Source organism: Barbus barbus (genome assembly GCF_936440315.1).
Source record: "Barbus barbus genome assembly, chromosome: 22".
NCBI lineage: Eukaryota > Metazoa > Chordata > Actinopteri > Cypriniformes > Cyprinidae > Barbus > Barbus barbus.
The window spans coordinates 25,163,777-25,235,865 of NC_136750.1; the positions used below are offsets into that span (position 1 = coordinate 25,163,777).

A 72,089-nucleotide genomic window follows, 5' to 3' on the forward strand; every position below is an offset into this window, starting at 1 on the left:
CTGTCATTTTTAAATGACTATACTTAAATGACTGTTCTGTACTTGTGAATGGCCCTATACTTGGCTCTGGAATACTTGATTCTAATCGTTGCGTCATTTAGACCTATCAACTGTAGTGAAAATTACCTCAGAGAACTTCCCTATATTAGCCTATTGTAATAGTGTTGCAGTGTGCACCTGGTTGGCGATTGTTTTATACATTAATAGACTGTTTTCTCAGCGGAAGCTTTAAGATATCACACAAATACCAGTTAAAATGAACCTGAATGAATATTTAATGTCCACGCTTTTATTTATTTGTTGAGTAGCTGTGTAATAAGTTCCATGTCGGTCCTGGTCATCTTATCGTGCTGCATGACCATTAAACAGACTAACCGTTCCCTATCGCTGATTAACGCTGAGGACACACTCATTATTAAAATCATGTCTGGTCTGAGCGCTGTTAATGGTGATAAAGTCCATTAGCTGCGTGTTTACTGTAACTGGAAGCGATATCAGGCCCTCTGCGGTGTCTCATCCCACACACTCTCCCCGTCTGTCCTCTGCATGAGGCTTAGATTAAATAATAAATTATCAATATCCACCCGGCAATCGCCACAGTGACATAGTGCAGCCATCGATCTGGAGCCTGGAGGGACGTGATGAAAAAAGAAGTACCGTGACAGGTCGCATCGCCAGGCTTCAGCTCCCCAGACTCGGGAAGATCTGCAGCTCTGGTAATCTAGAGCGGCATCTAAAGTCTGGGCACACCGCCGAGTGCAGGAGCCGCGGCGTTTGTCCTCGCTGTGTGTTTTTGGGTAAGGGAATGTGATTTGAGAAAGAGATGTGATTGAAAGAGTGATGGTTTGTAAGGGCTGACAAGGTATTGGTGCATTACCGAGTGCATTTGGAGCTCGGCAAAGGTCACGCGCTCACAGGCAAGGGAGGATCATCTACACTTATTTTCCCTGTCTACCTGAGCTGTCTGATGTTGAATTCAGATTTATTCCTATCAGTCCTAGCCGAAAAATCCCAAAAGTGTGCAACAGAAATTATAGAGTATTCCGATATACAGTGTGTGTATGTATATATATATATATATATATATATATATATATATATATATATATATATATATAAAATAATTTTTAAATAATATTTAGATCTTTATTTTTATTTTTTTTAGACATTAACATTTTAAGAAATGAAGCCTATATTTATTTAGTCAATGAGAATCAAATTAAGGGGGAGTGAATAACCAACACTCTCTCCACCCTCAATACCATGACTGAGGTGAGACCCTTGAGCAAGGCACCGAAAAAACTTTTACAAAAACTTTACAAAGCCATGGCTACAACAATACAGCCAGAGTTGGGAAGGTTACTTTTAAAATATATTTCACTACAGATTACAAAATACATGCGTTAACTATATTGCATGTTTTATATGGCAATATAATATGGCACTGTGTAAGAAAATGTTCTCATGTGATGTATGCTGTTACTCCCCAACCCTGACTACAGCACAAGCACACAGTATATCATGAGAAATGCAGCAATACAACAGTGAAACAGATATGGTCTGGTGAATCCAAACAGCAGAATAATTATGGCATAACACCACTCGTTTGATGCTTTGATATTCTGGAAAAGGGTGATTCAAGACAGCCACTCACTGGAGGATTATCTCATCTGGTTTTTGAGACCTTGATTAGTGTCTGATTTTAGTGATGTTGTTTTCGTGTGATTCAAGCTGAGAAGGATGCTGAGATACTTGACAGACTTGATTACACACATACACACTTTGCATTCATTGGCTGAAAATGTGCTGCTCATGCTTCGCTGAGCAAAGGAATGGAAAACATCTTTAAGAAGATGAAGATCAAAGAAAAATGCCTCATGTAAACATTCCTCTGTCAATCAAAGAGACTGGCACATAAACGTCATTCATTTCAATCGGCTTCCATTTCCTCTATTAATATTCAAATTCAATTATTAGCAACAACATTTTTATTTACATCAAATTTTCATCATCCATTATTTATGAGAAAATATAATGGAGTGCAATGTGTATTATAAGGCACATTAGGCACAGTGTTAAGGGAGTTACATTGATATTTTCTCAAACTACCAACACTTAAAGGTAGATACAACACTGATTGTCTTATAAATGACCATGAACTACTGTGCTTTTTTGTTTGTTTGTTTTTTAATGGAGCTGTTTTGAAAGAAATAGTTCACCCAAAAATCAAAACTGAAGTCATCCGAGATGTAGAGGGGTTTGTTAATTCATCTGATTCAGAACCGATTTGGAAAACTTTTGCTTTAATTGCAGTAAATGGGTGCCGCCAGAATGAGAAACAGCTGATAAAACCATTACAATAATCTATAAGTAATCGACACGACTTCAGTCCGTCAGTTAACATCTTATAAAGAGAAAAGCTGCATGTTTGCAATAAACAAATCAATCAAGACATTTTTAACTTCAAACATTGTCAGTGGATTTTGATGTGAAAGGACAACAGGGAATTAACTTGTTCACTAGAAGAGGTGTTATAATTGATTATGGACTTCTTTAAAGTTAAAGTTAAAAGACCTTAATTGTGGATTTGTTTTTTTCAAACACATGGATTTTCACTTCACATGCCGTGGACTATTGTGATGTTTTTACTCTCAATCTAATGGCACCCATTCACTGCAGAGGATCCATTGGAGAGCAAGTAATTTAATGCTAAATATCTCCAAATCTGTTCAGATGAAGGAAAACTCATCTACATCTTAGATGGCCTGAGGGTGCGTACATTTTCAGAAAATTTTCATTTTTAGGATGAATTGTTCCTTTAAGTTAGCAGTTTGAGTTACACCCCAACTGATTATACACTGCTTTATAATGCATTATATATACAGCCTTCCCATAATGATATATCAGATAATATTGTGAATGTCCTCATGAAGTATATAGTGACTGAAATGGGCATCAGAAAAAGCATTCAAGAGTAAGAACACTGATGCTTTAATATAATTTCAGTCCATACTTATCACTGCTCTGCTCTGTTAAAAGCATTTTATCAATCACTCAGATATCTGCATTTCCAAGCAGCAGAGGTGTATAGTTTTACAGCAGTAAAACACTTGAGCGTTTGTTAGCATCCATTAGACTTATTCAATATCTTCTTCTCAAACTCACAGAAGGTACAATGGCCACAAAACGTCAAAACTAGCTGCAATGTCTCTCTCACACATCCGGTGATGAGCGAAGCTAGTGGCTCAGTCACAGAACAAAGTGCTGGGGAAAAGATGACAAATGTGATTAGTGTGAAACGCAATATTATAAGTTGCTGCAGGTGTGTTTGAAACCTGACACAGGATTGGAAATGGCTGCAGTTGCTTAGGAGCTATTGTTTCTGAAATCACTAGGGGTGCATGACAGACGGGCAGAGGAATTAACAAAGGAGTAATTTAGGTTTGTTGGCTTCTCTCCTTCCTGGAGCTCTATAGAGACTTCATAAAACTCTCATTCCTGGCAGCTGTAGTTAAACCATCACAGCTCTGAGATACAGGAAACCTCCATGCAGAGTAAAGCTTATTTGGGCCTATCATTGAGATCCAGTGTGACTGTGAGGGAAAGCATCACTATTATTACTGTTTAGATTTATTTAACTATACAGACATGAAAGTTAGGCAGCAAGAAGTTGTATCCCTCAGAGCCTCGTCAAAAATTAAATAGGTCTATAAGCCTATCCAGTCATCCGAGAGCAGCTTCTTTCTGACTGAAATCTCCATATCTGTTCGTTAACATTATATATAGATAAGCATATTTCAAATCAGGAATAAAATCTGACAACACTGGGATCACAAGTTGTAGCCTACCTGCACTCACTAGTCAACAAAGCACTGTTTACACCAAATTTGTGTAAGGCAGTTATTATTTATCTAATTCAAAGCAAAAATGCTGTTGTTCCATACCACAGATAATTATTAGCAAGCTGATATTTGAAAAAAAAAACAGAAAAAAAACAGCACATATGCGACTGTGACATTGTTCTATTAAAAAATGTTGAGTAACTTACATTGTCAAATACAATATTGCCAGTTGTGTTTCTCCGCTAACGAAAATATCCCAACAAAGCCACAAAAGAACTGACTGATGTGCATCTTCGTGCACTCTGTTTCGTTCCTGAATGATTCAGTGTTCTCAACGAATCGGTGAGTGAATGATACGAATGGCTCACTCATTAGGCTCATTCATAGGCTTCGTTTCTATGAATCAGCGTCTTTGAACAAATCGGTTGAATGAATCAAGGAAATTACTCACTCATTAAAAAAGTTGTTACGTTTCTTAAAATCAGCAATTTTGAAAGAATCGGTTCAAGGAATCAATCAAATGACTCACTCATAAACACAGCCAATTTTTACCTCCTACTGGCATAACAATGTGACCTGCAGAAAGAGTCAATGAAAATTGTCACTACTAATGCACAGGCCAGTAATGACAAACAGCACATTTGCAATCACCTAGAAAATATACATAAAAACAGCATCACATTGTGTTGGCAAACTCTGAAAGCACCACTTTTGTTAATGAAAAAATGTAAATGTAAAAACCCAGTTGAAGTAAATCCGCTCCAAATTCAAATCAACTAATCATTTCTTCTCTTGAAGAATCAGTGGCATGTTTTGCATGCGTGAAGTATTGTTACACCCAGGAATTACTTGCTAATACATAATGCAACAACCGCCACATAAAGAGCATCCGCATGCATGCAATTTCAGCTTAGACACGTGATTATACATGTTAAACGCACCATCACGCATTTTGCCTGAAATCAAAGATGTTGTGGAAGAGGTGGGCTAATCTCGCCTTACCTCGCTATAAGCTCATTATACATCTCTGAGCCAACTTCATCTGGAAAGCGAACGCCTCGTCCAGTGATACAAGCAGCTATACAGCAGATGTATGTTGGGTGATGCAACTGTCATTCAGACGAAACAGGTTGTGAGAGAGATCACAATGGGTCAGTGGTATCCAGCTCATGCCTCAGCTCTTCATCTGAAAATGATAAATGCAAGTGTTTGTAAACCTTGCTTGGAAAAATCTACTTCATAAAAGTGGATGTAATGAGATGATATTACATAAATTGCTCTTGAACACATTCAATGACTTTTCTTGAATGGGAGGCTCAATGCATCTGTTTCTGGTTAGAAAACCTTTCTTTGCATTAAGAAATGCTGAAGGTCAGTGTGATTGTATCTGAAATAAACCAATCCACAACGCATAATTGAATACAACATGCTTTTTGTATCTACTGTAGCTCTTCAAGTCCCAGGCTCAATTAAAGAGGCACAAAGCTTGTCGAAAGGCAGATTAATTGTAGTCCGTTTCCTTGACTTTCCTGACAGCAAGCCCTTGTAGACAAAAACATTAAAAAGTTAGATTGATGTTGCTTAGTTTCTATGGTCTGAAAATCCTTTGATGAATGTGGGTGTATAGACTAAGAAAAACGTCTGGCAACTTCTACTATTTTTTTTTTTGAATGACTCACTTACAAAGATATAAGTGAAAGTGGCTTGTTTTGCTCCCGAATGAATCATCATTTTTGAACAATTCAGGTGAATGAATGATTCAAATGACCTGCAACCTGTGTCACTGAAAAATTCTTAGCATCACCCTAGAAATCACCCAAAACGTTTTCTACATACGTAATAAATGGAGAAATTAGCCTATTAGAATGATTTCTGAAGGATCATGTGGCAATGAAAATTCACCTTTGCTATCATAGGAATAAATTATATTTTAAAATATATTAAAAAAGGAAACAGTTATTAAATTGTAATAATATTTCACAATATTACAGTTTTCATAGGATATGAAATTTTGATCATAGGATATCAAAAGCATTAATAGAACTGCTTTAATAGAATGCAATATTTTAATACGAAATATCATCACATTAGGTTAATCATTTTAACTACAAAAAAGATCAATCAATCAGCTTCAGCCTACATTCATTTATGGAATACAAAAGTGTTATATTTTTTGTTGTAATTTCACGCTTCATTGCAAGTCTTCATTTGCGCAGAACACTGAAGGAAGACCTTGGAGAGTCAATGAGCACTTTACGATGCTCCTCCTGCCATCTCCATAGAAATAAAAATAAGCTCCTCGTCTCTGCATGTCATCGTTAGCTTTGCATGACAACACCCAAAAATATTCAGCATGAAACACAAGTGAAAATAAAGTGAATATTGTGTAGTTTCCATACAGTATGTGAACTGCAATGCAGGCTTTAAAACAAACCTCTAAAGATGTTTTCAGTTTGTTTCCTGGGGTTAGAGTTTACATCAATATATTAATGCGTATGGCTCTCAGGCGCCTGAACCAAGGGTGAATATACCCTCAATGTCTAGTTATGAAAACAGAGCCAGTATCTCTCATGTCATTCATGTCCCACAATGCCACAGGCCATCTATATAGCTGCATTAGCTTCTTGTCTGATGAATTGGTTACAGCCTGCTCACATAGGAGATGGCCAAATTCACACATATGTACACACACACGTTTTTTAGTTACCAATCCCACGTTCCTGCATAAACTCTCCCGCACTTGTCCATGCATGCTGATGACAGCGAGAGAGTGAATTTCTGCAGTCTACTCTCCCGTTCCCATAGTGTTCAGGTTGCATTAGGTGTGGCACCAGCTGACGGCCAGGCCTCAGAGATGACCCCACCATTGTCAGAGCTAGTTAGCCTCTCGCCAGCGATCCAGGTGGGAATTCTGCATCTCCTCGCTGTTTCCGAACAATCTGACTTCGCTGTGCCCTGAGGCCTCTGCTGGAGAGCATAGAAGAGAGCAATGCTGTAGGACTCGTACCATAATTATAGCTGAGTAAGTGCTCCCTTCAGAGCAGGAGAGCAGGGTTGGCATTCGGACAGCCAGGTGCTGGCATTGGAGCTCTGGGTTTAGAGACTGTGGGTGATTAGAGCTCACACTGGGGCAGCAAGGGGACAAATCAGTGCTAAGAGAATTGATGCGGGCTAATAACGTCATATAAAAATGCTTAATGAGATGGGGCCCTTTCCGTAATACCAAAATATTCTCTTTGAGCTTAGAATCCTAATGAGCCAAGACACATTTTTCTGTCAGCTCCTCACGATTAGGCAACAATTCCAGCTGACATAAATTAGGTTTTGTTTTGTAACTGCATACCAGTTTGATATTGTTGAATGCAAAGCTACAAGCTAATTTAAAATAGTCAGAATTACTCTTTGAAAAATTATAAACATTAACCAAAAAGCTACCATGAAGCTTCTTAAGAGGGCAGTATATAAATTAAATATAATTTATATATGATGTAATTTATTATTTCATAGAAAACAATACATTGCAGCTTGCTTTCAATAAAATGTAGGCCTATATATTAATAAATAAACACCAGATTTTATAATTTAATCAGAGCTGTATTTTTCTGCAAAGAGAATGAGGGTTTTGAATTAATTAACACATACAATCATGCTAAATAGAACTGTGAAAACTAGAATGCACGGTAAATAGGTCTTAACCTTTAAAAAAGTTGCATTCGGCTAAATATTCCGATAGAATACATAAATAAAAAAATGCCATAAAGAGACTTGGATTAGCACACTGTTGTTTTGAATCTGTTCACTCATACAAACCATTTCAAGAACCCGGTTCACTGGAATCAAATAAGGACTTTTCAGTGCTAAATATGAGCGAGGGGCCATTTAAAACAACTCTGTTCACTATAATGATTTAAAGGGTTAATTGGCCCCAAAATAAAAATTCTGTCATTAATTACTCACCCTCATGCCGTTCCTAACCCGTAAGACCTTCTTTCATCTTCGGAACACAAATCAAGATATTTTTTGATGGAATCTGAGAGCTCTCTGACCCTCCATAGACAGCAACGCAACTGTAATGTTCCCAGGTCCAGAAACGTAGTAAATACATTGATAAAACAGTCCATGTGACATCAGTGGCTCAATTTAAAATTTTGCGAAGCATTTTGCGAAGCTACGAGAATTCATTTTATGCGCAAAGTAATCATAAATAACATAATTTATTTAAAGGGGTCCTATTATGCTCTTTTACAAAGTCTTGATTTTGTTTTGGGGGTGTACTAGAACTTGCTCTCATGATTGGTGGTTCGAAAATCGCATTATTTTTCACATGATTTACATTATTACAATACCTTTCTCCCCAGCCTGACACAAACAACTTGATTAATTCCGGGTTTGAGGAAGGCCCTCCTTCCAAAAAACGAAATGTGTTGTGATTGGTTAGCTGTCCCAGTGCGTTGTGATTGGTAAACAGCTTAGACGGCGTTTCAGTATCGCCCCGCCCCTTGCCAAGCCAGCAAGTTCCTCAATATTGCCATATCAATTCAGACCTCGAGAATATTGAACAAGAGGATCATGCAGAACCTTTGCATGCACGGATATTGCAAGACATATTAAAGTGGTAATGTTATAGTTGTTGTTATTTTTTGGCTAAATCACGTTTTAGATGGGATGTCAACAACAGCTTAAAAATAACTGCATTGACTATGTACAGATAAGTGCAACGGTAATATGTATTATGTTTATTGTTCTTTAATTCTAACATTATAACATGAATTGCACTGAAACTCTTATACAGTTGAATTTATTTATACAATAGTCCCACAGACTTACACTATTTGTGGCCGCACATATATGCAAATTAATTCTCTGCCAGCAGGAGGCACTGCTGGAGCAGGAGATATCAAGGTTTCCCCGGTAACGCTGTACACAAAACAGAGCTCCGCTCACAAATTTGATTTACTAAAATGAATTAGACTTTTCAGCACTATGTATGCCAAATGACCATTTAAGAACTTATTTACTAGACTGAGAAGGCACATCATATGTCATAGGCTAGAGGACCACTGGAGAAGAATCGAACCACTAGGATGAATCGGATTTCATTTGCTTCAGGAGAGAGCGTGTTCATCATTTAGTCTTTTTTTTTTATTTATTATTAAACATATAGGCCTGCACAAAAGATCTACAACATACATTTTGTAAAACAGATAGGGTGAAGTTTAATTTCATGAATCCTTCAATTGTTGTGTGACATCATACCTTTTCCCTAATGCATCTAATGAGGTGTATGGAAATCATATGCATACGGGCAGTGGTGGAAAGAGTACTGAAAATATATACTCAAGTAAAAGTACCATTACCTTCCAAAAAATGTAGTTTGAGTAGAGTAAAAGTACTTGTCCAAAAAAACTACTTGAGTAAGAGTAAAAGAGTAGCCTATTTAAAAGTACTCATGAGTATTGAGTACCGAGTACTGAGCTGTGGATTCTACCCCCTCATAATAACCGCTCTACACTGCAATTTATACATTTGTGACCCTGGACCACAAAAGCAGTCTTAAGTCGCTGAGGTATATTAGCAATAGCCAAAAATACATAGTATGGGTCAAAATTTTTGATTCTTCTTTTATGCCAAAAATCATTAGGCCATTAAGTAAAGATCATGTTCCATGAAGATATTTTGTAAATTTCCTACTGTAAATATATCAAAACGTAATTTTTGATTAGTAATATGCATTGCTAAGAACTTTATTTGGACAACTTTAAAGGTGATTTTCTCAATATTTCTATTTTTTTTTTTGCTCCCTCAGATTCCAGATTTTCAAATAGTTGTATCTCGGCCAAATATTGTCCTATCCTAACAAACCATACACCAATGGAAAGCTTATTTACTCAGCTTTGTATAGATCTTTGAAAAATTAACACTTATGGTTTTATGGTCCAGGGTTACCTTTAAAAAACGTTGTACATTCTGGAATTCACATTATCTTGTTTGTCATAAAGAATGAAGAATATCTATAATCCAGCCGTTTTGATTGATTTTGACTGCCAACTCTTTAAAACACATCAAAACAGCACGGAAACAGTATTCAGTTGAAGAAAAGATGAAAGTTATTCTCAGTACAATTATCCCCATTTAAATCATAAAGTTTGAAAAATTGATTTAAAATCATGTGTAAAGCCACTGAGAGCATGCTGTTGTTGCACATAAAATATTAATGTTTAGAATAGTGCAAATACAAACAACATTAGAAACTCATAGTTCAGCATCACACACCATGATGGGTTAAAATGAGAGCCCATTTCTCTCCAAAAGGGTGCCAGTTTTAGCGTTTTGCAATAAAGAAACAAGAAAAACTAAACTTGATCATTTATGTTACAATTTTAACAAATGCACATTGTTCTAGAAGGATGGCATCATGTACATTACATGTACATATACATTACTCGAATTGTTATGTCGATAAAACAATTTGTAAGGAAAATTGCATTAAATGTAGTATTTCTGGGGAAACTTTTTCAAAAGAAAACACAAACGCACGTCTCTTGCTGAGCCGCTGCGGTCTCGGTGAATCAGCAGCGTCCACAACTGAATGCGAGTGACATGCTAAATGAAGGCGGATTGAATAAAATGGATAAAAAAAGACATTAAAAAAGTTTATTAATGAGCTGAAGTTTTACATCACGCGCTGACACAGATGCAGTATTAAAGCCACAGGTCATCAATAAGGTGCATACTGGTCCTCAATTTTACAATATTGCAAATCGTTTTACAGTGTTTCCAACACACTTTTTCACAGCGCGCATCACACGCTCAAACTCATCAAAAGTCAACAAGTTCAACAAGCAAAAACTTATCCAGGTGACTGCAGCTGAACGCGCGCGAGAGAGACGAAGCAGCGCAAATCGCGCGGCTCTTAAGTGAGTGGGAATTTACTGAACATGGCACTTGCGGGAGTTAACACTGCGCGCAATACCCGCAACCTCACACCAAATATCAGGCCGTGTAGATAGGCAAGCATATATACAAATAATTTAGTAAGCAGAAATCCAAAATTTACCTTAACATATTAGAGGAAGATGTGACTGCATTGATGCTTGAGGAATGCACTTCCAGCAGCCACGATAGACAGCAGTTGGCTGTTAAAGTTTTCTGTGCACAATTTGATTTGACGAAAGTCACGAGACACTATCTCCCTATCCAATCATATTAATGGATAAAAATAAAATTAAAATAAGCATGTAATGATCACAAACGGAGGAAAATAGAAAAAAATCACTTAAAATGTACTCAGGTAAAAGTAAAAGTCCACAATTTTTAAACTACTCAAAAAAGTACAATTACTGATAAAAACTACTTAATTACTGTAACGTGAGTATTTGTAATTCATTACTTCACACCACTGCATACAGGTAATTAACTCAACTAGTTTAGCTGGTTATGCTTCAACAGACTGCTGGCAGACATACACATACACACACATACATACATACAGTACAGCTCTGAAAAAGCCTTGACCAGCCACTGGTCTGAGAGATCAGAGAAAAGGATGAAGGGCAGGGAAGTTTAAATGGATTTAAGAGAGTGTTTCTTTTCTTCATACCTAATTGAAATGCCACTGCACATATATACTATACATATATTTGGTTTCTATGTTCATTTCTAAAGAACATTAAAAGGACTTTTAATATTATTTAAGTATTATTTAAAGTATTATTTAAAGACTGCTATGTAATCTTTCAGTGTTTTGCATTCATAATTGCTCATCTGTCATTTTCACCTTCTGTATTGTCAGAAGCTACATTCTATTGCTGACAGCTGAAGCACAAGGACAGTTCATTTTATTTACAGTGTCATTTACTGTTTCTTATCGAGAAGTCCTTCATTTGTGTCCGTCTGATAGCTGTACAGATGTTTAAAGACAACATAAAAAGATTAGATCGCAAGCTGCCTACCATTTTTCCTATACATTTAACATTATATTCATTTACCTGTCTTTGCTGGTATCGCCATTATTGTCCTCTACATTCTGAATCTCATTTAAAAGCTTCTAAATAAGAGCACAAGAAGGCATTCTAATATGTCATGCTCTCCTTCAGAACACTGGCAAAATGTTACATATTTTAGGGCGATTGAGTTCTTTGATTAGACTAAAGATAGCCTGCATTGATGTTTACAGTGAATAAGAAAGTTTCAAAGTACACAGTGCCAAAAAGAAAGTTTAAGGTTTAAGGTCACATGATTAACCAGATGAATTATGGGAGGTATTTGACTCTTTCTTTGTTCTTTGACTCTTTTGCTTTTTACAGAACTGTTAATAAATCAGCAGTTCTTCGAAATAACAGAATTAATTAACACTAAATAGAGCTACATTACATTAATCTTCAAATGTAGCTACAACGAAGGTTAAAAGATGTAGACAACATTTCAACACGTTTTTGCATGGAACATTTTAAGCATAATGGAATATATATATATACATACACACACACACACACTCACCGTCCACTTTATTAGGTACACCTGTTCAATTGCTTGGTAACACAAATTGCTAATCAGTCAATCACATGGCAGCAACTCAATGCATTTAGGCATGTAGATGTGGTGAAGACGACTTGCTGAAGGCAAAATATACTGTATATATATATTTCTAGACGCAATGCTTCTTAGCGAAAATCCATGTACATGTGTACATATATATACTGTATATACTTTGTGTGTGTGTGTGTATATATATATATATATATATATATATATAGATAGATAGACAGATAGATAGATAGATAGATAGATACAGATATAGATATATACTATATATATAGATATAAATACATACTGTATATATATATATATATATATATAAACACAATGTTTCTTAGCAAAAATCCGTGTACATATAGGCTGATATGACCTATATAGTATGCCAGATTAGGGTACATATGTATTTTATTGTGATATCTTTTATTATGATCAATTCAAGGTTGTGGTAATATGCCACTTACTGTAGTACTTACTTCTGATACTTAGAAGTATTCCAGATTTTATTCACCCATGATTCCAAATTGTGCTAAACATTAAAGATAAACGTTCATTCATACAATCTTGCGCTCATTTTAAAACCATTTCTACCTAGGCTGCCATTTTGCGTTGTATGTCTTCGCAGCAATACATTCTACTCAGCTGCACAGACTGACAGGTCATAAATTATGATTCAGGCCACAGGAAATTCATAACAGCTGGCATTTCAACATGTCTGACAGATGAATTCCCTGCTATAGTGGTGCCACAGTGTATTCATAAAGCCGGACTACAGATGTCCACATTTGGTTATAACATTCATTTCCACAGTTCACTGCTATTTTCCACATGTTGATGCAACGGATCCAGACCTTTCTCTGTGATAATAGAGCGATGACTCGGTCAGTCTCATTCACACATCATTAAGCCCTGATTGGCTGCGTGATGACCTCAGGACACCTGCCACCTGGCCCTTGAGTCTCCATGACGACCGATTGCTGACTGACATTCATCCTCCGCCTGGCACCCACAACACCTTCAAAAGCCAGCCCGGGGTCGTGGGGTTGAGATAGTCGTGCTTGGCATATATTGATTTTCCTCCGCTCAATATCAACGTGGATGTTTTCAACCTTAGACGGCACATATCTGTTATTTTTTTACACCTCAGAGCATCGGACAGGCAGAAGCGAACAGATACCGAGGAGAGAATTCTCACCGACTTCAGCTGGAGGGCAGAGCCTGCATGTCGACTCCCAGTGCGGGAAGATGGGAAATTGGAAGAAAGAGCGCTAATGTCTTAGAGGACGTGGGAAAGCATCGCACAAGGAACTGAGGAGCAAAGCATGTTATATTTATTTCAAGGAGACTGTAGACAGAGCAGACGGCATATTCAATTTGACGGGAACGAACATGAGACTGTGAGGGATGAAAGTACAATCGTTCAATATTTTGTGCAATTGTGTAGTCGACTTGCGAGTCGATCATTCAGCCAGGGTGCAATAACATTCTGAAAAGTGTGCACATAATAATATACACTAAAGAGGCAAATTATATAATTTCAGCTTGGCTTGAAAGCAGACATAACATAACTAACCAAACAGGTATGGAGGCAGGTATGGGTTGTAGCCATAGTAAGATTACAATGCAAAGAGACACTAGGGGATCTGAACCTATGTAGAAAGTGTAGAAAATTATGATTAATGCAATTATTAACAATTAAACAATTGCAATAACAAATAAACAGTTCAGTAAATAAATAACAGTAAAAAATAAATGTTAAAACATGCATTTGAACTGATTATTAACTAAAATTAATAATGTATAGAAAAAAGATGTCTACTAAATAAAGAAATAAAGATTCATAATATTTCAATAATTTGTTTTAGATTTTGTAAAATTAAAACATAAAACCAATTATTTAATTTTGGAAATATATGGAATTTTTTTTCCACCACAGGTTAAAAAATAATTCTGAATTCTGAGTATACATTTTGCAATTCTGAGTTTATATATGAGGGAAAAGTCAGCATTGCAAGAAAAAAAAAAGTCTTTATTTCTTTTTTATTCCATGGTGGAACTGGGCTTCCAATATAATATAATATCGACCTTGCTATTTTTCACACACAGAATAAATTAGTCTTAATTTCTTAGGAAAAGGGTCCTTCGAAAGGAGATTATTTGGGAGTCCTTGGTAATCAAAAGATTTGAAAAGCCCTGTGATTGTGCACTCATAAATGCTGACAAAATTCACTTTTAGCAAATCTCAGGGTAAACTGGTCAAAAATATTGATGGCTCATCCTGCACTGCACTGATGTTAGTCCAATCAAATTCTCTCTAGACTGAGAAAGCTCCTCCCTCCGATACCACCTGCACCTGAGCTGGCATATACACGGACTAAAGTCTAATACTTCTTCAAAACATCAATGTGTTATGTTGTAAAGAGTGCACCTTTGTACAGAGAAGTAAGGAAAGAACATAAACTTCTACAATTTTTGCACAATCCGACACAATTCCAAAAGGGGGTTTTGCAGCCATAGACGAGCCAGTGAACAGCTCTTAAAAGAACCATTATTTTCTTAGAAGAACATTTTAATAACCTAATGAAACTATTTTGTTTTTCATTATACATTATACCTTTTCTGATTAATTAATTAATCTAATTAATTAATTCTCAAGATGGTGCCGCGCATGGCAGCCATTGTGCTTGGCTCTCCAGTTGTTTTAGTGTTTTTGTTAGTTTTTCCTGTTTTTTGTTTGTCCAACACGATCAGGTTCACAAGGGAAGAACTGCTGAACATTCAGCAGAACACGCCACAAAATCTCCAACCGTTTTTCGATTATTCGGATGTTTTGCAGAACATAGTAGTCGACGGAGCTGTGGCGCTATTTACACGCTTCAGGATGCGCAGACAGGGTAAGCGAGCCGGCGCACTCATGAAGCTCAGACAGAGTGGATTTCGAATGCTGTTGCCTAGCATTCATCTGGCTAATCTCTGCTCTCTACCCAACAAAACGGACAGACTCCTTCTGCTTTCCCAGTTAAACAAGGACTTTTCAAACTCTACTGCTCTGTGTTTCACGGAAACCTGGCTGAATACTACATCTGGCTAACTTCCAGCTGATCAGAGCAGATTGTGACGTGGAATCAACTCGCACAAATCGCGTGGCAGCGGGACATGCTTCTACATGAATGAAAGGTGGTGTACAGATGTAACAGTGTTAAAGAAGATGTGCTGTTCAGATCTAGAAACGCTTTTCATCAACTGTAAACGTTTCTACTCGCCGCGGGAGTTCTCCTCGTTCATTCTTGTGAGTGTCTACATTCCTCTGCAAGCGCACGTAAGCTCAGCTTTACAGAAACTCTCTGATCAGATCACAGACACAGAACAACAACACCCAGACTCTGTTTTAATCATTCTAGGGGACTTTAATAAAGCAAATCTCTCCTATTGTTACACAACAATAAAGGATGCATATCACTCTGTCCCACGGGCAGCTTTAGGACTCTCTGATCACTGTTTGGTTCATCTTATTCCGACCTACAGGCAGACACTGAAGTCAGCTAAACCCGTATTAAGGACTGTAAAGAGATGGACTAAAGAGACAGAGCGGGCTTTACAAGCCTGTCTAGACCATACTGACTGGAGTGTTTTTGAAGCTGCTGCAAACGATCTGGACGAGCTCCCAGAGACTGTAACATATTATATCAATTTCTGTGAGGATATGTGCATTCCTACCAAGACTCATCTAACTTACAACAATGACAAAAAAGACAGCTCCGTCAGGCCAAAGAAGATGCTTACAGGAATGGGGACAGAGTCTTCTATAAACAGACCAAATACACAGTGGAAAAGGAGATCAGAGTGGCAAAGAGGAATTATTCCAATAAGCTAAGGATCCAATTCTCTTCCAGTGACACGGCTTCAGTGTGGAAAGGTCTGAAAGACATCACCAATTACAAGACACCATCCCCCAGTACGATCTGAATGAGTTCTACTGCAGCTTTGAAAACACCCCACACCCGCCCAGAACACCTCTCCACACAACCATTCACACCTCCAGCAACCCCCCTCTCCCCCACACCTGAACTGCAGATAAGAGAAGATGACGTGCGCCAGGTCTTCAAAAAGAACAAGAGAAGGAAGGCACCAGGCCCAGATGGTGTGACACCAGCCTGTCTGAAATCCTGTGCTGACCAGCTGGCCCCCATCTTCACACAGATCTTCAACAGATAACTGGAGCTGTGTGAAGTCCCTTCATGCTTCAAACGCTCCACCATCATCCCCGTCCCAAAGAGACCCAAGATAACAGGACTTAACGACTACAGACCTGTGGCTCTAACATCTGTGGTCATGAAGTCATTTGAAAAACTGTTTTTGGTTTTTGAAGGACATCACTGGACCCCCTGCAGTTTGCCTACAGAGGCAACAAACAGAGGCTACAAACAGGTCTGTGGATGATGCAGTCAACATGGGACTGCATTACATACTACAACACCTGAACAGACCAGGGACTTATGTGAGGATCCTGTTTGTGGACTTCAGCTCGGCCTTTAACACTATCATTCCAAACCTCCTCCTGCCCAAACTAACTCAGCTCTCCATCCTCACCTCTCTCTGTCAGTGGATCAACAGTTTCCTGACAGACAGGCAGAAGCTATTGAGGCTGGGAAAATACACATCCAGCACCCGTACGATCAGCACTGGAGATCCTCAGGGCTGTGTTCTCTCCCCACTGCTCTTCTCTCTGTACACCAATGACTGCACATCTAAAGACCCCTCTGTCAAGCTCCTGAAGTTTGCAGATGACACCACACTGATCGGCCTCATCCAGGACGGTGACGAGTCTGCTTACAGACAGGAGGTTAAGGAGCTGGTTGTCTGGTGCAGTCTTAACAACCTGGAGCTCAACACGCTCAAAACTGTGGAGATGATCGTGGACTTCAGGAGAAACCCCCCTGCACTTCCTCCACTCTCCATCATGAACAGCACTGTAACAAAAGTGGAGTCAATCAGATTCCTGGGCAGCACCATCTCTCAGGACCTGAAGTGGGACATTCACATTGACTCTATCCTTAAAAAGGCCCAGCAGAGGTTGAACTTCCTCAGCTGGCGAAACAGTTATACTCTGCCATCACTGAATCCGTCCTCTGCACTTCTATAACTGTCTGGTTCAGCTGAGCTACAAAATCTGACCTCAGAAGATTATGGAGGCTAGTCCGGACTGCTGAGCAAATCATTGGTACAACCCTCCCTGCTCTCCAAGAACTGTACTTATCCAGAGTGAGCAAAAGGGCTGGTAAAATCACTCTGGACCCCTCACATCCAGCACACTCCCTTTTTGAACTGTTACCATCTGGCACAGAAACAGTTTCTTCCCTCAGGCAATCCAACTCATGAACACTTGAACTCTTAACAATCAGAATCAGAATCAGAATGAGCTTTATTGGCCAAGTATGTTTACACATACAAGGAATTTGTTGTAGTGACAGAAGCTCCACAGTGCAACAGAAAGACAGCAACAGGACAGGACACAAGATAATAAAATAAACATGAAACACACAACACTATCATACTTTTTATTTTTTATTTAACACACATACTTATGACATTTCAAATTTGCACCTAACATACCTGTACATACTGAATTGTCTATTTTGTATATTGTGTTTGTGCTATTTTGCATATTGTCCATTTAGTATATTTGTACATTATTATTATTTTTATTTTATTAGATTTTTTAAATTATTATTATTATCTGTGTCCTGTCCTGTCCTGTCGCTGTCATTCTATCGCACTGTGGCGCTATCACTAAAACAAAAAATTCCTTGTATGTGCAAACATACCTGGCAATAAAGCTATTTCTGATTCTGATTCTTTTGTGCAGTGGAAAGTTTCCATGGATGTTAAAGGTTCTTCATGGAATCAAAGATGCCAGTAGATTTCAGAGTTTGCTTGGAGTCTTCCATGCTGGACTAATGACTTTTGTTGATTTGCCGTACGATCACAGGGCCACACGCTGCAGCATGCAGTGGGCCGCAATTTACGATCTTCTTGAGACAACAATGACACATTGTCTTGGACTAATCAGCTAATATATGACACTGTCTACAGCGAATGTCAGGAGATTATTAAAGCACAAAAGAAAATATGGACAACGAGATTGATACTTTCCATTAGGACTGCAACAACATTATATACGGCGGAAGAGCACAATATGGTGTCAGTGACAACGGTGATAATGATGATTATAACTTTAATTACAATGACAATTATGATACATAATGGTATTATGTGAGCGATGTTAATGGGTATGATGACGATGACTATGATGTCATTGGTTTTGCCTAAAATGAGTAATTAGAATGCATTCACACTCAATGTTACATCAAAATGGACCATATTTATTTTATTAAAGGTGTTGAAGTAATAATCAACAATCATTCACCCAAACAATGAATAAAATAACTGTTGAATAATGAATAATTTAACTTACTTTTTCAAACCTTTATTATTTTTCAAACCTTTTCATTAAACCACCTGTCATCCAGTCATCCAGTGGATTAAACCAAATCCCACCATACATTCATTTTCTCAAATTATCTTGTTTCATTCAAAATATGCCACATAATGGAGGTAAATCTGTTTTCTGTTTCATTATATTTTAAAAAATATATATATGAAATTGCTATATTAGAATGATTTATGAAGGATCATGTGACATTGTAGACAGGAGTAATGGCTGCTGACAATTCAGCTTTGCCATCATATTCAAATAGAAAACACTTATTTCAAATTGTAATCATATTTGACAAAAATAGTGTTAAAAATATTTGACTTATGTCTGCTGTAGGCTATATCCTGAGAGCGAAGCTCTAGTGCCAGATGCCACTACATGGATCGGATCTGTTATATGAGCTGAGCTCGTCCTTGTTGAAGAGCTCTTGTCCTATAGCTTGTATTTAACTCATCTGTCCACCTTCAATTTTAGCAATGCCACCCCTGTAGGGTACTGGCTGCTGTCCCTGAGCTCAGACCGCTGATTATAACCCAGCCAAGGCCAACACGACTCACACTACAGAGCCTCAGCATAACAAACACAGAGTCAACCTTCGCACTGAACGGAGGACAGAGAGATCAAAGTACATCACTGCTTTTCATTGCTGGCTGGCTGGATACATAAATTGCTAGGTTTTCACAAAGAGAGAGAGAGAGAGAGGAGAACCAAGCTGTTCAAAACTAATCATTCAGATACCTTTATTACATTAGTGTATAAACTGGAACCGTCTCATCATTGGTGTGGCATCAACGCCACCCAGCGGTCGCAGACTGACACTACATCCTCTGACGGACACCACACCGGTTTGTCCCGCCGTGCCGCTGTTCTGCTAATTAGCTTTTGCCGCTTTCCCTTAAGTGTCCGGCCCCGAAGGCCTGTAAAGCCCCAGGTTAACTCGGGAAAACGGGCCTGGATGTGCTGAACACAAGGTGACTGCACACCTCTCTAATATATTGCCGCATCCCTGTGGAGAGTGTCTTCCCGAAAGCCACTTTCCACCTAAACCGGCCCGTCCCTCTCCATAAAAACGGTGCTTAACACCTTCACTTTATGAGCAAACAGGCTGAGGAAACAGGTCAGCGCTTTTAAAAGTGTTTTTATTCGACCCCCGAGTGCTGTTGGCATTAACTCTCAGGAAATGGTACATTCAGCACCTCAAAATAAACCCCTAAAATAACCCCTTCCCTGTACTTGTGGTTCTGTATTTTTCTTTGACTGCAAGCTAGTCTGAAGTTAGAAAATGAACCAATAAACAAAATGTATCCCAATGCATCATAACACTAATGTGTTTGTTTGCACACGCTTATGTGTGTATACTATAGTAAAAGGAATATGAATGGATTCAGTTGATGTGTTTTACTGAAACAATCACATTTTGACTTCAGACCAGAACGGAGGCATTTATCTTTGTAGAAACGCACTACTCTGCTTTAGTATAAAATAGGCTAAAGTAAAATAAAATTAAAAAGTGTCTTTGGATTCTTAAACTCCAAATGATAATGATAAGTCCAAATGCCATAACGTTTTCCCATTAAGAAGAACCACAGGGTGTCAAACAACACTGCCCTCTATTGGTTGGAAAATTATTTATTTTATTTTTATTTTATTTTATTTTTTATTTTTTTTTAGAAAAGTACGTTTTTGTGTCTATGACCCTGCTGGGGGAAAATAAACAAACAAACAAAATAAAACAAAACAAAACAAAAATACGATTAAAACCAGCCTAAACTGGTTGGCTGGTCTTAGCTGGTTTTAAGCTGGAGGTAGCTGGTCTCCCAGCCTGGCCAAGCTGGTTTTAGCTGGTTGTTCCAGCTGGTCTCCTACCCAGACTGACCAGCTAAACAAGTGGTCAAAAGTTAAAACCCCTCTAAAACCAGCCTGCTGACCAGTTATGACAAGACTGGATGACCAGCTAAAACCAGCCAACCTGCTAGGCTGGATTTAGCGGTTATTTTTCCAGCAGGGGGAGACTTTGAAAGTCAAACATAAACTCGATTTTTACATTTTCTTAAAGTGAATAATGCATGCAGAACTCACAACTATGATGCAATTGCCAGGGCATTGCTATATGGTTGTTTAAGTATTCTAAATGCTTACTAGGGCATTGCTAGGTAGTAGTTTTTTGGGTTTTTTTTCTGGGTAATTGTCTACTTGTCCAAGTAAAAAAAAAAAAAAAAGAGTCTCTGTGGTACTTAGGCCTTGGATCATTTAGTTCATTAACAAGTCACACAGTGAGGTATAATTCTGATTGTGAATTACGCATTAGGAAGCACTACTGAAAAATAAATCATGCAGAGTTTAAAGTCCTTATCCTGTTGAAGATAACCCTCCAGAAGAGGGCAGCAGGATTTCACATTGAAGTGATAGTAAATGGACAAAGAGAGAAGGGTCAACACAGACTTTTAAAATACTTTTCTGTGCGACAAAGGATTTGAACTTTTGCATTTGTGTGATATAAACGGGGACCCAAAAACCCAAGGGTAAAACAAATTCTCAATTCAGTGTGCTTTACCCCAGGCTGTTCTGGACCATCTGTGGATTCAGTATACTGTAAAATGATTTTGATGACAGAGCATAGTAAATGATGAACAAAATCTCATATCTAAAGCACTTGGGAGACATACACAAACATTTCCGTCTATCAAGTCAGCAATATCCTTCCACTTTCAGTGATGTGTGGGCAAACTTTCTTTATTATTATTATTCTTTTGTCGCTTTCTTCATCTTTTTTATTGCCATTCGAGAGATACTTGCCAGATATGCTGAAATAAAGGCACACATATATATATATATATATATATATATATATATATATATATTAATATACACAAACACAGGCAAAGTTGATAAATACTGTTGTCGGTATAAGAGGCGAATAATACATTGAGTATGAATATTACTGTACATGAATAGGTGAGACAATAAACACTGTACAAAGACAACATTTTACACCTTTACATTGTCCGTAGCAGCTCACTATACATTCACCTGCCGTCTTTCTCACATACAAACATCAGAGAGAGGAGCAATCGATCGAACAAACATGAAATCTGGTGAGCCACAGGCCTTTTCAGACACTAAGGGGAGAATTTAGAGATGAAGTTTTTTTTAAAGCCCATTTCTATGCTTTGGTGAATCATACTTATGATACATACTTCGGACTTATGATATAAAATGGAAAAACAAATATTTATGAGATGAAAAGTCAAGATTATGAGATAAAATTCAACATTATAACATAAAAAGTTAATACTAGATAAGTCATCAGTCAAAAACTAACTGACATTGACAAAACAAATCATAATTTTTACTTTTTTATCATAATTATGACTTATGTCATAATTTTAACTGTCATAATTACATTTTTAAGTCCATTTCAACTTGAAACTCTGAAATATGACAGTCAGTTGCAACTTTTGGGCATAATTTACTTTTTATGTCATAATTTATCTAAAAATATATATTTTTGTCATGATTATGACCATCACATAATTCTGACTGATCATAATGATTTATCTCATAATTATGCCTGTCACAATTGAATATCATAAATTCACCTTTTCATAATTGACATTTCCTGTTATAATTTAGAGTTTCTCAAATATGACTCAAATATGATCAACTATCTCATAATTATGACTATTTATGTTATAATTAGACCTTTTTAGTGAATTATTTAAGTTATGATCTTTGTCATTATTTTGACTTTTTATGTCAATGAATTGATCTCAAAATTATGACTCAAAATTATGTTTTTATCTCATGAATGACTTATTAATCACTTATTTTAACTCATAATTATACATAATGTCATTTGAACTACAATTATATAATTTGAATTACAATTATGGCTTTCGATCTCATAATCATGATTCTTTTTGTCTTAATTTAGTTGTTTTTTCATCTCATAAAAATGTCATTTTATGTCATAATTATGATTTAACAAAGCACTTTTTTTTTTCTTTTTTTTTTTTTACAAGTTTTAGCTCCTGATTCAAACAGGCATTATATAAATGAAGTAACAGTGCAAACTAAATCTGTACTGCCATGTTCAATAGAGAATGTACACGAACATCTCTAGAAAAGGAAATTCCGCTTAACTGCAGTACCGGAATGTTAATTGAGGCAGGCAAATATTGGTGGGTTTTGTGAATAGTACACACTCCATAATTAGCCTAATTTGCATATACATAAAGGAGGTATGCTTGCACTGAAAAGAATGACATTGACTTTTTCGCCTAGTTAAATTTGATTATGCGATGCAGATTTCACACCAAAATACTGCCCCTCAATGTGTCTTACCAAAGAGTTCAGAACAAGCCACTTCAACATCCAGCAGCTTCTAGGTTTCCTCAAACACAGGTTTCGTATTGTTCCAAAGTAAAAAAAAAAAACGTTCTACACAAAAACATTTGTTTTCATAAATGTTAAAGCCAAATGAGGTAACACTGAAGGGCTCTTTTGCCTTGTCTTGTGCTTTAGTAACTCTAATCTAAATGTGTTCAACAACGTCCTCACATAAGGACTTGTGCCTCAGGACTCTTACAAATTAAACTCATCCTTCATTTTAACCAACATAATTAGCATCGGGAGTGGTTGGAATACAAACACTTACGAGCCATCACTCAGAGAGCTATTTGTTTAAGCCGACATGATTTTTGGAGGTAATTTCCCAAGCTGATTGTTTTTGGAGGCAGGCCAGCGCGAGAGAACGAGGCGCTCGCGGAATGAGTGATCCAAGACCACACAAGAGAGAAAATCACTCGGATTTATCTTACACCGGCTCTGATCTGAAAAACAGCTAAATCTGTAAATTTCCCCTTTATTCCAATGTCTACAAGAACACAAGATGTGCGCTCGCTTTGCTCTCTGTCCTGCAGAGATGCACGTTTCGGCCTCAATGCATCTTTGCAGCATTACGCACCCTCGCATACACACGTGCACAAACATAAAATATCACACTCGTTCTTGAGTTTCACAACTGACAAAATGTGCATTTGGAATTAATACAGATATATTTACAAATATATAAAACCACCCAATGAGGACACTGGAATGGAGGAGGCCAACCTCTTATAAAGGTCTATGAGACCTACGAAAGAACTGGGAGTGATTACCCCACTCCCATGACCACAGTATTTACAACACACATTTCCAAATCCTCCTCTGAATTCCGCTCTAAACCAAACAGAGTATATGGGAACCTCAGATGCTGATAGGTTATGACAACTACAATTTTTTGCTGCATGTCACTACAAGCAGGTCATGTCATCTCCGTTCAGGCTTGTGGACAAAATATCAACACTGGAAATGGATGGAACACCTCTGAATATATAAACACCTACGCTGACTAAACGGCAATCTGTAATGGCGACACGAGGAGGTGTTATAGAGGGACACGGTGACCTCTCTCATGTGTGTTTTCAAGTATTATCAGGAGCACAAACGCAAAAAAGCCTTCTGTGTATACTTTTACCCATAAGATGTTTTACATTTAGCTAATAGCTAATACTTTATCAAGGGGCTTTTTGAATGACACTGTTAATGAGCGTTTTACATCAACAAGCACTTGTAATCATAACAGCTCTCTTTCTCGATGAGGAGCGGCCGATATGTGTACGTCGGTCAGCTTTGAACGCTTCTAAAGGAGGGAACGGCAGATTCCTGTTGGGATCTGAGAGTTTGTATGCATATATCAAGTCCTGGTCTGAATCCAGACTCAAACTTGTGTTAGGTCTCTGAATCCAATCTCCCAACTGAAGTCCAGATTGTTAGTTTGATGGGTAATGTGTGGGTTGAATGTACATACAAATGCTTTGTAGCGCACTGCAGCAAGATTTCTCTTCGAGGACTTGAGGTTTTTGGTTGGTGGCCAGGAATGGCTATTGATTCTTGAAACAGATTCTGGCTGCTCGTCTGCACTTCGGTCCAGTAGTCTTTATCTTTCCGTATGGCTAGTTGCAAATTTAGCCTTTAGAGACTCTGTCTCCCAGCGCCTTGCTCTGCGGTTCTGGCATTATTAGGTGTACAAATTGCTTGAATTCAGAGCAACAGTTTCAGCCGCAGTTCTAGCTCTTTGAGTAGTTTCTGAATATATGTTTCTCGGCCAAGCTAGGAAAGTTCCCAATAACTTTTTCAATAAGATCTGTTCAGGTGATCCTTAAAATCAAGAAACGATGTCGGATTTATGGAGATTCAGAATTTTTGTTCTCAGATCATAGGTTCAATCCTGCTTATTCTCCATCAGTTGTTTAGTTCTGAGTTTGGATAATTTCTGAACACTTTATGAATCCATCCAGTATAGAAGGCCACGTTCACGAAAATGGCCGGTCGGTTGTGTCGGGCACATCCTCTGCCGTTTATGCTCACACCGACAATGACTTTACTGTTACTCTCTTGGCATACTAGAGGACCGCCATAGTCTTTCTGTAAGCATGAAAAATAGGAAAAACTTGAGGGCAAAAATTAATATTTATAAATACATATAAAGTGTACATATGATACATAATACATATGACAAAGGTAAAAGTGCAACCAAAACCCTTATAATTTGTTTCAGTTAAACAAAAAATAAGATTGCATTTGTCTCAATATGTCAGCGATTTAAATAAGCAGCCATTCAACCATTCAACAAGTCTGAGGTCGGAAGATTTTTAAAAGTATTTTTCAAGAAGTCTCACCAAAGCTGCATTTATTTGATCAAACATAAAAATTTTTAATTTTAGCGAAATTCTTTTCTATTTGACTATATTTTAAAATGTAATATAGAAAAAATATATATATTTCTGTAATGACAAAGCTGAATTTCCAGCATCACTACTCCAGTCTTCAGTGTCACATGAAAAAATAAAAGGCTTCTTATTATTGATGTTTATAACAGTTTTGTTGCCTAACCAAGGTACTTTTTGTGTAGGATTCTTTGATTAATAGAACATGCAAAATTACCACTTTTATTTTAAAAAGATTTTAAAAAACTATGTAGAAGTCTCTACTGGCAATGTAATGCATTATTGCATTAAAATGAATCATTCAATCAAATAAAAATAAAACCATTATTGAGCCCAAAGTTTTGAATGATAGCTCATCCTGCAGAGAGTAAATCTAGTGAATAAACTCACCTCGCACACTCCTTCATCTCTCCTGCCACCAGCACATAGTTTTGAACTGGTGATCGGAATTGTCCTGTGAAGCTGCTGGCATCGTTCATTGCTCACTATGGGCAGATGAACTCTTTTCAATGTTCCCTCATGTCCAGTGCCTGAGAAAGCCAGAAAACACTCTATTAGAGACTATATTTGGCACATTTACTTGAATATGAACTCAGATTTGTGTGCCTTCGCTCCTGCTTACACACTGTTACGCTATGTAGTTCCAAACCGCATAAACCTTCCAAAATGCTTTCAGCATCAACATGAATTATTTTGGAAGCTGTTTGTTAATGTTGCCCTCACAACAAAACAATAACTTTTTTTGGGGGCTCTCACATTTTAAATATTTGGAGCATTTTTGTGACTTTTTTCCCCAAAGCCCTGGGTAATTTCCTACCCTGCTTTCATTTTTAAAATGTATTCAAGTGCTGTTCCTTGGTGTACACACAACTTTGGGTAATGGATTCATGCTAATCAAAATAACCGAACTTTATAGTCAGTTGAAGCCACTGCGTGCTTTTTGTGTTAGGCTGGAAGCAAGACAGCAATGTTGTGTGCCTGTAAAGCTGTCAGGTGGTGGGGAGTCTCTGATGACTGGCTCTTAAGTTGAACCCACCTTTGGTCTCACCCCAGCCGTACACAGAGCATATGGTGTCCTCCTGAATGCTGCAGTCCGCCACGGGCAGCTGAATAATTCTGACACGCTCTCTTGGGAGTGCAGGTCTATGTGAAAGAGGAACAGAGAGGTCATTTCATCAACAACAAAGGAATAAGATCAGAGATGGAATATATTAATAATATACATATTGATCAATCGGCAGTTCTTACTGAGTCAGTCGGAGAAGGGCGAGACTAGAGCCTTCCGGGCCACAGATGACGTGCGAGATTCTCCTCTCCTGTCTGTGGAAGTCATTCTCACCCGACTCATTCAAATGGGATATACCAAGCCAAACTCTGTACTCTGATAGGTCAGGCACGCTATGGTGGAAAAGCAAATCATAAATGTATGATTTCAAGTTTTGGCCATAAATATCCATGAATTAATTTGTGTGTGTGTGCCAGTAATTTCGTTGTTTATGACCATTTTCTACTCATTCTCTGATCCTTAGCATTAAATGGGAAATTTTTTGCTACTATGTCTTTCATGCCAACAGCTTTTTATAATGAGGTGCATCAGATATACTAGAAAACTGCATGTTTGCAAGTCCAAAATACGTTTTCAGCTTCTTTGCATTTAAAAAGTTCAGAATAGATTATTTTTGCAGCTTTGGTTTTACAAATGGTCTTAAAATGGTATTTTGTTTAGACTAGGAAGGATGTTATGTTACGATGTTTTTGTAGTAAAATTCATCTTCTTATCCCAAAAGTTCAAGCTAAATATGATTTCTCGTGATATGACCTCTATATTCTTTTTGTGGATATGTAGATATATGGATGTTTAATTCTATAAGATGCATGTTCTAAAACATCCACAGCTTTGATTTGTTAGGTTACATGCTCAAGACAAATCATGGAAGCCTGCTGATCATTGACCCTGTGACCCTGAGAATCCAGAGGTCATGGCCAGGGCATGATGGTGACTGTGCAGCAAGGCTGGAGATAATTACCATGACGAGAAGCACTGTCTGTCTATCAGCACCCACTCCTCCCTGACCAGAGAACCTCCGCACCAGTGAGTGCTCCTGAAGAGACCGAGAGACATGAGACAGTGACGCATCTCCAACATGACTCTCTCACATTATAAAACATGACAGCGCAGGGCTTTACTTCTGAGGAGCTGTCTGAACACTGACTTCATGGACAACTGCACTTTATTTGGAGGGAATTTTACAGTCTGCATGTGATGGGTTTTTTAGGAAAACAGACAATGTGTATACTTGCTGGATATAAAGAAAGTGGGGAAACGCAAACACCCTGTTAAATTACTGTAACTTAACTGTAAATATATTGACAACACCTAATAGTATCACATGTTAATAAGTCAGTACATATATAATGCTAACAAGTAAGTAGTCTGGTGGAGGATTACATGTAAGGTTAAGAGTTTGTAACAAAAGTAATAGTATAGGTCCCCCTGCTCAAGAAAGCACATGTACAGGCCCGTCTGAAGTTTGATTCAGAGGAGAACTAGGTGAAAATGTTGTGGTCAAATGAGACCAAAATCTAGCTATTTGGCATCAACTCAACACAAGTTTGGAGGAGGAGGAATGCTGCCTATGATCCCAAGAACACCATCCCCACAGTCAAACATGGAGATGGAAACATTATGCTTTGGGGATGTTTTTCTGACCATGGGTCATGGATGGGTATTCCAGCATGACAATGACCCAAAACACACGGCCAAGACAACAAAGGAGTGGCTCAAGAAGAAGCACATTAAGGTCCTGGAGTGGCCTAGCCAGTCTCCAGACCTTAACCCCATAGAAAATCTGCTCCCGCTGCTTTCATCCCTATATCTATTACTATTATTATTAGGCCTACTATTATTATTACTAATATTATTCCACTAGGACTTCACTTTTGTCCTACAATCTTAAAAGTAGGCCATCATCTGTTAGTGCCATATTTCCTACCAGCTTTTGTGTAGGTCGTTACATCAAGATGTTGTTGTTAATTTATGTTTCATTCTGCTCAATAAAAAAAAAGAAAATCTGTGGAGGGAGGTAAAAGTTCGAGTTGCCAAACGTCAGCCTTGAAACCTTAATGACTTGGAGAGGATCTGCAAGTGGGACAAAATCCCTCCTGAGATGTGTGCAAACCTGGTGGCCAACTACAAGAAACGTCTGACCTCTGTGATTGCCAACAAGGGTTTTGCCACCAAGTACTAAGTCATGTTTTGCGAAGGGGTCAAATACTTATTTGACTCATTAAAACGCAAATCAATTTATAACTTTTTTTAAATGCGTTTTCTCGATTTTTTTGTTGTTATTATTCTGTCTCTCACTGTTAAAATAAACCTACCATTAAAATTATAGACTGACCATTTCTTTGTCAGTGGGAAAACGTACAAAATCAGCAGGGGATCAAATACTCCCCCTGTATGTATGTATGTATATATATATATATATATATTACTAAAATTACATACTGGTAATACTGGTTACCAATTCTTAGTGCGCTACAAATAATTTTTGTTAATGATATTATTTAACAATGTTATCTTCATATTTTGCAAATTGCTTACCCTCTCTGTATGCTGACCATCCAGCTGCCTTCTTTAATCCGGACAGGCCCACCACCGACGATTCTCACCTGCTTGTGAACAAAACATGAGGTCTTTGTACCCTCATCTGTAAAGAGAAATGAAAAGACAAAATGAGGGGTGACGCAAGTTTATCAGAACACAGAAAAACACACAAATGCACAAATGTGTTTTTGAAATAATCTTTCTAATGTAATCTGAAGAAAAGGAATATCAGATGGAAATCTGCACATCTTAACAACACTTGAAAGACATGATTACCTTTTTGTGGCAGATTGTTATGTGAGGGCTCACCTAAAAAGGAAGGAAAAGGAACAAAAGCTTATTTTTGTTCTAAGCAATGAATACGCATGAGAAATGAAAAAAAGATGTGGTCACCAGTGATGGCTGTTTAGAGTATAATTTGAGTGAAAGTGTGTGTGAGGTCTTTAGCATAGGACTAGTCCAGCATGGTCCAGCATGTGGGACCAGTTAGACCTGCGCAGCACTGAAGCTTAACTTATACATGCGAGTGTGTTTGTGACAGAGACAGAGGGAGTGCTGACAGTCTGAGCCACCTGGACTTTACACTCTTTAATTAAACTGAAACCTCTGTGGAAAGTGTGCTCATGTGTGTGTGTGTGTGAGTGATTGATGTGCCGTAGATTCGTAACACATGGCCTACATGCTCAACACAAGTCTGCGATGTCAATGATGAGAGTGTAAGTCAACAGGAAAGCAGCATATGTGGGAACACAATGGTCAAAAATATGGTTATTGTCTGTAATGTACTTTAATATAAGTAAGGATAGATGGGCTCAAAACTTCCAACACAAGTGTGTGAGGGCTGTTAAAATATACGAACAATTGAGTTCTTAACTCCAGAACACTAAAAAAATGATTAATTGAATTTACTAAATTTTTGAAGGGAAGTGGTTGCAATCAATTTATTTTAGCTACATTATAAAAAAACTAATTTAGTTGACTAACTTTCAACAAAATGTATTTAAATGTAGCTAAAATAAATTGATTGCAACCACTTACCTTAAAAAACTTTTGTAAATTCAATGAATCAATTTTTTCAGTGAAGCACTTCAAATGTTTCAGTGAACGAGTGAACAATTATGATTCACTTAACATTAATAATGATAAAAAAAAATTATTGACCATCAAATCAGCATATTAGAATGATTTCTAAAGACACTGAAGACTTAAGTAATGACTACAGAAAATTCACCTTTGCCATCACAGGAATAAATTATATATATAAAAAAAAAAAGTTAATTTGAATCAAATAAAGCAAATAAATGCAGTCTTGTTGAGCATAAGCATGAGCTTTTTTTTCCTCATAAGAGACTTTTTTTTTTTACTCCGGTCAAATCAGTGAATTAGTTGTCTGACTGATTGAGACATTGGTGATTTTAATTCACAATGGTTTCAGAGACAAACTGGTTGAACTAAATTAATAAAAGTAACCAATTTAAACAAATAACATATTATGATAATTTGCAACTTTGCAGTGGTTTGTAGTCACAAATTAAAGTGTTTAATTAAAAAAATATATTAATTTGATTTTAAAAATGCAGCCTTTTACACTTTTTATAGTTTATTTTGTAATACTTTTATGTTCCGCTCTAACTATGCACCTCTGGTTATTGTATGGTGACAGTTTGTTCTAAATTAGTTTATTTTAGGCAATATCTTTTTAACATTTTACTTATTGGGTTCAGTGGTTTACATTAGCCCCATATTCCTCAGCTTGTGTTAGACTCTTCATGTTTCAAGTAGCATTTTAGTGAACCCAAAGGTCTCAATCAGGTTGTAATGTTAGCACAGACAACATGCTGCTCACTCACAGGGTTTGAGAGAGCAGTAATCCCAGGGGATAGATGAGCTGTTGGTATAACACCACGGGCCATGTTTGTCCTTGTCCGGGTTTCTGCAGAAGTTCCCCACCTGTTCAGCCATCAGCAAGTCCACATCTCTTTCATTACTGAGAACAAAAACAAATCTAATCATTACAACAGAAGATCTGCAGCTTTAAAAGCAGAGTGAACATTAACATATTAATTAAAACATTCAAAACAGGTGCACCATTCAGACAAATCCAGGGTCGTTTAACACGAATCAAACAGTCTATCCAGTGTTTGTAACAAAACAATACATCTAAATCCATTGAAAAGAAGAGTCCAAAGAAGCATCTTCTTCTCATAAGTTCATCTTAAGCCCCAGCTGTGTAGAGATCCTCTCAGGAGGCAAGGTGAAGTATTTAGCTTCAACTCATGACATGTTTCCCAAAGCTTTTCCACATTATCACTCAGATTCAGGAAGATCCACAGATGCTACAATTCTCAAAACGTTCACCAGAGACCAAAAGTGCTACAATGAAAAGCACATGCATGACACCAATGATTTTCTAGCCGTGCTACTCTAGGGTTCATACAATGTAAACAATCTACGCCTAATGCCCGTCCGACAGTGACCTTTGCAACCCGGCCGTGGCGGCTCACAGGCTGCAGGCCAAATAAAGGAGCTGATTGGCTTTGATGTGTTCATGGAGAAGGGTTAGGGAGAGGAAAGGGGTCAGAGGGTGGCTCTAAAGAATCCCGTTCCAGCTGGGTTGGCCTGCCTGCAATTTTTTGGGAATTGAGTCACTCCAACTGCTCCACGTTTACCATCAATTAGAGCTCTTCAGAATGGGGTGTCCTGCACTAAATGTGTTTTTCTTCCTCAGAAAACCGTGAGGGTCTTATTTTCTCAACGAAGACAAACGCAACCTGACAATCCCTGAGCTTTGCATCAATGAGCTGGCAGGGTTCTGGAAAGGTCGACCTTTGACCTGGAACTTGTTCATAAAACAGGGAAGTTATTTAACGCCACACATCTCAGGGTGAGTGTGGATGGCAGAAACAACACAGACCTTTTGCGGAAATTATTTCTTGACTCCTTTGAGACTTACACACACACACACACTCACCGATAATGTTGCAATGCACATTAAAGACAGACAAAACCATAACTGCATTAGAGGAAACAGACCACACCTGGCAGGAACAAATATAAACCCTCGCTATTTAACACTCCAGTATGGCTGTAAGTAACTGTGAATGCATATTTGATAGCCCCATATGCTTACATATATTTTAAAAAACATGAGATATTTCACAAAGCATCTGCCCCATTTATTCACGCTCACCAATTTAACAACAACTTGCTGTGATTGACCCTTGAACCTAATGACTAAATGGAGTTTGTTCACCTTGCAAAGCGACACAAAGGCATCATGGGATTGTCCTTGAGATCCTGCATAGCAAAATGTGGACCTAGTTTGGTTTCCATGGAAACTGAGTGAATGTCCATGACTGAATCTATGCGCTATACCGATATAAATGATGGTTCTGCTTAATACATAGAGAAAACTAAATGTGTGTCCATACTGAAGGACTGTAAACAATCAGTTTGTTGTCTCTGAATCTGTGCATGTTATTTATTCAGTTTAAAGCTCAAGTGATAAAAAAAAATCAAATACTTACTCTGAAATGAATACACACAGACATTTATTATGCAGTCTAGACATGGATGGACAGCTCTTACCTTTCACGGTGGTCTTTCCATTGAGCACAAGGGATGCCAGAGCGTGTTTTAGCCTGTTTTCCATTGTATGTGTCACCAATGCCCGTATAACACTCTGAAACAACATAGCCAAAAAACATTATATTTTCAAACTAAAGCAGACATTATAAAGGGGTTGTGCAATAATAGTAAACAACAACATTTTCAGTGGATACTTTTCTAACTGTGTGCTTGCCGATGCATAATTCACTATGATATTTTGTTAGTTACTTACTTACGTAGATATGTGTCTAGTCCCTCATTAAAATTTCATTTTATAATTTTTCAGGGAAAAACTGTACATAAAATTGCTTTGACAGTAATAGCACACTTTTCCTCAACCAGTTGCCTGTGTTTTGTATTTTTTTTAAATATTCTATTATAGTATTTATTAATATTTTGAATTAGCTTTAATTTTTAAATATTCAGTTTCCTTTTGAATTTTAGTTTAAGTTTTAGTATTTTTTTTATTTTCTTCTGCCATTTTTATGTTTTTAAATTTCTATTTAGCTTTAAATGATTGTATGCCATGACAGCAGGTAAATACACAAAATATGTCATAAACAAATAGGATAAATAAATTACATACAGACAAATAAAACATACAGTTTATAAGGCTTTTCAGGTGCACTTTTGATAAAAAATGATTGTGCCAAAGTTTAAGTTCAAGTTTTCTGAACTCACTAAGCCTACGTACAAGCAATAATATGCTTGGCAACCTCTAAATATATGCACAGAGTGAAAGATGAATGCAATGAAACATGATTAAATATAGATGTTTTAATGATCCCAGTGAGAACTTTGCTTTTAATCAATGCTGTTAACCTAAATGCCTCAAAATGATTATCAAACTCTGCAAGTCGAAGTGCTTAAAGAAACACAGCAGGTTTGTGGAAACACACTGCTTATGGAAACACAGCAGGGCTCCCAGCGCACCACAATAGTCGAACGATCATCCCAACGGCCTCAATTGGAACACCGGCTAAATCGATCTTAACATCAGCGCTTGTGCGAGTCCTTCTATGAAGCGTCTCCTGGGCCCTGCCAGTCACACGAAGCTGTCAGCAGTGATTAATGCTTGACTCATGCTGTCTCATTCCCACAATGCGGCTCCTGCTCCCTGCACATGTTTCAAACAGCCCCCATTAGTGGCCGTGGAGAACGGACTACAGGGACCACCGTATACCAATGCCAAGACAGCCAAGAAAGAGCAAATTAAAGAGAGTGAAAAGAAGGGAGAAAGAGCTACGACATTCTTGAGTATCATGAAAATAAATTATATAGATGATATTTCTTGCTGGGGAGGATTAATAAGGACAAAGTCAAGGACGTTTTTTGAGGGTCGTTTTGATATGCAAAGAAGGAACTACTTCAAAAGTTATAGTCTTCTTTTTTTACCCAGCCAGAGAAACACAGCTGGAAGAATGCCAGCCAAAACATCATGGAAAACAAGATCAAGCCAGTAGATAATAAACATGTTTCTGAAAAGCAAATAAGTGTAATAGGTTTTATGGTCGCTGTCTGAAAACTCGCATTTTTTACTGGAATTTTCGCTCAAAGTACAGAAATACACATCTAGACAGAGAGGAGGCATAGCCAGGGTCAGACATGTCACAGAACTTCATGAGGGTTGTCTCCGGTCAAGGGCATGGCTTGAAATACTCTATCAATAAGCTACAGCTGCCACAGTGCTTTTACCAGATGGTTAATATTTGAAACAATTAATTTTGGTGTGCACTGAAATGTTCAAATGCATTCAAAAGTATCAAAATGCCTAGGATTTCAATAAAACAGTAAATTTCTCCCTGGATTTTCTAAAAATCAAGGATGCTGATATTTTACATATAATTATCTGTATATTAATGTCCCTGAGCTCAGATTAGTCTGCAAGAATTCATGGCCTGAATAAAAGTATAACAATGTGATCTCGTGCGTGACAAATACGGTTGAGAAGAACGCGCACGTGTGTGAGAGAGAGAGAGACAGGGTCACATCACAGCACATCAGCTATCTTAATCGCGGCTTGTATGTGTGTGTGTGTGTGTGTGTGTGTGAGAGAGAGAGAGAGACAGGGTCACATCACAGCGGAGTGTACAGCCCGTCAGAAATCGTCTTAATCACGGCTTGTTTGCAAACACATACGAGCATCATCACTGTGTCTGTCACGCGACTCTGTTCCCCTCTCGGGATTGAACTGATGGTAAAATTAAGGACATTATTAACTGTCTTTATTTTAATTTTGAAAGCTGAAGCTCGTGATTATGGAAAGGGGCATTACATTTCGTACGTGGCTTGTGGTGTTCGGCCAATCCCAATGCACTGTGCCAGTTGGCCAATCAGAGCAGACTGTGCTTGTCGGAAGGAGGGACTTAGTAGAAAACAAAGTGTTTGAGAGAGGTGGGGCATAGAGGACCTACAATAATGTACAGTATTTGAAAAATAATGAGTTTTTGGAACATTAAAGCATGTCAACATATTCTGTTACACCAAATACACAAAATAACGATCTTTAAAAAAGCATCATATGACCCCTTTAAGAACATATGCTGTATAATAAATTAGATTTGTTATGAAGAACAATGAGGTCTAAATGGTTAAAACATTTCTCAAGGTCTATGTTCATGCACTTCTGTGTGCATGAGAATCAAAAATGTAATGCTAGTACCATGGAATGCCAAACTTTCGAATTAATACTAGAAAAAAATATAACGTGACTCTTACCTTCAGGTTCAGATAGTGTAACGCCACAGCGAGGGATATTGGTGCAGAATGCCACAGGTACATTGGGGTCAGTAGTGAAGCACCATGGGAGATGACGACCATCAGGATTCCTACAGTAGTTCTCCCGGAGATCCCTGCAGTGCAGATTTAATACTCCGTAGTCATATATTCACATCACACATGTTAGTGGTACAGGACATATGCTGAACAGACTGAGACTGAGCTTAAAAACTACAGGTTTTGAAGAATTATCTGCAGGTTTTTTTTTTAAAATATAAACTTATATGATGACAGATAACAGTCTGGCAGAAGAAACATTTAGGTTAGATTTTCCTAGTGATTACAGATAGGAACCAGCATACCTGGTGAACATATGTATTTTTGCACAATATATCAGAACTTGTTACATATACAGTATAAAACAATTTCAGATTTTCAGTTGATATTGGATATTTTATTTAGCATGTTCATCTTAAAATTTTATTTTATTCCATTTGTTGACTGTGTTTGCCCATGTAAAACGTTTTATTTTGTTCCTTATATTTGAGTCGGGTTCCTCATTTAAATGTACGTTCATGGAATATTTTCACACATTTTTATAATTTTTCATCTGTTGTAATGCCTAAATGTACTAAATGTTTTTAGTTTTTCAATAGAAAGACCATCAAAGTTTGGCTGCACATGTGCATCCCAATGATATTCTGTAAATCAATAAAAAGGTTTTGCATGTGCATGAAACAAGAAAGTTCAGTAAATATTTGAACTATACATTGAAACATTACTTCATGCATATGTTTTAGGAGCATTTTCTTACTTGCAACGGTAATTCTGTGGAGTATAAGAGTGTCGATGGGGAAGCTGGGCATCCCATCTCTGACAGGTCACTCCCTCGGGGGTGATGCCAACCGTTCCACGATAACCCTCTCCACGTCCACGGAAACAAGTTGTTGTGTTGTCAATGTCACCGCCATTGTCTGAATCTGAGTAAACAGTGAACAACATTAACAGAAAGTCAAAGAGAGTGAGAGAATGAAGCATAATATCACTCCTTAGGCATGATGAGCACTGAATCATAGATTCACTATTAACTGTAAGACTGCGCTGCCTGAGGGAGGAATAATAACAGCTTTATCCTAACAGAGAGAAATGCTTCCTGAATGAGTCAAAGCAGTCACTAAGTCTGTGACAAATGCTAAAACAGTAGCCTACAGAGCTTTTTTTAGGGTAAAAAGTAAGCATTTTATGAGTGCACAACAGATATATATTGTTTTTGCCCATGAATCTCATTGCAATAAATTACGCTCATTGGAGACTTATTATGTTTACCTCCAATAAACTGCTAGTGCTTCAGTCTGCTAATGAGGCTAGCAGTATGGGGATATAGGCCAAGTCCTGCTAATGAAACCCAAAATCAAACTCTCAAATGCATCCAAAACACTGAGAATTTGAAGAGATATACAGTGGATCCCAACATATGCAATGTTATCCCCGCTAACAAAGATGTTAACATTTAAATTAACGTTGTTTCTGAATATTCTCAGAATGTCTATTTTTAAAATGTTTTAAAACTGTTTTTTCATGTTTATGTGAAGGTCTGCAAAAAGGAAACGTTCCATTTTATGATTTTACAAACATTATGGAAACATGACTTTTTGAATGTTGACATGTCTGAACATTTTGGAAACATTTTGAAACTAGTAAAGTAGTGACAAAAGAGTAATATTTAAAAAATGTTAGACGGACATTCAACTAAAACATCTCAGGAAAAAAAAAGTTCAATGAATGATGTATAAATAATGTATAATAATTTGTTCTAATGTTTTAACATTATTAAAGACATTTATAAAACATTAACATTACTGGAACAATGTCTATTCATACCTTTGAGAGAACCTCGCCAGAATGTTCTGAGAACATTCTCTATTAGCTGGGATTATGTTCGGACAATGTTATCTTAGCATTTTATTGCAGCGTTAGAGAATGCTAACTAAGGCAGTGGTGCATAACATCGTGAAGACAAATGCAAAGGTCAAGCAAGTGGAAACAATGAGGCACTTTTTCTTACTATGTTTACTGCAAAGCAGTATTGTATCTATTAAGAGCATGTTTAGATTTATAGAGTATCAAATAGTCTTGTTAAGAATGATGTTCTTTCTGCAAGTAGGCAAAAGCCACTTCTTGTAAAAGCAGATGCACCTATGATGGTTTCCATAGGTGGAAAATGAGTGACATACATAGCTGCTTATTGAGATACTGAGGTGTTTGAAAAAAAGCTGCATTCTGCCAAACAGGAAAGAGCGTGGTGAAAAGTTCCTTGATCTTTGAGAATCCGTCACAGGATTTTGCTCAAGGTTACGACATGGACTTGAGAAATAGCTCTGAAATACAAATGTGAACCCTGTGGCTCAGTCTAGAATGGTGAAGAGCGCGTGCGTCGGACGCCTGAGTTTATGCTTCGCTTCCCACTTGAACCAACATGCCGTCGCCTCGCTAATGAAAATAAACAGAGGCAGCGCAAGGAGGAGGAGGGGGTCATTATAAGAATAGGTTTTTGGGCGCTTGTGTGTTCGAGCGAACTGGGGGTTTGAAACCCACACGCGTGTTTTGTCTTTAGCGTGGAAGGTTTACATAGCACTTGAAACTCAAGCACATTTCTCTCATGCAGATAAGGCAACGCTGCACTGCGCTGATGAGGGAAAATAAACACGGAGGCACAGTACTGAAAAGACGGGGCAAGACCTGAGGAAAGAGAAAGAGAGGAGAGAGAGTTTTTAGGTGGACCCTCCTCTCTCTCTTCTCCCAGTTACAAACAACATTCCTGTGAGGGTCCCAAACGAGAGGGGAGCCAGGGCTACAGGAAGAGGAAGTTGTAAATTTGGCAAACTCTGCCTCTTTTCATTCTCTTTCTCTCTGGCTTCTTTTTGTTCTTCTCTCTGTCTCTTCATCTTACACATAAGACGCAGGCGTGCACACTCACCACACTGTTTGATGTTACAGTACTCCCATGGAGTGCTCGGATCGGTGGTGAAACACCAAGGTCTCTGGCGCCCGTCTGGGTTCCTGCAGTAGTTGTCCTTTAGACCTTTATCGGGGTATCTGTCATAGGAAGGGTAAAACGAACACACTTAACCCGCCACATATCAACTATCCCCGTTCTACGGCAACTTTGATTTAAAGGCAGGATAAAATTCTAATAACCTCCAGAAAATACATAACATGCTCTCTGCTACTGGTACAACAGGACCTCTTAGGTAAAGCGCACAAGACAGATGCCTGTCGCTCTGCATATATGTAAAGACTCATAGTTATATACCTGTAGGTCACAATTTTTAGTTTTACACAATTTGTAAATTTTTAATAGTAGTATATATTGTATCATCAGTACACTGATGATGTGTCCAGAAGCATCACTTGGTGATGTATGTTAAATGCAAACAGAAAACAATTATTATTAATTGTAAAAATACTTTTAAACAGTAGTGTATATTGATATTGATACCCAGTATTTAATTCTGCATGCTCATTTCCTATATTGTTTCCTATTAAATACATGTTTTAGATAACTTAAAGTCAATCTAAAATAAATATTTGACTGATTGAATTGAATTTAATGTTATATTTACACTAACTTTGTCTATAATCTGAGACTTTTTGTGACAGACTTGTCATGTAATGGGTAAAGAGCTTCTGTCGTGTAATGTTCAATGGGTTTTTATGGTTTCTTGAAGACATCATAGACAATTTGCCTCTTTGGTAGGTTCACACAAAGCAGTCATTTGATTTAGTGATTTATATCAAACGGGGGCATGACACAGTTCCCATGAGGTCAAGTGGGAAAAAACTTTATTGATTTTTCAAATATTTTTCAAAGTTGCTCACAAATGCCATTCCGGATTAGGCTAAATTCAAAAGCATTTACCATGTATGCAATCTGACATATTAAAAAAAATAGACTTTGTGTGTTTAGAGACTCTTAAGGGAGAGTATTCAAAACAAACTGACATTTATTTCGAGATTAACAATATTATTGTTTCCCAGAACTAAAGATGTAACTGGGCCACTGGAAAGGTCATGCAAAATGAAAATGCCATTGAATGGAAAGTGCATGTACATCAGGTAGCAATGTGGTCTCAACTCTTTCAGTTGCTATTCTCCTCAGAATAGGTATTTAATTGCGTAAAGGTGTTCAATGAACTTTAAAGGTGCCATAGAATGGAAAACTGTATTTACCTTGTCATAGTTGAATAATAAGAGTTCTGTACATAGAAATGACATACAGTGAGCCTCAAACACCATTGTTTCCTCCTTATGTAAATCTCGTGAATAAAAAAGACCACTGAAAAATAGGCGAATCAGAACGTAACAGTTAGGATCACTAATAGTTATGCCCCCAACATTTGCATATACCCACCCATTTTTCTAGGCCAGCCGCCCGCTGAACCATCTGAAGTTCTGCAGGTATTGTGAAGAAACAAGCAAGGACAACAGTGAAAATGGCAGATCATGGAAATATATGTTATGTTCCAGGCTGTGCAGGGGATGTGAAGCATAGGGATTGGTTGGTGTATGTATTCAGAAAGGCACGGAAAGCAAATAATGCGTTCTAATAAAATAACGCGAGCCACTAAAGGGACATAGCGGTAGCCTGTTAGATTTCACTTACCACATAAACAGAGTAAGGAGAGATGACTGAGGATGATGGCGAATGATTTACAGATCTTGAGCAACACTGACAAGCATCTGATCTTGTAAAATGTGTAGTAAGTACTGGCGCTCCATAGTATAAACAGAGTACATGCGATCGCGAATCTCGAAAGTGAAAGTAAAATGCGATCATGCATTTGAAAACAGTTTCAATGCCCAGCATATTAATAGCGGCTCCTTGATGCCCGCATTTTATTTACAGTATAATTACCCAATGATATAACTACGCGAGAAAGTATTGAAATATATATTTTCCCTGTTTCTCCCTCCTGTGAGCTACTGAAATGAGCCTCACTGTGAAACAGCCAATCAGAGCAGAGCTCAACATTCATGACCCTTCCACATAAGCCAATAACAGACTGTTTTATTCTGGGGAGAAATCCTAGGGTTGTAAATGGACATGCAAAACTGTTTCTGCAATTTAAAATATTGTATCAATGCATTCTATGGCACCTTTAAAACATATTTTTGTCCAACATGAACAAAACAGATGTTTTCCAAAACAAAGTGTAATTTTTCATGACTGCTGTTGGCCATCACTTTATGATGCCTGCACACATTGTGATTTCAGACAGATTAAATCATATCTGAGTTGTTTTCCACAATTAATGTTAAATTACATAAGGCCAATGATCCACTCATGACCCCAGCTTTCTTCAGCAAAACATTATCAAATCACTGACTAGTTTTTCAAATGATATCTGATACTTTCTTTGAAACTTAATCATCTTAACATCTGATGAAAATGTTTTCCGTGCAAGTGTTTTGAGTGGATTTCAGGGTTTCCAGCATTGCTATGGGGTTGATAACAAGTTCTGATTGGTTGTTAGTTTGTCGCTATGTAGTTGCTAGGGAGTTCTAGAAGATTTCTGGGTCTCAACTCAAATCAGGCCACCCCCCAAGTCCCTATAATATTTTATGACGCTTTTCCACTGCGTGGTACGACTCGGCACAGCTCGGTTTGCGTTTCCACTGCAGTTTAGTACCACTTTAGAGTGGGCGGGATTATTTACATATCGGTTACAGTTGCAGCGCCTCTACTGCCGTGACTCCTGAAAAAACATTTTCATTCTGCATCGCTCCATCAAGCTCTCGCTGGATCCGCTCTTTGGCTATCAACGAGAGGAACGTCTGTCCTTCCTCAGCAGACAACAAAACAGCCATTTTTTGATTGTTAAAAAAATTGTGCTCATTCAAAACAGTTGCATTCGATCCTTCGCTGGTTGTGCTGATTTAAATCTGGCGGGTCTGTTGTGTCTCGTGTCACAAGTTCAGTGACGCAGATTTTCTAATTTTCTCCGGCCAATCAGTGATCAGCAGAGTTTACACGTCACGTTTTGGTAACGTATGGTTCGCTTGGAACCTCAACCGAGGTGGTACTAAAAAAAGTACCAGGTACCAGGTACTGTACCCAGTTGAAAACCCCCCAAAAGTGAACCGTACCGACCCGTACCATGCAGTGGAAAAGCACCATTAGATATGTCTCGGGTCCCTCTTTAAGGGATGGTTCACCAAAAATTTAAGTTATTTTGTTTACTCACCCTCATGTTGTTCCAAACCTTTATGAATTTATTTCTTTTGCTGAACACACAAAAAAAGAGCATGGGCAAACAAACAGTTGTTGGTCTCCAACGACTTCCATAGCATGGAAAAAAATGCTATGAAAGGTAATGGGGACCAGAAAGTGTTTGGTGACCAACATTCTTCAAAATATCTTCTTTTTTGTTCAGCAGAAGAAAGAAACTCATTCAGGTTTGGAACAACTTGAGAGCGAGTAAATGATGACATAATTCAAATTTTTAGGTAAACTATCCCTTTAATGTATGTCTATGGATTTTGTGTCTTCCAGGTGCAAAATCATAACTTTCATCGCTTAGAAAAGTAGCTGCACACCTTTTTGCAAGAAGCTGCATGATTTTAGATATCATCAGTAGTACCCAACAGGCGAACAAAAGAGATTTGCATTTTTCTAAGTATGCCAAATAGGCCAAACCTCTCAAATTGATTAAAAAACCTAACTTGAAGTCTTTCTGACTTGTCTGACACCTGAAAGTTGTCCCCTACTGTTTGCACTTTCTGATAGGTCTCATACCTTTTAGGGTGGAAAAGGTGTTTATGTGGTTCATCAAGGTCCCAGCGCTGGCATTCCCGGCCGCTCTCCGTGTGGTCCAATGGTCCACGGTAACTTTCTCCATTACACGTCATACATTCCACTATGGATAAGGAACAAGGGTGGTAAGAATTTTAACCAGGACAAGGCCCAAAAGAGTCCAGCTGAGCGACATCAGCATGCTTGTAGAAGATGACTCAACAGGGTTTAACCTTGGTTGTCATGTTAAATGGTTAGAAGACTGCAACTGTGGCCGAATGCTGGTAGTAAATTAGTGCACACGTTTGTTATGCATAGACTAATCATTAACGATTAATGACTGCAGGGATTGTAATCGCATTTATCAAGAAGACAAGCAATTACGGAGCCACATGTGACCCTCAGATTGTCTAAAAATAAATCATGTGACGCTTCAATTTACTAGGCAGATGTACCACCCATTAGGCCTTGTTTTTAACCCCAAATGTATGTTGCAGCTTCTAACAGATTTCGTGTGATCAAAGGTTAAAGCAACATGTAATTATTACTGTACTTAGTAAAGAGTTTAGTCACTGTAGGACCAAACCAAATATCACAGCAGATGGGGCTCACCTCAGCTAGAGTCATCTCTCTAAATCCTGTTATTAGTTGTACAGTACACACAGTATAAGGAGCAGATTGCTGTAGTAGAATCAGATGTTAATGTCAGCCACTCTCATGAAAGCATGATTTTCCTTCCTTGTGTTTTGTGTGTGTTTTTGATTATGGGAAACAAATTTATTAACAAACCCTCCCAGACATATTGCACCATGCAACTCTTCGAATAGACAAGAGGCTCTTTTTGTTTGCCTGATCGCTATCTTTGCAGAAAACTTGTGAGATATCACAAGTGAGATCGTATAAAAATTGTTTCTCCAAAACAGTCAACTGAGAACAAACAGAGACTTCTGAAATCTCCCGATTCACAGATTTTTATCATGAAAAAACATGCTTAGTTTTGCAAAGAAACTGTTTACCATTAAATGTCAGAGATTTAAATTTGACATTTTAAAATTTCAGTAATTCATCTCTTAAAGACCAAATTATCTTAATAATACTGACATTCATTTCATAGATCTATATTCTTACATAATGTCAACAGTTTGGTTAACATTTTTTATCCTAAATCATTTTAGTACAAATATAAAAAAAAAAAAAAAAAAACAATTTAAAGCTATAAAAGTGCATACTGTGAACAATAAAATACAAAAGGTTGCTGGTCTTGGACTCACCTTCCGAGCATTGTGGGATGCTGCAGTCCTGGTGGCGTATTTTGGAGTCTGTGGTAAAGCACCAAGGACCTGTTGTGGTGTTGTCTGGATTACGACATAAATTCTCCCGTAGATCTCTGTGCTTGTGCCTCTGGGGCAAGAAACTAATGGAGTGAGAAGAAAACATGAAACAGAAGTGATGTTTGTTAATCATACACAAGCAAATTTGCTCCAAATTTCTTGAACAACATACTGTTACTTTGTCACACTTTACTTGACATTTTACCTGCAGAGTGAGAGTTAATACTCTTTTATTGATGTTAGCAATCCTTTGCAATTATTAGCTTTTTTGTCTTTTTATTACAATAACATTTGATACTACAACTGAACTAAGAATAACAAATCAACTTCAAGCTAAGTACAACAGGAGATCTCAATAACTTATATTTATATTAATAAGAGTGGCATGACTAACAATATCTTTAACATCAGAACACAGCTGCTACTCTAAATGTCATTGTGATGCAAGAGCTTAACATGCATGTGGCTCTAGGGAAAGTGTTGCATCTTCATTTTTTCTTATTACTTATGGAAAAAGTACAAAGGTTGAATCTTAAAAGAACAAATTAATGTAGTTAAATAATGATTTTGGCAAGCGAAAGGGGTAGTGAAAAGCCTTTGGTCAGACAAGGTCAAAAACTGCACAGTGCTTGAGTTAGAGTACGCTCTTTATGAGCATTGTTGTTTTAATAGCATTTTACTTCGGCTATTTGAATGTTATGAAAGCAGCATCACACAAAAACAAATCTTTTTGACTACCAATACCATTACAGAATGACACATTTATCTTTCATCTAATAATCCATTTATTCTGAAATCAAAATCTTCTAAAATAAATGGGTTATCACGATAAAGTTGAGAGTTAGTATATGTGACATGTGACCACCATGATGGGATGACCCATCCCATATAGACCAATGCAGGCCACAATTATGACTGGAATATTTATCTACATTTAAAACCTATTTTTTTCAAAGGTACTATTAATTTCCTTATGGGTACCACTTTATAGTGGTAAAACTCTGAGATGCCGCTAATCACTCAAAAAAATTATTCATTCTATGAACTCAATTTAATTGAGGGCAGGATTTCCATCCAATAAATATGTGTAGCCCCAACTCATAAAAAACTAATTAATGCGATGAAATGTAATTGAGTTGGGCCAACTCAATTTTATCAAATATAGTGTAAATGAAATTGATACATTGAAGTGATTTTTTTTTATTTTATTTTTTTTATTCTTGTTGAACTAAAACGTTTAACTGGAAAATAAATTATCAGGCAGACATCCTTCTACACTCAAAAAAAAAAAGAAAGATTTGTTGGATTTACTTAACTTTAGGCATTAGCATAAGCTGGTATTGTTTCATCCATGGCATGCCCATAGTTGTTTTTTTTATTATTAAAACAACTTTGTTTCATGTTAGGAGGTCCTCCACTCAAGCACATGCTCTACACTTTACTACAATGGTAACCCCTCAAAACAATAACATACCAGAAACTCTTTTAAATACAAACATAAAAGAGCATTAAACATTAACAAGTCTCCCAATTTTATCATCTGAATAAAAAAATGCCTAAAATAACATTTTATTTCAAGATTTACTCTGCTTATCCAGCCCTGTGCAAAGCATGATGGGGAGGGGAAATCCACTTCCTAGTTACACAAGTAAAATCATTTGTTATTTCAAAATGAAAATATTGAGTTGAGCCAAAACGTAACTGTTTCAAGTCAGTTTAACACAATGCAATTGTATAAATGGGAAACTTAACATATTGGTGTTAAATGAAAATTATTTTTTAAAATAAACTGAACAGTGTTGGATAATCATTTTTTTGAGTGTAATGCAAACAGTTTCAAAAAGTATTTTACCCTTGCCATGCAAATATTTGTAAACCATTAATAAATCATTGCCTTAAGCCAAACGGTAATTATCTTTTGTGTAATTGCCTCTGGCATTCACAACACAAATCAACCAAGTTCATGATGATTGATGAATACAGATAAAAATGCAATCTGTGACAAATTAGCTGACCTACAGGCCTGTGTGGTATTTCAGAACGTTCAGGTCCATTGTTTTTTTTTTGACCCGATAAAGCATGCATGTGATGTTTCAGAGGCAAGCATATCAAAAGCTGGCTTTAAAACTGTACCGATGTCTATTAGAGAGATAAAATATCTTGAAGCAGGAAAGTTGGTGATAAGGGTTCAAGGTCTCTGAAAGGTAATCACATTTTCAGGATTTAAGAAAAGTGCATAAAACTTCTGTAAAGGCCAAAAAATAGGGCAGATTTATCGTATCGACTTGCAGTAGTAAATCGAAGCACCATGTGGTGTCCCTAATGAATTCCTGTAGCCGTAATGAACTCAAAGACGTGTTCTGCATTAGGTATCTTATCTTAGCTTTGTGCTGCTTACTGTCAAACTCCCACTCATGCACAACCCTCTAAACATGACGTCTGTTCCAGGCTGCATATGGCTTCTTTGTGTTTATTTTTAGATGTAAGTGTATACAAAAATGTATATTTTGGGGTAAACGTGCCCTGAATTATTTATGCATAGGCATAATTGTAAACAAATGTCTATTTTTGGTCATGTAAGAACGGAAGCAATTGTTTGAAAATGTGCTGGCCGCTCATTGGCGTTCCTGTCATTGACCTAATTGTCTCCGTCGGTGCTCCACTTCTGAGAATTGTCGAGTTTCACTGACTGTCACACTTAGACTCAGCGAGAACCCTCTAACGCATCAAAGCCAGTGAGACAACATGCATAAATCTGCACATTCATCATCGTTAGAGACTAATGGGGATTTTTACAACTCACAGTCTGTTTTGCCATTAGCTATCTAATAGCGTAATATGTGCATAAATAAATAAACTGAAACATACCGAGGAGATGTTAACAGACAGCTATCTACATTCCACAAGACTTTTGATAGCCACAGAAATGCACATAGTGGGTAATTGAGTTTAGTTGCCTGTAGAGAGAGAGAGAGAGAGAGAGAGAGAGACCAAACCATGAATGGGAGGTAAAGAGGATGAGTAAGCACTTACTTGTGTTCATGCGGCATTTTGGAATTCCAGAGCTGGCACTGGACTCCACTCTTGGTCACCGATCTCTTTCCTTTGTAGTTGAGTCCATTGCCAATGATGCATTCTCTCATGAAGTCTGAAGGACAACAAACATACAGACACACTTTATGTTACATAATATTTACATGCAAAAGTCACTAAATAGATTTTTTTGTGATATATATACACTGAACAAAGTTATAAACGCAACACTTTTGTTTTTGCCCCCATTTTTCATGAGCTGAACTCAAAAGATCTAAGACTTTTTCTATGTACACAAAAGGCCTATTTCTCTCAAATATTGTTAACAAATCTGTCTAAATCTGTGTTAGTTAGCACTTCTTCCTTTGCTGAGATAATCCATCCACCTCACAGGTGTGACATATCAAGATGCTGATTAGACACCATGATTATTGCACAGGTGTGCCTTAGGCTGGCCACAATAAAAGGCCACTCTAAAATGTGCAGTTTTATCACACAGCACAATGCCACAGATGTCGCAAGTTTTGTGTGAGCGTGCAATTGGCATGCTGACTGCAGGAATGTCCACCAGAGCTGTTGCCCGTGAATTGAATGTTCATTTCTCGACCATAAGACATCTCCAAAGGCGTTTCAGAGAATTTGGCAGTACATCCAACTGCCCTCACAACCGCAGATCACGTGTAACCACACCAGCCCAGGACCTCCACATCCAGCATCTTCACCTCCAAGATCGTCTGAGACCAGCCACCCGGACAGCTGCTGCAACAATCGGTTTGCATAACCAAAGAATTTCTGCACAAACTGTCAGAAACCGTTTCAGGGAAGCTCATCTGCATTCTAGTCGTCCTTATCGGGGTCTCGACCTGACTGCAGTTCGTCGTCGAAACCGACTTGAGTGGGCGAATGCTCACATTCGATGGTGTCTGGCACTTTGGAGAGGTGTTCTCTTCACGGATGAATCCTGGTTTTCACTGTACAGGGCACATGGCAGACACCGTGTATGGCATCGTGTGGGTGAGCGGTTTGCTGATGTCAACGTTGTGGATCGAGTGGCCCATGGTGGCAGTGGGGTTATGGTATGGGCAGGCGTATGTTATGGACAACGAACATAGGTGCATTTTATTGATGGCATTTTGAATGCACAGAGATACCGTGACAAGATCCTGAGGCCCATTGTTGTGCCATTCATCCACGACCATCACCTCATGTTGCAGCATGATAATGCGCGGCCCCATGTTGCAAGGATCTGTACACAATTCCTAGAAGCTGAAAACATCCCAGTTCTTGCATGGCCAGCATACTCACTGGACATGTCACCCATTGAGCATGTTTGGGATGCTCTGGATCGGCGTATACGACAGCGTGTTCCAGTTCCTGCCAATATCCTGCAACTTCGCATAGCCATTGAAGAGGAGTGGACAACCTGATCAACTCTATGCGAAGGAGATGTGTTGCACTGCATGAGGAAAATGGTGGTCACACCAGATACTGACTGGTTTTCGGACCCCCCCCCCCAATACAGTAAAACTGCACATTTTAGAGTGGCCTTTTATTGTGGCCAACCTGCGGCTCACCTGTGCAATAATCATGGTGTCTAATCAGCATCTTGATATGCCACACCTGTGAGGTGGATGGATTATCTCGGCAAAGGAGAAGTGCTCACTAACACAGATTTAGACAGATTTGTGAACAATATTTGAGAGAAATAGGCCTTTTGTGTCCATAGAAAAAGTCTTAGATCTTTGAGTTCAGCTCATGAAAAATGGGGGCAAAAACAAAAGTGTTGCGTTTATAATTTTGTTCAGTATATATCAAGACAAACCTATCATGCGCTCCTACACCTTCTGTAGTTTCTGAAGTCAGTGATTTTAGAACTATATTCTGAAATATTTAACCAAAGTCTGGTGTTGGTAACCCAGTGGGCAACTGATGTTGAAAAGACATAAAATTTACATCAAAATGTACTTAAAAAAACAGGTGAAATATGCTAATTAAAGTGACATAAAAAACTTGACATGACATTGATTTGATGTAAATTGAACATTAAACATATTGGCCTACATATACAGCACAGTAAACCAATTTCAGTGTGGAATTAACTTCCTATTTTCACCCAATTACCACTGGAAGAAATTGGCATCCAAACTAAATTTAAAATGATGTTACAGCATCTTGATCAAGCCTTGGCTAATATTTGACATCAAATTGAAATCAAGGTGTCCGCTGGGAAGATGATTTAATGTTTTTCAAAGAAATCTCTTATGTTCACCAAGGGTGAATTTATTTAACCTAAAATACCGTAAAAACAGTAATAATATTGTGAAATATTATAACAATTAAAAATAACTCGTTTCTGTCTTAACATATTCATTTATTATTTATTTATACATCTGCAAATGGCAAAGCAAATTTTTTAGTATTCAGCGTTAAATGATCCTTCAGAAACCATTCTAATGCTGTATGGTGATTTGGTGCTTTTGTAATATTTTAAATGTCTTTACTGTCACTTTTGATCAGCTTGATGTGCACTGGCTGAATGAAAGAAAAAGAAAAAGAAAATTTACTGAACACAATGTTTTTAACCAAGGTTGCTAAAAGTCTCTGAATGTGACTGTTGCACTTTGTTGTCAGCAGTAGTACATACAGACAAGCAAAGTCAACAGAAATTCCTGCCTGACCTTTGTGTTTGCATAAACATTTGATAAATATCAAGTCTTAAGAACATCAAGTGTTTTAGACTTCAGAAAATCTGCAGTACTGTTAGAAATAGCAGGGACAAACAGTGGGGTATTTACTTCCAGTGAAAGTCATTTTGCTGTGTCATCCTTATCCTGGTGGTGGATAGATATAATGAGTGTTTGTGTGTTTGCATGAGTGTGTCAACATCACAAGGACACTGATCTCACATTTATTCACACTGAAACTTAATTAATCCTTAAGAGTCCAGTACTTGGCTAAGGTTTGAGAACATATTATGAAACCCATCAGAGGCAGATCATGCCAGCATAAGCTTAACTCTAGATGTCTTTGAGATTTAAAAGGGTTTAAAAACAAATCATGCACCAATATAGACATTTAGGTGCAATATCAGCTATAAGTATTAAAAAAATCCTGATATGATGGATCATATAAAAAAATATATATACTTTTTCGTAATTTCAACTAAAGCCAAATCTACGATTTTACATTCTGCATTAAAATAAAACAAAACAAAACGAAAAAAAAAGAAAGAAATGTACACACAAGATTAAGATCTTACACAGTCAATAGGATTGTTAATGGTTTCATACTTTTAAAACCTGGTGTAGAAAAAGAACAGTGCTTGAGTTGGGAAAAAAGTGTTCTTATATTGGCTTAAGTAGATGTAGTTGTATGAGACACTAATATTGGTAGATGTTGATATGGTTGATTATCTACTATGCATCCCTATTAGATATTCTCTCTGGCCTAAAATAAGTTAAACCCTGTGGAAATAAGGCAGTTTTATTTTTACCTTTTTTCTCATATAGGTCAAAGTTGAAGTCATTCTCCATACGAACACCGACGGTGAGGCTGTCATAGGAGAGTAAATGACACTTTGCAGTTTTCTGATCAAAGTTGAATGCTCTGCAAAGAGATATAGCACATATTAATCATAATAATTACATTAAGCATATAAAAACAAGAGGACGGTGACAAAAAATTATTTAATGTCATCACTAAACACTCTTATCATGTAAATCAAAGGATAAAATAGCTATTGTTGTCAGATTTTTGTATTTTGAAGTCAGGTGATGCCTCCAAAAAAAAATAAAAAATTAAAGTCTAACAAGAGCTAAAGGTCAAATGTCATGAATAATCATGCAATTTCTATCTACTAAGAGCTGCGTTTTCTTTCTATGCAGAAGTAACCACAGGTCATCGACCTGACACATCAAAATAGGAAATACTTGGGCTGCTGATTTTTTATTTCCACTGGTGAAACAGATTCCAGCTGCTTCCTCTCACACTGTGTTGTACACAATTAACTAATCGAATTCTATTTCAAATCAGCCAGTTTCCAACTTGGAGTGTGCTCCTTTTACTTAGACACACTTCAGCTGTTTACAATTACGTGTAAGGTGGAGTGTCTTTGTGCTTTAACCTTTGTAGACCTCTGTACCTGCAGGTGAACTGAAGCTTCCTGTTGCGGCTACAGCGACGTGCACACTTTCCCACACTCATCTTGCGGCCTTTGGACATGTAGGACACATCAGGTGGCGTGACCAAGCGCACGGCATCAGTCTTCTGGTAGTCTTGCAGGGCATGCCTCTTTGTTTCTGCCAAAGCACCCAAACATGTGTTTCATAACAGATGGCGTGTGATTTCCTTTCTCTTAATCAGTAAAAGCTGGTTATAAGCCTCATGGGAGAGTCTATAAAACAGAATATTAAATATGGAGCAAAAAAGGAACTAAGATGATGAAATTGTATTTCAACAACCCGCTTAGATGACAATAAGGATGTGCAAAACTACACATTTTCCTAATTGACTAGACAGTTGGACATGTACATAAATAGCCTGTATTAAAAATATAATATATTATCATTGAATCACCCTCATGTCATTTTAAAATGGCATGCATTTCTTTCTTCTGCTGAACACAAGGTATTTTGAAAAACGTTTTGTGACTTTCCTTGTGTAGACAAAAGAAAAATAATAAATAAACACATATTTTCCAAATATCCTCTTTTGAGTTCCATAGAAGAAAGAACGCCATAGATATTTGGAAAGACGTGAGGGTGAGTAAATGATGATGCAGTCTTCATTGTTGGGTGAACTGTCACCTGACAGCTGACTAGAAACCCTCTGTCCTGGTCAGACTAAACCTTTAGTCAGTTTTGCCAAGCTGACTTTTAACATGCTAAAATTCTCCCTTTAAATTAAACACAGATAGAAGTATTACACTCACAAATATCGTAGTTGAGCAACAACTTACTACTAGTAAGGTCACGAATCGACTAGTCAGTTATGGGGTGGATAGAATACTTATTGGATCATAACCTTATTGAGTTACAACAGTAAGAGAAAAAATAATTTGCTATTAAAGGCAGTGGAGCAATAAATTAGCTTTATGTGTATAGCAGGATGCAAAGGCATCAATCACAGTCTGCTTTGGTGAGGTGGTGGAGAGGATTGTGAAGACCAAAGAAATCTGACTCTGATCATTGTGTGCAGCACCAAACCTTCTCAAATCACCACCAGAACCCATCCACGCCAGCTGCAGTCATAAGAATTGAGTTATCTGTCAAGCACGTGGTTAGAAAGCACCAGTTTCACAACCACAAACCACATTGTGAGATCAGGCATGTTTTGTGTGTGTGAAACAAGCCCTAAATTCTGATAGTAGACCAACCAAGGAACATTACACCCCGTCTAAGCTCTAAAACTGACCCAAAGACAACAGTCATGCTCTTTGAAAAGACTCCAGCTCTTGACTAACTCCGAATATTATTAGAACGTATATCTGTGCAGAACAACAAGAACCGAGGTTAGACAGGTTAGAAAGGTCATCTAAACATCTCCTAGGCTCAATATGTCTGAACAAAGGGTTTTATGCCACATTATACATAATGTATTCAATAAAAACTAAGCTGTTATAAACTTTGCGCAACCAATGAGCCTCATTGATCCTTCACTGTCACAGAAGTGCTGCAGATTAGAAATGAAATGACTAAATACAGAATAATTAATAGGCTTTGTGCAATAAAGCTGTTTTGATTTCAAAAGCAGGGTTTCATAGTGCCACACTCCAACACTTTATCTCTCTCTTCGGCTCCATGCACACTGTCGGTGACTCATTTATCCAGATGTTTTGCGAAAAAACAGCCAACTCACCATGAATGTCAACATCTGTGAAGTTTTCCGTAGTGAAACTTCCTACAATGTTTGGGAACTGTGACGCTTTTGATACATGTGTCATTCAAGTCATGAACTGCAATTTGTTGCATGCCCAATGTATTTCAATAGCTGAAAAATTAAACAATTGAAATTTAAGAGATCAATAAAGATGAAAAAATAATGTATAGTTAGCACCGGTCTTCAAATTTCATTGGCTGAGGGATGTTCCAATATTGCTGATATATATCCAACAGCATGTTTACTGTTTGTATCACTTTGCTTTTCTGTGGTTGCAGGATTCCAGATGACAGAGTATTTGATTTGGCTTCTTTTGGAACTACTGTACCTTTATTGGTGGAAAAAAAAAACTACACAAAAGAACAAACATAAAGAAACTTTAAAGTCTGTGTGAACTGGAAGTTGCAACTGATTTTATTTTTTTATTTTTTTTATATTGTGATTGTACTTCACAGAATACTGAATAATAAAAAAGAAGGTGGGCCTGATTTTAGCACACCTCCTCACTATATGTAGCTTGCAACAGACTAAAGATTTCAGGAGGGAAGTAGTTAATCATGTTTAGTCCAAGCCATCAAACTGACATTATCAGAAAAGGAATGCCATTTCAAGCTAACTTAAGATTTTTAATAAATATTACAAATATTTTTTATTTATTATAATTTTTATTTTTTTTTTGTAGATTTAATTGCACATATAATTGTTCACCACAAGACTAGTAATATGTACTAACAAGTTTATTTTGATTTCATGCAGACTTTAAATATCCTATACATATACTCAATGGTAATGCAGTAAAAATTTTGGCTACATATTCCATATATATTTTCATACTAATAGTAATGTTATCCACAGTTATCAGATATATGCATATTGTAATTAATTAATCTTTATCTTATAAGTAAACAGTGATTTTTAAGAAATAAACACATGAAATAACATTTTAATTATATATTATTAATGTTTTATCAAATAATAGATTGTAAAACTAAGTTTACATAAGAAGTCTATTTATGCTGTTGTTTATTTGTCCATTGCAGTTTGTGTCAGCACTAATTTGTTTTTTATATGAATATGTAAAAAACCTTGAATGTGTTACTTTCATGAAACAGAGATACTTTGTTCCATTCCAACAGGAATGACCCGGCCATAAATAGCATCATAAGCTCGAGCAGAGACAGTGTTGGGCATCTCCAGAACTCTGTTACAAAAATGAACCATGGTCTAAAACCATGTTTTAGCTACACTTATTGCTATTGCTGTAAAACACAATACAGTTATTACTGTAAAATATGATACATGAGACCCAGTAACACGCTTTCTCTGACTGAAGGAAAAAACTTACCTGAGTAAACCAATACGGCCACACAGAGCAAAATTTTGTAAATCCACATGTCGCTTTGTATAGTTTTACCCCGCCAAAATACAAAAGAGATGTCTTGGCGTTTTCCTCCTTTGAATAAGAATATTTGTCAGAGATAGTCTCTTAAGTGGCTGTAGCTGACTCGAGCGCGTAGTGGACTGACTGAAGATGAGCGCGAGCTGAGAGACTGTACTCACGCGCTCCCTCCCCTTTCTCTCAGTCCATTTAAAGTCGCCTCGCCACTGTCCATTCCTCCAGATAATATTATCGCATATTATCGCATTTCCTGATAGACACGGAGGCTGTTGAACCGATCCGGGAAGTAAAATAAATGCAAATTGTTTATATCGGTTGCCTGTCTAATTTATTGGAGCGGATGGAAAGTGTTGAGGAGATGTCAACACAGCTGTGTGATGCTGACTAAACCTCCCTGAGGGTGTTTGAGAGGAAAGTTGTGAATTGATAAACTCTGGGCCACTCGAGTTGTTTTAGTTTGTAAGACGCGATGGCTTTGAACTCAGGCAAGAAATTATTAATCACATTCACGTTATCATTCACAAAAATGCTGTCTATCTTAGTTTATGCCAAAATATTATAGATAACACAGTTTCCACAGTTTAGTTTACAGATAAAATTGATTATTGATATTAGCCACATAATTATACGTCAAATAAATAAATAAATAAATAATCAATCGGCATGAATCATGCTGCGCTTAATTTTTTTTTTTTTTTTTTTTTGTGGGACATAATGTACTGAATACATGAATGAGTAAATGAATAAACAATTAAACAAAATGACAGTTTTGTAATTAATTATTGACATAGCCAAATAAATACATCAAAAATGGATAACTAACTAAATAAATCAGTAATATATATATATATATATATATAAACGATTAATCGCGATTATCCAAAATAAAGTTTTTGTTTACATAATATATGTGTGTGTACTGTGTATATATATTATGCATATATAAATGCGCACACATACAGTATATACTTTGAAAATATTTACATGTATATATTTATATTCATATAATTTACATTATAGATAAATACATTTCATATATAAACATAACATTTTTCTTAAATACATGCATGTGTGTGCATTTGTATATACATAAATATACACAGTATATTTTGGATGTGATTAATCGCAATTAATCGTTTGACAGCACTAATATATATATATATATATATATATATATATATATATATATATACCCACACACCTAAGCTACCTGTATTTCATTATTTCATGCTGCGCTTTGCTGTGCTTTTCATGGAACATAAATAAGAAAGAAAGAAAGAAAGAAAGAAAGAAACTAAACTAACTAACTTTAAAACTTCAAACTAACTAACCAACTAAATAAATACTAAGGTACTGCAGCAGAAATTGATTATCATGCTAAGTCTGAAGTTATTATAATCTATAATGTATTCACGTGATCCTTTCAGCTGTTATTGTTTCAATTTGTTTTATGGATTCATACCAACAGGCAGCACATTAAAGTCCTACATTTGTGAAAATTCTCAGTACTATACACAACATGTGAAGTTTTAAATTAGCAACTACTTTCTGTTGAAAGATGGAGCTCATCTACTCATTGTAATAAGAAGCTTACAATACTGATGTCACGATGAACATAACTCATTTTCCCGTGCCATGCATTTCAGATGGAAGAGAGGGATGAGAGCAGGTTGGAAGCACGAGTTGTTTATTAAACAGCACTTCACTCAAGATGCTCTCCTCTTCTCTTGGAACAGAAAGAGCTCTTCGATTATGCTCCGTGATGGAAATACTCTCCATCTGTTTATTTGTGGTACGTTCATTTTCAAACAGGTATTCCAGGCTGTTTTGCTTTTGGATGGATTTGAGATTTTTTTGTTTGGATATCAGTGTTTCACTCAGTTTGGCATGTTTGTGTATGGCTGGTTGTTTAACCGTGCTGTGTTTGTTTATGTGAATGTCCTCTGTGACTCCGTGATCGTATTGCTTCTCCTTCCTCTGATGATGGAGGTACAAACTACAAATGCCAAACGACATGGCTGACGGCCTCATGGGAGCAATCAGTCACTGTGTGCGTGTATCTAACACCGTTTCCAGCAGTGTCATAACACATCCTGTCTTCAAATCTCTCCACACCTCTGGGTGAATCTCACAACATATCCAGATTACATTTCACCCATAGAATTAACAGACAATTAAACACATTTCACCCCAAATTTCTCTTTACTAGAACATATCAGGACATTTTCAGTTATTTGGTGATTCTTATTATATTCCAATTATGTAGTCATTTAAAATACTGTAAATTAATTATATATACACACATTGAAAAGTATGAGGTCAATAAATATTTTTGAAAAAAAATTAAGAAGCTTTTAATAAACTGTAATTCAGCAAGGATGCTTTGAATTAATCAAAAGTGACAATAAAACCTTCATATTGTCACAAAAACTATATATTGTAAATAAATGCTGTACTTTATACTTTATATTCAATCCACAGAACTGTTTTCAACAATTATAAAAATAAGAAATGAGAAATGTTTCTTGGGCTGGAATAAGTAACATTTTAAAATGTTAAAATAGAAAACAGTAGTTTTAAATTGTAATAATTTTTCAAAGCATTACTGGTTTTACTCTCTGTGTGTGTGTAATATTGTATATAGGTTGTATTATACAATAATCGTATGTATATACGTATATATATAAATAAATATGTGTGTGTGTGTGTGTGTGTGTATATCAAAAAAAGATATAAGCATTATATATAAACATTTATATATGACAGTGGTGCTCAAATGATATGCACATATATGTATATATATATATGCCCCAGCCATATGGAGAGTACCACAATGTATGCGCGTGTGTTCCTCTGCACGTAAACAAGGCGCAGTGAATGCGTCATGGTACTCTCGATAATGGCAGAAGACGGTAACTTGGCGGAGAAGAATTGTTAAATAAAGTCGTTATTTTTGTTTTCTTTGCACACAAAAAGTATTCTTGTAGCTTTGTTAAATTACGGTTGAACCACTGATTTTAATGATGCCCTCACTACATTTCTGGGCCTGGGAACATTTCAGTTGTACTGCTGTCCATGGAGGGTCAGAAAGCTGTTGGATTTCATCAAAAATATCTTAATTTGTTTTCTGATGATAAACGGAGGTCTTAGGGGTTTGAAACAACATGAGGGTGAGTAATTAATGACATAATTTTCATTGTTGGGTGAACTATCCCTTTAACATCCTCAACTATCGGCTTCTAGCTGCTTCTCTGCTGCAAATCACTGTCAGTGGGAATGTTCCTTCACTCCTCTGCTGTTCCTGAAGGGCTGTCTATCTCCTTCTCTGCCAACATCTGAGTGACTCTCTACAACACAAAAACAATGTAGCGACACGGATCAACATGTCAGGAGCCCTTGGTCTGCATAAAGAAGCTTCAAACCACCATAACTAAGAGCAGATGCATGTAGATTGCACAAGCTGACATCAGAAGAATCCCACTGTTGAAGTCAGAATTACGAGATCTGTGGTCAATCAGGCCACTTACTTGCGTCTAAGTTTGCAAAAATTGTGCGCAACACATATATGGAGATTGGCAATAAATTAAGAAACATTCATTAAAGGACATTTATAGGATGAGAAAAGACATTGATCAGATTTTGAAAGAATTTGCTTCACAGCCACATCAGTGTATTAGTGCAGTGAATTTCATGATGTGTTCAGGGTGGTCAGAACCACACATCTAAAGGTCACTTTCAGTCTTCAAGGAAGAAGTTTTAAAAACGATCCTTAATTAAAGGGAACGTTCATAAATTGTCCATGTGGAATCTGTTACTTCATTATGACCGTACAAAGGTACAGCTGTGATTCCCACATAACATGCTACTTTGTGAAAGTGAATCGCATGAATCATATTCATAATCTGCTGAAGATGCAATAGGCTTGATATCTGGATCTGAACGCAAACTGCGATTTTGCCACATTTGGTTTGGTCTATGTGTTTAGCCCTTGTTCCCACAAATAAACAAAATAACATACTAATTCACTCTGGTGTGTGTCTGGTGTCTAACGAAGACCATGTGCAGTGAATACAAACATATAACTCATTCAGTGTGGTGCTAATGTGGTAAAGATGTAAAGAGCTACAGACAACAGACTAATTTACCTTTCAGTCAACACAGGGATGTGTTATTGCTGCTGTGCACATAAACTTACACATATTTACAACCACACTTATTCTATCTATCTATCTATCTATCTATCTATCTATCTATCTATCTATCTATCTATCTATCTATCCATCCATCCATCCATCCATCCATCCATCCATCCATCCATCCATCCATCCATCCATCCATCCATCCATCCATCCATCCATCCATCCATCCATCCATCCATCCATCCGTTAATCATCTATCATTCTATCCATCCATCCATCCATCCGTTAATCATCTATCATTCTATCCATCCATCCATCTATCATTCTATCCATCCATCCATTCATCTGTCATCTATCCATTCATCCATTTATCATCTATCATTCTATCCATACATCCATCTGTCTGTCATCTATCCATCCATCCATCCATTTATCATTCATCTATCCATCCGTCCATCTTTTATACATTCACTATTAATAAGAGTCACTCTTAGTAACTCTAAATTACTGCTTATTGATAGTAAGTTGTTTGCATTAGTTATGTTTAGGTATGGAGTAAAGATCTAGAATATGGTCATGCAAATTAAGGCATTATGCGCTTTATAAGTACTAATAAACAGCCAATGTGCAAGTAATATGCATGCTAATATGCATGCTAAACTATTAAAAGTGAGCAGTGTTCCTTAATTTAAAATGTTAACCTGCATCCTGTTTGCCACTTCAGTTGAAATTGAATTCAAACTGAGAAGCTGATTTGGAAATTGAAGGCATTTTCAATTCAATTCTGGGTTGTGCACAGACCTGCTAAATATATATATTATAATTGGGTGACATAAACCTTGCAAACTTTCAAATCCACCGTAGCAGTTTAGTAATTACAAACACAGCAGACTGATAAAAACCAGCACTGTGGATTCTGGAAATGATATAATGTTAGCCAATCAGACCAAACTTTCCATTTTGAGGATGTACTGTATAGTATGTGTGTAACATTTATCAGATGGTCTGTGAACGGTCAGAAAGAACGCCATCTGAAGTCAATGCTACACACACACACACACAACGCTGCTGTAGTAAGCAAGTACTCAAGGAGGAGTGGAAAACAAGGCAGACAGTCTTGCAGATGATGGCATTAAGAGTAAAGTGCCTCGTGGAAAACTAAGAGAATCTGATAAAAGTATGGAATGGGGATGGAAATGATGACATATGGAGAGAGACAGACAGAGCAATTTTCAAGCATAAAAAACCATAGGAGGTTAGTTCCTGAGGGTGCTAATAGATTTCCTGCAGCTTTGTAGAGATTTGTCATTCAGATCTGCTGCACGTTTTAGCTTCAGCTGCAGCAAATTACATGAACCCGTTTCTGACCTCCAAGAACTCACAATATCCTGGCAACCCCTACTAAGATACATACAGACACACTTGAGTTTCGCCTCCCCCCATATACTCAAAATGTTGAGCAGGTATGTGGAAATCAAAAAATGATACAATAATATGCAGTCACTTACAAACAAAGCATACAGCTGCATTTGAGCATCCTGTGGTGAAAATTCCAGGCACAGTAAACAGAAGAGTCCTCTCCAAATAAACACACACTTCCTGTGTGTGACTCTCACTCTGGATTAGAGATAGCTGAGAGTTGACACTCTTCCTTGTGATGCACTTCCCTGTGAAAACGACAGAAAATAACTTGATAAATTAGTAGAAATCTGTAAACTGACTAATCATGATTGACGACATAAAATAAAACCATATTTAAACATAAAGAACTTTTTTAAAAACACAGGAAATGTGTCTATTTCTCATAAAAACCACATATTCCCCAGTAAGTAATCTCTCTGTCTCTTTAATTTTTTCAACCAAAACGTTTTGAAATTGATATAGGAATCAGTCTATTAGAGGAAATTTAATAATAATCAACATTTATAAACATTCTGAACAGTGAATAGTGAGTTTGTTTCAGTTACAATGAATTTGGTCATTTTGAAGTATTTTCACCAAAGCAAAGTTTAGGATGTTTTTTTTTTTTGTATTACTTTATAAACAGTATTGTGCATTCTTTTGGACAAGAAGTCTCCAGAACTTTCTCGAAGTCACGTACATTTACTTCACATGGCAAAAATGTGTACGTCATGTTAAATATTTATGGGTGTCACCACACAAAAGCCATAATACATTGTCATGAGACCATTCTGTCGACTCTACATACAAAGCCATTGTGTTTGTGTGAAGTAGTGTTTGGAAGTGGCATCCTTTACATTAGACTTTTCACATCACATGACCTAACAAACATCCCAAGAACTATATAACTCTCATGTCTGTGTGTTGAGTATTCGCTGAGTTACAGTTCATTTTAGTGACGCATTTCTGAAAACAGTTCGCGGAGACGGAGAAGACAGAGAGCGCACCCTGTTTGTTTTCTTTATTCTTCAAAAGCACAAAGTTTAGTTGTTATTATGAGTGTATACAAATAAAAGTAGACCCCTTACAGATTCGAATGGTGCATTGCTCTTATCAGAACAATCAAAAATGGCAGAGTAATTCAAGCTCATTTCTGCCTTATCAGGAAAATCTGCCCCAAAACACGTATATGCGTTTGTCGGCCTCAGAGGGTTAATACACCAATATAAACACAAAAGATCAAACCAAATCAAAGAAGTATTCAATTTTACCTTTGTTGCTCCTAAAACGACTAGAAAGCTTCATGAAGAAGCACGAGAAAATAACCTTCATAACCTATCATTCAAAAATTGCCATGGGAAAACAATTTCCAACAAAATATCATATTTAATTCAATTAATGCAATTAAAAAAAATGATTATGGCTTTCTGTTGATAGATGAAAAACAGTAGGGGAAACAGGTGAACAAATCTCATAGAACTACATAAAACAAAACAAAGAAAAGTGAAAAAAAAAAAACAATGGTTAATTGGAAACCTGTTCTCAGGTGTGAGGATTTCTCAGATCAAATCTCAAAGGTTATTTGGTTATAAGGTTATTTGTTTCTCAGATAAAATTTTTTGTTTTATCCAAAAAAAATCTTATGACTTCTATGTGATATAGCCAAAAAACAGCTGTTAAAATGGCTGAAGTCTCACAAAACAAAACAAAAAAATCAAATTTAAATAAAAAAAAAAGATTCAGCAGACCTGATCTAAAACAAACCAACTGTTTTAAATTGTGAGAAAGTTTCAAAGTTGTTTCTCAGATCACAAAACATTTAAACATTTCATTGTGATTGATTTATTATACGTCCACACTGAATAACATACATGTGAAAGTACAAAATAATATTGACATTGGCTTAGAATGAGAAACTATGCGAGAAGGACAAAGTGAGTTAGCTCATGTATGCACAGTATACAAACATGTTGTTCTGTCTATAATCGACCTATTAGAGTAAAGTGTTTCAATCACTTAAGACGATGCAGAGGAGCCTGGGTAAATGCAAACACTAATGAGGCGGTCGTAAAGCCTGTGTCTTTCACATGGTGACTGCAAATGTTTGAATGCATCCCATTTGGGGATAGTCTGGGGTACATTTGAAATGACAAAAAAATGCTACTTTTTAAATCTTCAAAGAAACAAAGCCCAGGCCACCTCAACTTGCACACGAACACACAATAAACACACACATCAGTCTCTCTCTACCCCCTAAGCACCTGTCAATATGCATCCCCCTAATTAGTCCTTTGATAGTAGCCAGATTGGGAAGGTCCATTACAGGCAGCTGCACACAAGTCAGAAGGTCCTGGTCGTTTTGAATCAAGGAGCCAGCCTGAGGGGAACACCGGTGAACTTCTACACCGGGACCTGTGCAAACAGCTGGGCTCTGACAGACCAAAGAACTGGAAAAAGCCAACTCACACCACTGACTAGACACAAACGGAATGTGTGGAATTTCTTTCCTGCATAGATTTTGGGGGAAAACCTGTATATAGCATATGTATATAAAACTTATATAAGATATGTATATAAAAATCCTATGTATTAGACATACAAATAAATTAAACTGAATAAAATGTATTAAGCATAACTGTGGCAACTCTATGTGTATTGATATCTAAATGCTTGATGAAATTAATAATAATTAAATTACAGAATCACTTTGGCATCAAAATATTAGGTAAAAATGTAAAAAAATAAATATTATAGAATAACTTTCTATTTCTATCTTTCTCTTTTCTACATTTTTGGTATACCTGGACAAATTAATTAATTAATTTACAAATAGCAGAACTGTGACCACATACTTGTATTGATATATGAATGCACAATAAAATTAACAACCATTAAATGACAGAATTGTTTTGTTTAAATATAAAAAATATATTTTTTTTTATTCCCTTTTTGGACTTAAAAATGAATAAATAAATACATTTAATTATAGTGTATGTATCATAGTGTATCATATGTGTGTATTTATTGTTATTGTGTGTGTATTATATATATATATATATATATATATATATATATATATATATATATATATATAGAAAGAAAACATTAAGAAAAAAAAGGTCATATGTTGAATTTCATAGTGTATCTTTAATAAAAAAAGCACCAAAGGGGATATAGATGCTGAGAACTTTGTGAATGGTTTAGTGGATTTCTGCCGGCTCATATTCCGTGTGGTCCTGCTTCTGACACCTACGCACACAAACACACACCGCAAGGCACATGCAGTGAGTGTACAGTCACAAATCTGTGGGCATAAATACACACGCCACTCTTAGGCTTTTGGGAAGCATATCTACAGCGGCCCCATGTTTGCGTGATTAGCTCTTCATGAGGCAGTACTAACGCCATCTGTAAATGTTTTAGCTTACACACACACACACACGCACTCTCCTTTCAGCCCGAATAGGTCTGAAATAAGCACGATAGAGGTGCTTAAAATAAATGTCAGGGAGGTTTGTGTGCTTATGGCCCTACTGCTATAATGATTACCGCTGATGCTAAATTACCAACAGATGAGCCATTAGCACATGTGTGTTATTCTGTCTTACATGTTTTCTTATGTGTTTGACTTTGAATCTGTGTCTAGGTGTGTTGAATGTGGGTGGGAGGTTTCGGTTAATGTTCTGTCATATAGTCATGGTTTTGGTACCAGGAAACCAGTGGAACTAGTAGTTGCTGACAGAACATCATCTATCAACTGTTCATATTGAAGGCAGCGCTGGAGGTCTGGTAGTGCTCCTGAAGGGCATAATAAATTAGCCAGCGGTATTTTGCTCCTTGTGGTTGATGCTGGGCCATTTTTTCTTTTGTTAGGCTGTTTTAACATTGAAAAATACTGACAGAATTAAATATAAGGCTTTGTTCACTGACAGCTCACATGTGATTTTTAAGCAAATTTATCCAAGCCTTGTTGGCCTATATGTGTTTTTTGTTTTTGGCTATTAGATCAGAATTAGATTTGGACTCATATTTCACCCAAAAATGAAAATCCTGTCATCATTACTCACCTTCAGGTTGTTCCAAAACAGAACTTATTTTGCCTATGAAACACAAAAGAAGATTATTATTAAGAAAATTGTCTATTCAGTACAATATAAATATACAGATCTTGACTATATAACAAACAAATTTATTTGAAAATAAATCAATAACATTAATATTGGGGAAAATGCATCCCATATGTTGAATTTGGAAAGCAAATCAAATTTGAATGCACTCGGATAACTATTATTTTAATTTAAGTCTATATTCACAAAACTGGAAGCTTAATTAAAATGAAGAACTATTAATTTTAGCGCCCACACATTTTTTTCAGAAGAGATGGTTCCATAAGTACTTTATATATATTATTATTTATTTTTCCCAATTGTCAATTTTCCTTGTTTTAACTTAAAAACCTAAGTTCAGTTGCTTCTTTAAATTTTTAGGTATAGTCAACTTGATCTAAGATGGCGCTGCAGATGGCTGCTACAGTGCTTTGCTCTTCAGTGTTTGTACTGTTTTTGTTTGTTTTTCCTGTATTTCAAACACAATCAGTTTACCAGGGATGACCTGCTGAACATTCGGCAGAACATACCACAAAATCTATTACCGGATTTTGATTATGCGGACGTTTTGCTGGACATTGTAGTTGGCGGAGCCGTAGCTCTGGTCAAACGCTTCAGGACGCGAAGATGGGGGAAGCGAGCCGGCGCGCTTGTGAAGCTTTGTCAGCGGGAATTTAGAACGGCATTGCCTAGCATCCATCTGGCGAATCTCCGCTCTCTACCCAACAAAACAGACAAACTCCTTCTGCTCTCCTTCTGCTCTTGCATGTCCCACCAGAGAGAGTAATATATTGGATCACTGTTACACAGCAATAAAGGACGCTGTAACATAGACGCTGAGGCGGCGTTAGAATCCATGTGCGGAAGTTTATTACAAACAGCAACAAACATACACGTGTAATCAGGCAGTGGGTCAAAACCAAAAGAGCAGTCCAATCGTTCAACAGTCCAGGGGATAATCCGTAAATTCAAAGTGAGAAGCCAGGCAATAATGTCAAACCTTGAATTCAGTCCACACAAGCAAACAATCCAAATAGGGTAATCCGAGAAATCGATGGTCAGAAAACGAGGCAGAAACATACACGTGAAAGCAATCAGAAAAATCAGAATAACGCTCAGTAAGACAGGTAACTGGCAATACTTTGCGAAGAGGAAGCACATGGTTTCAGCTTAAATAATCCCAAACAGGAAGTGACTGTAGAAGCAGCAGAGGGAGCGTGCAGTCAGTACTCGGGTGAGGGCTCCCTCTGCTGGCTTGGCATTACAGAACCCCTCCCTCTAGGAGCGACTCCTGGAGCTCGGCGAGGACGTCCCCGTGGTCGTGGTGCTGGACGGTCGGGTCTGGCTCGATGGAACTCCTCGGTGAGAGATGGATCCAGAATGTCGTTGGCGGCCACCCATGACCTCTCCTCAGGTCCATAGCCCTCCCAGTCCACCAAATATTGGAGCTGACCCCCTCTACGCCGAGAGTCCAGTAACTCCTTTACCTGATAGGCGGGCATGCCGTCTACATCCAGGGGTGGCGGTGGTTCTGGGGCAAGCTGGCCGGGGTCAGCCTCCGGGTGGACCGGTTTGAGGAGGGACACATGGAAAGAGGGAGAGATACGGTAGTTAGCAGGAAGCTCAAGCTGGTAGGTTACTTCATTAATTCTTTTAAGAATCTTGAAAGGACCTACATACCTTGGGCTGAGCTTCCTGCTGGGCAGCCGCAGCTTGATGTCCCTCGTAGAAAGCCAGACCCGCTGTCCAGGTTGGTAGGGAGGGTGTGGACGGCGGCGTCTGTTGGCTTGGATCTCCTGATCCCGTACAGCCCGCTGGAGACGCACATGAGCACTGTCCCACACCCTCTCACTACGCTTAATCCAGTCGTCGACAGCCGGAACCGAGGAAGGTTCACCTGACCACGGGAACATGGGGGGCTGAAATCCCAGGACGCACTGGAAGGGGGTGAGGCCTGTAGATGCATGAGTGAGTGAGTTTTGGGCATATTCGGCCCAGGGGAGAAACTCTGACCACCTATGTTGTTCGCGACTACAATAAGTACGTAGGTATCGGCCGATCTCCTGATTTAGTCTCTCCACCTGACCATTGCTCTGAGGATGATATCCTGAGGTGAGGCTGACGTTAATGTCCAGCTGTTTGCAGAAGGCTTTCCAGACTTGAGAGGTGAATTGAGTTCCTCTGTCACTGACAATGTCTTCAGGTAAACCATAGATACGGAAGACGTGATTAAAGAGAGTTAAGGCCGTTTCCATGGCTGTGGGTAATCCTTTTAAAGGGATTAAACGACATGACTTGGAGAAACGGTCAATGATTACTAGAATGGTTGTGAATTCATTGGAAGGTGGCAGGTCAGTGACAAAGTCAATGGAAAGATGAGACCAGGGTCGTTGTGGAATAGGTAATGGTTGGAGTAGGCCTGAGGGTAATTCCTTGGGGGTCTTGGATTGGGCGCAGACCTGGCATGATTTAACGAAATCGGTCGTGTCCTTGGTCATAGATGGCCACCAGAATGAATTTTTTAACAGGTGTAGGGTGCGTGATATACCTGGATGACCAGCACTGAGGGAGGTATGAACCCATTGTAATACTTGGCGACGCATCTCTTGGGGTACATAATGTTTGTTTGGGGGACATTGTGGTGGTGGTGGATCTTGTTCGTGCCGGCGATGAATTTCGTCCATGATGTCCCATGAGACTGGAGCCAGAATGACAGTGGGTGGTAGGATGGGTTCAGGTTTGAGATTGTCCATAGGAGGATCATGCTTGCGGGAGAGAGCGTCTGCCTTGCTGTTTTTGCTTCCTGGTCTATAAGTGACTGTGAAATTGAAACGAGTGAAAAAGAGGGCCCATCGAGCTTGACGAGGGTTAAGTCTTTTGGCTCCTTTGATGTATTCAAGGTTCTTGTGATCAGTGATAACTTGGAAAGGATGGCGAGCACCCTCCAGCCAGTGTCGCCACTCCTCGATGGCGGCTTTCATGGATAACAATTCCTTATTTCCCACGTCGTAATTCCTCTCTGCACTAGTGAGTTTCCTGGAGTAGAAGGCACATGGATGAAGCATGCCTGGTTGACCATGCCGTTGGGAGAGAATAGCTCCTATCCCGCAATCTGAGGCATCCACTTCCACAATAAATGGTAAATCGGGGTCAGGGTGTTTAAGGATGGGGGCTGAGGTGAAGCTTGACTTGAGAGTGACGAAAGCATGACTTGCCTCTTCTGTCCAACAGAGTTTCTTAGGTTTATTTTTGAGGAGTGAGGTAAGTGAAGAAGCTATGGTACTGTAATTTCTGATGAAGCGGCGGTAGAAGTTGGCAAACCCCAGGAATCTTTGAAGCTCCTTGATGGTAGTGGGTTGAGGCCATTCCGTGACTGCTTGAACCTTGGTTGAGTCCATTTTAACTCCATGATGGCTAACTTGATAGCCGAGAAATGAGGTTTGGTGAACGTGGAACTCACATTTTTCAGCCTTGACATAAAGTTGGTTCTCCAACAGGCGGGACAGTACTGCACGGACATGGGTAATATGTTCTGCTTCAGTCTTGGAATAAATCAGAATATCGTCGATGTAGGCAATAACAAATTTGTTCATGAAGTCTTTGAGAATTTCATTGATGAAGGACTGGAAGACAGCTGGAGCGTTGGCTAACCCATACGGCATTACCTGGTACTCATAGTGCCCCCTGGTGGTGAGAAATGCAGTCTTCCACTCATCACCCTCCTTGATCCTGATGAGGTTGTATGCACTTCGCAGGTCTAGCTTGGTGTAAATGTTGGCTTCCCGTAGTTGCTCTAGAGCCGGGGCTACTAACGGCAAGGGGTATCGGAACTTTACTGTGACGTTGTTGAGTCCACGGTAATCTATGCAGGGTCTCAAACCACCATCCTTCTTGCTCACGAAGAAGAATCCGGCTGCGGCAGGGGATGTGGACGAACGGATGAAACCAGAGTCTAGAGCTTCATCAATGTATTCCTCCATAGCCTGATCCTCCGTTCTGGACAAAGGATAAACTCTACTTTTAGGAGGCATGGTGTTGGGAAGCAGATCAATCGCACAGTCCCAAGGACGATGTGGAGGGAGTTGCGTGGCTTTGGTTTTGCTAAAAACTTCAGATAAATCTTGATAATGACGGGGGATGGTTATTTTTACCTGTGTCTCAGGGCTCTCAATGCTTGTGGTGAGACAGGGTTGTAACAGGCTGGAAAAACAGTTCTTCTCACAGAATGGTGACCAGTGAATTAGTTCCCCTTGAAACCAGGAAATGGACGGATCGTGGATGGAGAGCCAGGGAAATCCTAGGATGACTTCGTATTTGGGTGAGTCTACCACATACAAGGTGATATTTTCTTGGTGAAACAGACCAACTTGAAGTTTTAATGTTTTTGTCTGGCAGTGGATACCATGATCGATGAGAGAGTCATTGATAGCTTTGATCTGGATGGGTGGAATGCATGGTTGGGTTGGGATGTTATATTTCTTGATGATGTCCTTATTGATGAGATTCAATGTGGCTCCAGAATCAATCATCGCTGTCAGATCAAGAGACAGAGTATCAGTTCTTATGGTAACAGGTAAGGTAAGTGATTTATTTCTTAGAACAGAGAAGTTGTGGATATTTACCCCTGATGAAGGTTTGACCTTGAGTGGACATCCCACACTACGATGGCCTGGTTCACCGCAGTAAAAACACAGATGATTTTGTCGACGTCTTGTTCGTTCTTCCTCAGACAGTCGTGAAGCATTAAGTTGCATGGGTTCAACAGATGATTGTTCCATTGTTGGAATGCAGATCGGGGAATTGCGATGACCACTTGATTTAATACGTTGCCTTGGTGTCTGCCTCATGAGATTGTCTATCTTAATGGTGAGATTAACGAGTTCTGAAAACGATGAGTTCTCTCGACGACAGGCGAGCTCTGTTTGCAGATCAACATTGAGACTGTTGTAAAAGATGGCTTTGAGCGCCACATCATTCCACCCGCTCTGGGCTGCCAGAGTACGAAACTCAATAGCATAATCAGCTGCAGTTCGGTTACCTTGCTTAGCATGAATAATTTGAGTCGAAATATCCCGGCCCCCTGCGGGGTATTCGAAGACCTCATGAATTTGTTGTAAAAAACAATCGACAGATGTCTTGAATAGAGGATCGGTATCCCATACAGCTGAAGCCCAGTCGAGGGCTCTTCCCGTGAGCAAAGTCATTAGAAAAGCACATCTCTTTTCCTCAGACTCGAATCGATCCCTTTGATGATCAAAATACAGTCTCACTTGACGAACAAAACCCTTGCATTGCTCAGCAGTTCCATCAAACTTATTAGGAAGAGCGAAGCTTACCACTGATGGCATGGGAGGTGGAAGGGATCGTACGTAGTGCGTCAAGTGTTCGTTGACTGATTGTAGTTTAGTGAGCTGCTCTTGATAACTCTTCAATAGTTCACTTTGGTAAGCGAATGCTGCTTGCAAGTTGGAAACCTCCGCTGGATCCATGGTAGGCGAAGTATTCTGTAACATAGACGCTGAGGCGGCGTTAGAATCCATGTGCGGAAGTTTATTACAAACAGCAACAAACATACACGTGTAATCAGGCAGTGGGTCAAAACCAAAAGAGCAGTCCAATCGTTCAACAGTCCAGGGGATAATCCGTAAATTGAAAGTGAGAAGCCAGGCAATAATGTCAAACCTTGAATTCAGTCCCCACAAGCAAACAATCCAAATAGGGTAATCCGAGAAATCGATGGTCAGAAAACGAGGCAGAAACATACACGTGAAAGCAATCAGAAAAATCAGAATAACGCTCAGTAAGACAGGTAACTGGCAATACTTCGCGAAGAGGAAGCACATGGTTTCAGTTTAAATAATCCCAAACAGGAAGTGACTGTAGAAGCAGCAGAGGGAGCGTGCAGTCAGTACTCGGGTGAGGGCTCCCTCTGCTGGCTTGGCATTACAGACGCATATCACTCTGTCCCACAAGCAGCATTAGGGCTCTCTGATCACTGTTTGGTTCATCTCATACTGACCTACAGACAGAAACTTAAATCTGCAAAACCTGTATTAAGAACTGTTAAAAGATGGACTAATGAAACAGAGCGGGATTTACAAGCCTGTTTCTCTCTCACTTTTTTATCAACATTTTTTTTATTTTTCATACATAACACAACATATCAAAAAACAAAAAAACAAAAATAAAAAACAACAGACACATACTCAACATCTCAAAGTCCAGTCAAAAGGAGGGAGAAAAGGAAGGACAAAAAAAAAAAAAACCCACAGAAGTCACTCCTCCATACAGTCACGTATTTCAAAGAGAGAGCACTGCCAAGCATCAATGGTAGAAGGCTTGGCCCCATTGATTCGTGCTGTTGTACATTCACAAGACACTATTTGCAGGAGGCTATGGATCCAATATGTTTTCCCACACATATGTGGTGTAAACCAGTTCTGTAGTACTGTAAAACCAGCAAACAACATTCTCTTTTGCATCAGACTTATACAGAGACCAGAATCATCATTACGAAGACACAAATTTGGGTTAACTGACCAATCAATTTGCAGTAAGGATAATAAAACCAGGTTTACATGTGTCCATAGACTGATAGTGATAGGACATTCCCAAAACATATGCAGAAAAGTACCTGATGATGTAATATTACATATATGGCAGTTGATATTTGATTGTAGTTTCATTTTGAATCTTTTGTAAGGAGTTATGTATGCTCTATGAATGACTTTGAAGTGAATAAGACGATGAGCCAGATTTTTAGATGTTAAACTGAGATTAGACCACACCCTCTCCCAGTCGACAGATAAATTAAAGTCAGATAATTCCCTATTCCAAATAGTTTTAATAGAAAGAGGTTTTATAATGCAATCAAGAATCTTATTATATATTAAGGAAGCAGATGGCCGACCAGCAGATGGTGCAATCCAGTCCCGCATAGGATGAGAGGAAATGGGAGAAGACCAAGGAACGCCATACGCTTTGAGAGCGGAACGTAACTGAAGAAAGACAAAATATGCGGATGCTGGTAGACAAAATTTGGTTCTTAACGTCTGAAATGAACATAGGCCCTGGTTATCATATATATCACCGCACGTGTTTACACCTAAAGAAGACCAAGAGGGTTGGACAAATGGACGATTTCCGCATACAAAATTAAAATTGTGCCATAAAGGTGTACTATTACAAAATTTGAAGGGTCCTCCAATCCGACGTTCAACCGTTTTCCAGATTTTAATAGAGTTGGCCACAACCGGACCAAATTTATAATTATCCCCTTTTTTTCCTGTACCAGTAAATAAAATATCTTGGAGTCTATTTGGTTTAACCTTGTCAGCTTCAATCACTCTCCAAGAAACTGTAGATTGAGGATCAACCCAAGTATGAAGAGCCTTAAGCTGGAACGACCAATAATACAGTTCAAAATTGGGTACAGCCAGTCCTCCTGCGCTATTAGGATGTTGTAATGTGGTAAGTTTAATTCTGGGGCATTTATCATTCCAGACATCAATAGCTTCCTGACAGACAGGCAGCAGCTAGTGAGGCTGGGAAAATTCTCATCCAGCACCCGCACCATCAGCACTGGAACTCCTCAGGGCTGCGTTCTCTCCCCACTGCTCTTCTCCCTCTACACCAACAACTGCACCTCTAAAGACCCCTCTGTCAAGCTCCTTAAGTTTGCAGATGACACCACACTGATAAACATACCTGGCCAATAAAGCTCATTCTGATTCTGATTCTTGGTTATACAAGTCTTAATTTACATTAAACCAACCTAAAAAAATCTAGTTGAATTTAATAAAAGGAATTTCATGTCATCTTGTTGGCAAGCACCTCTCTAAACTTCTGCATTTTAAAACCAAATTGCAATCTGTTGTTTTAAATTGTGTACCATTTTATCAAATATTCCCCAGTTGGCACGGCGGCCCTAGTTTCCCTTTCCTGATTGCTAGAAATTCCCATGGTGGAATGTTATTACTCTTGACAGCAACAAGAAGACTAATAAAGGATAACTTTGGGATTTGTAATGTAGATGCAATGGCTACAAATCCATCCTATGGCTTATATGGGTCTTGGCAATTTAATGAGTCAAAGAGAATGAAACGTAACCGTCAATGAGGTAAGAGATGATTACGCGATCATGTTTCAGCCTCTGTTCTCCGATCGATTTTACACATGAGCGCATGCCCTGCGCAACTGCCAATTGAAGTTATGCTTATTGCACGTCTACTAGATCTAGAAAAGAGGGGCTGCTGGCACATTGAGTGTGCATGTTTATTTGACTGGTTCTACGTTGCCGTCTTACTCGTTCTACCATTAAAAAGAGCTCCAGAGGACCGTTAAAGGCCCTTTACATATTAATGACTAATTACCATACAGCTCAGTAATGAGAATAACATGCTGCTCCTAATGATCTGAAAGGTCTGGCAGTCA

The 72,089-nt window shown here is 37.9% G+C and overlaps 1 protein-coding gene across 1 annotated transcript; it reads right to left on the bottom strand.

Annotated features, from left to right (window-relative positions):
- Nucleotides 1–22,900: 22,900 nt before the first annotated feature.
- On the bottom strand, nucleotides 22,901–54,134 carry LOC306888363 (hepatocyte growth factor-like). Its single transcript, XM_079446599.1, has 18 exons — nucleotides 53,957–54,134; nucleotides 50,876–51,032; nucleotides 50,228–50,340; nucleotides 46,735–46,849; nucleotides 43,642–43,784; nucleotides 42,374–42,494; nucleotides 38,555–38,673; nucleotides 36,392–36,557; nucleotides 35,578–35,711; nucleotides 32,839–32,932; nucleotides 31,101–31,237; nucleotides 29,527–29,559; nucleotides 29,248–29,353; nucleotides 27,671–27,745; nucleotides 26,892–27,041; nucleotides 26,680–26,786; nucleotides 26,034–26,173; nucleotides 22,901–25,341 (listed from the first exon to the last, which is right to left on the bottom strand). The coding sequence occupies exons 1-18, from the start codon at nucleotides 54,003–54,005 to the stop codon at nucleotides 25,159–25,161; spliced, it is 2,142 nt and encodes a 713-aa protein (XP_079302725.1). The 5' UTR covers nucleotides 54,006–54,134; the 3' UTR covers nucleotides 22,901–25,158.
- Nucleotides 54,135–72,089: the final 17,955 nt, after the last annotated feature.

What these genes read in the sequence shown, in the direction of transcription:
- LOC306888363 (XM_079446599.1), bottom strand. Translation starts at nt 54,005, where the DNA reads ATGTGGATTTACAAAATTTTGCTCTGTGTGGCCGTATTGGTTTACTCA. An exon ending in TGGAAAGACCACCGTGAAAG is followed by an intron (nt 31,238 to 32,838) that starts GTAAGAGCTGTC and finishes TTTTGTTCTCAG; the next exon opens with TAATGAAAGAGATGTGGACT. An exon ending in ATGGTCAGCATACAGAGAGG is followed by an intron (nt 27,746 to 29,247) that starts GTAAGCAATTTG and finishes CGGTCTCTTCAG; the next exon opens with GAGCACTCACTGGTGCGGAG.